Genomic DNA, 62,988 nt, shown 5'->3' with positions numbered 1-62,988 from the left:
AAGAGACTTGAGACAATTCAGCTTTTCTGGACTGAAACTAATCCTCACAGAATACAACGTAGGCAAATTTTTAAAAAAATCTGCTTTTTATGGCAACAATGGGATAGGAAAGTCTTAAGAGTGAGAAAGAAGTGATGATGATGATGCTTGGTGTTTAAAGGGGCCTAACATCTAGGTCATCGGCCCTGGGAAGAAAGTGGCTGTGGCCTTAATTGTAGGCAAAATTCTTTTGTTAGACAGCTCACTTTGGAATGTGAAGCCATGGTATTACCAATATTATGCCACAACAAAACATCTCTTTAACGGAAGTTGGAGTACAAATACTCACTGGTAAATGGAGTAGCATGGTTTAAGCTTTCATTCAGTGTCATTTACTTGTTTCTTAAAATGTCACTTTGATTTATTGATCAATTTCAACTTTTAACCATAGACACAAAAGTGATGGTAACATAAAAGGATTCTTTTACACTTTATATGTAAGGGACATCCTCTTGTAAGTTATGGTATGAAGAAAACATGGAAAAAGCAAGGTTTACTTTTAAAAATGTATAGAACGAAACAGATATATCTGAAAGAACACAAACTATGGACCAAAGGTATGAAAATAGTACGATTTCAAATGCAACTGCACTAAACACCTGTGCTTTTTTTATCACGAGAAATATCTTATCAAATTTTGTTGAGTGGTACCCTCCACATAATATACCTGAAGTGGAAGAATGTATATGAGAAAAGATAAATGCACCAATCAGTGGCAAAAACAAGCTGATATTTCCTGTATCTACTTTATAACATTCATCACTTATCAGTTACCATGAAGCTTACAATCTTATTTGCAGCAACACGTTCTCCCTACAGCTCAAACCTGGTAAGCATGCCGTCATGATGTGGCTTCAGATTTTGGATGCACATTTCTTCCACATCAGCATAGATGCTTTCATGTACTGTTGGAACAACAGTGGTGACTAGAGATGGGCAAAAAATAACACAACAGTTATTTCAGAACTGATCTTTAAATGAACAGTATGCTGGAACATCCTGTTCCGAAAGAACAGTGTTCCGTGACGCCTGCACTCCAGCGATATTGGCTTAGCAACAACCTGTTCCGAAAGAACAGTGTTCCGTATCGCCTGCACTCGGTGGGATTGGTCTAGCAACACCCTGTTCTGCAGGAACAGTTGTTCTGTATCGCCTTCGCTCAGCGTGATTGTTTCAAGAGCAAGCATTCTTTTACCGCGATTTACGGCTGTTTGTGTTGTGCTTATCCACTGCAATTTGTTCATTAGAAGTGTTAGAAATAGACTATTATGCATACCGGTATATAAAAACATGGCAATATCAATATACCAAATGTTATTGTGAACTAGGCCTACATGTTTCATGTTTTCCAGTACCAGTACCTGCCTTCTTTTGCCAGATAAAAACTTTAATCTATAACTGTCAGGTTCTTCTGTCCGTCAAAACTAATTTATGATTACATAACATTTATAAAATACCTAAAAAATAAAACATTTAACAACAGGTCAAACCTAAAAATTAATTTAATTAAGGTGTTTCTTTCTCAGGTTTCATTAATACCCAATTTGTAGTGATAAAACCATATTGTAGCATTTTCTAGAGACATTAGAGGTAAAGCATGAAACTAGCAGTGAGGAAACAATTTTCGAATTAGCATTTACAAGGTTCATTAATATTTTCTAATTCCCCACTGTCGCCTAAACCTCTGTTATTTTGGAACTGTGGAAATGTTATTCGGAATATAGATTTTTTTTCCAGAACAGGAACAACTGGAACTGTTCCAGAAAAAGAATAAATTAGCCCATCTCTAGTGGTGACTATGATGAACAGTAACACGGATCAGTGCCCTTCTACTGTGCATCCTTATACAAGGCCTTTAGAATAGCAGAGGCGGATGTACCAAAGTATACTTTCTTCTCTCGTTTTTTCTTTCAACACATAATATGAAGCGTACTCTTTCATGGCTGTTAAGTGAGAATGGTTGATATGCCTTGGTTATGAATGAAACCTCCATTTTAATACAGCATGTCATTCGACCTTACGCGCTGCAGCTCAATCTCGAGAATAGCAAAGGCATATGAGCCAGCCTGCCAGCACGTCGCCGTCCCACGATAGCTACTATGCATTTAACAGCATAGTGCAATAAATCTCATAAGAGAGGGTGTTGTTTGTTTTCAGCCCTTCAACCCTCATAAATTCCTTAAGCATTAGAATGCATATTTGTTGTTTTTTAGATTTAATCTTTCTTGTATGTGGTATCTGTTTGGAAGTTCAGCTTTTTGTTGAGACTTATGTTTCAAAAGCTAGTTATAACACTCAGTTTCGGTATCATGCAGTTCGTGCAGTAATATTTATTTGGTGTATTTAGTATTGTGTGATTAAATTTGTGCTTTTAACCATTATCATTCAAGGAATGGCATTTGTAGTGTAGACTTTTATTATTTTTACTAAGCATAAACAATGAGTGATACAGGCAGTGCTTCACCTTCTCATCACTAAGTCCTAGAAAACGCTGTGTACAGAAAAACAAATGGAAAATAAATGTGGCCAAGAAAAAAGAAAGTGAAATACAGGTGAAGATTATTTAACTTCAAAAATTAAAAATTTTAAGCGCAAAGGAAGTAGGGCCTCCTTGCCGATGTGGTTGTTTTGATAAAGTGAGTCGAGATGAAAGTGATGAAATATTTAGAGAATTTTGGGAAATAGGGGATTACAATTTATATAACAGCTATTAAAATAAACTAAATATTCATATTCATTTATTTATATAGTATATATTTCCATTTTGCAACAAAACAGTTTTATTCTTAACATGCATAAATGCAACCTTACATTTAAAAAAGGCCATGCATAAAAAATAAATTAGTGTTCAAAAACCTAGAATATCTGTAAAAATTATATTTTATAATTTTCAGTAGTAATATCTCCTGGTTCATTTATGACCAGTTTATAATAATTTAATCAAGTATTTTAATGTGTACTTTCTCTATTTGATACTTAGCAAAACTTTAAACACATTTTTCTCGAAACTAGCTTTTGGTGCATACGTCTTTGCTATTCTAATGGCGTCATATCTGCTTGAAAAATAAAGTTTCTCCATGCAAGCTCTTGTTATATTTTGAAGCTTTGTGCAGTTTTTTATTTCAATACATTTTTAGAACAGTACTTTTTGGAAAAAAGAAAAAGAAAAAAGGCATTAACTTAATTTTACAACAGTTTAATGTGGTATTTAGGCTTGTCTCTTGGATCATAAAATAATTTTATTCTTCCCAGCACGTTTGATAGGCAAAAGTTCTTGAACCGAAAAAGCGTATTTCATCGTTTGGTTTTAATTTTTGACTAACACGAAAATGCTTGTTCAATAAATAAGAAGTGAAGAATTGGACTAATATGTTTAAAGCTTTCTGTGACATTGCACGAAACTCTTTCACACCAGTGGCAAGTTGAATCATTAGCAAAGTTTGTGTGCAGCATCTGGAACAGAAAGACATGGCTGAGTTTTATGACTGTTTTTAAGACTATTTTATTCAATTTTGCAGAACCTCTAACATAGCATCGTGGAACCCCAGTAGGGAATCGCTGGCCTAGATAGACCTTGCTGTTCGTTTAGTGGTAATATCCATTACGGAGATTTTCTAAAGACTGAAATACATTTCTCATCTAAATTTTAGGTCAATTCTAGCAGTTATACACTGAAGGAAGATACAGATGACAATCTTACATGCCTTCAACATGGTCATATCCAATAATCAATTTGATAAAAGTACAGATAGTTCCTCAGCATAACTTTTGGAAGATGAAGGATAGAAATGTTATCTTGCATAACGTGTAGGACATTAACGGGTTCACTGTCAATGCAAGGGACCCACCAATCTGCTCCTAGAAAATATTACAAATCATGCAAAATTTGCCATATCAACAGCCAATGTTATAGTTTGAAATTAAACATGGCATCACTCCCAGAATACGATGCAAATACATGCCATTAACAACTGCAACACAATAAAAACACTTAAACGAAGTGAACCAACTGATGAAATGAAATGGCGTATGGCTTTTAATGCTGGGAGTGTCGGAGGACATGTTTGGCTCGCCAGGTGGAGGTATTTTGACTTGACACCCGTAGGCGACCTGCGTGTTGTGAAGAGGATGAAACGATGATGAAGATGACACATACACCCAGCCCCCGTGCCAGCGAAATTAACCAATCATGGTTAAAATTTCAGACTCTGGTGGGAATCGAAACCGGGACCCCTGTGAACCAACACCAGCACACTAACCATTTAGCCATGGAGCCGGACAACAAACCAATGATAAATTAACATACACACCTCCACCCTAACTCCTTATGCTGCAATGAATGGTTTTCTTCAATAGTATCACGACTGATACGTGTGACAATATTAAAGTGCTAAGAATAAAAGAGAATTGACCTACATGACCGAGCAGTCCTGACTGAGGAACTATTCTGAACTTGCACCATCAATTTCCTCATTAATCTACATACATTATTTATAATGGAATCTAAGCTATTGCGAATACAGACACTTGCACTCATCATGTTAATTTATGCCCCCATATACGAGGGGGTACCAAAAAAGCAAAAGGCATTATTTTTTAAAAGCTATATTTTTTCTATTTTTTTTTTTTACAAAATAACCTTATCCCTTTCAAAATACTCTCCATTACAACTAATACACATGTCCCATCGGTGCTTCCACTGTTCGAAACATGTTTTGTAGTCATCTTTAGAAATGGCTAACAACTCCTCCCTTGTTTTTTCTTGACCTTTTCAATGTTGTCCTTTCATGCCCCTTTTCATGTGTGGAAATAAGAAAAAGTCGCACGGAGCCAGGTCAGGCGTGGGGCAGCGGAACCCTACCATTTTTAGCCCAAAGCTGTCTAACAGAGATTGCTGCTTATGCAGGTGCGTTGTCGTGGTGGACGAACCAGTCTCCTGTCTGCCACAAATCGGGTCTTCTTTGACAAATACTGTTGCACAATCTTCTTAAAGCTTCCCAATAAAAGGTTTGCACGTTGTTCACTTAAACTTGCCATCATAAAAAATGAAACAAGAACAGTCAGGTCGACAACACAGGCGGCACTGAACTGGCAATGAGTTGCGCTATACACGCCTAGTGGCAGAAATGCGTACTACACAAGCTTCGCTTACGGCAATGTTATTCTGGTTATTTTTGGGTACCCCCTTGTACAGTATTCATTATTCATTCCTGAATCGTGATTTACTGATTATAAACAACAACAAAAAAGGAACTTACAAAATATATAAAAGTCATATAAAATAAATTTAATCACAAAATGACCTGATATATAAATGTGATTCCTTTTCAAACTAGGCCTATGGTCAAATATAAATTGCCCTAAAGAAAGGCTTCCCAAGTTTAAACAATGTAAATATACAAACAGCAATGAGAAATTTTCCGACATTATCACACGTGCCTTTAGTAACATATTGGAAACACGTGTTTTGAACTGGAAGATTATGAAGCAAAAGGAATAACAATATTAAGAGAACAAGAAGATAAAGCAAAATGCAAGATAAAACTCTGAACTAATCCATATTAAAGCATTACATGACTTAAGTACTGGCTACTGGTCTTCAAACATGCAAGTGTTCATCACATTATCTGATATAACATTCTCATGAATAGAAATTAACAAAAGTTAATGATATAAAAAAATGAACTACAATATTTATGACAGTGGCCTATGATATCAATAAACCATCATGTTATTTTTAATAGATAATTTTCACAATTTGTTTGTGAATACCAATACAGGCAGTGTTGGATCTAGAGTCGGGGGAGAGGAGGCAGCAAAATGAATCCTATGACTTCAGTTTTATAGGTATCTGTTAAGGTCGAAATGAGCGGTTATGTTCGTTACTGATGTGAGCAGCTGATTGCTACATCTGCATATCTGCATGAAATTGATAACACACACAAAAAAACATGGTGAAAATGTCTGAAAAATGAGTTCAACTCTGTGCTGTTCTGGATGTTGGAATACAAAAGAATGAAAATCCAGACAAACACTATTATTGACTTTCTGGGGAAAAAATATGAATAATATTATTGTTTTTACATCCCACTAACTATTCGGGAGGTTTTCGCAGACGCCAAGATGCCAAAATTTTGTCCCGCAGGAGTTGTTTTACGTGCCAGTAAATTTACCGCCATGAGGCTGACGTATTTGAGCACCTTCAAATACCACTACACTGAGCCAGGATCAAACCTGCCAAGTTGGGGTCAGAAGGCCAGTGGCTCAACAATCGGAGCCAATCAATCCAGCGAAATAATATGAGGTCAACAAATGAGGTCTGAAATTTCCATTGATAGCGAAGAAGCTACTGTAATTCAATAACAATTATGAGAATGCCATCACCTCTTCTGTTGAAAGGAAAGAAAGGAAAATTATTTTAACTTATAAGGAATAACTAGCCAGCAGCTGATGAATGTTACAAGAAATTTGGACAGAAAATGTAATTTTGGTACCACTGAACAAACTATTGACTATTTTATAAACCCATGTAGTCATAATCAAACAATGATTTTCCCCCCAAATTAACATAGGGTTTTGGAACATAATAGAGTTGTTTGATAAATTTATTTTACCCCTATAAGAGGTGGCAGAGGCCAACTTGCCCCTGCCCCCCCTCCTCAAAAAATGTCTAGATCCATCACTGGATACAGGAACTCAAGAAATCTAAAATTATAATAAATACGTTTGTTGGTTTTGATTGTAATAAAAGGTATATTGGTAGTTATTTTCATTAGTGACTATAACTATTTTTATAAGACAAATATAGGCAACTGATTTTCAGACTGATTCACTAGAAATTAAGATATATAAAGACAGAACCACTTTAAGCTGAGTTAGCATTATTAGCTGAAAAGATTAATTATTAACAGTTCAGCTGTCAATGTGACTCAGTTTGACTGATAATGAACTGCTTCTCCAGAAAGAACGACAGGAGAACAAAGAGTAAGTTTGAGTGGGAAATACAACTCAATTATTTAGTTTAAATTTCAGACATTATTTAAGTTTACAAAAACGAGTGATAAGCTAATACAAATTACTTTGTATAAGTTTTGTTCACCATTTCATTAACCTGGAAGAATGCTGAATGCTTCAGTAGTTGGAAGGATTCGTAAACAATACGTTTTATTGTCGTACGCATGCTGAATGCTATTAATAATCTTACTTCAGTCCAGTGTCATCTCCCTGTTTCACTTTTATTTCCTAGTTCAGTTACTGTATGTTGCTGATGCTGCTGCTGATGTAAGGCGGTGTTCAAAAGATGAAGGCTTGCTGCAGACTTGTTAGCTGATTGCTCAACATTATTTAGGTAGTCAGAAAGTTCCTTAATCTGAAATTGCACAGAAAAAAAGGATTTTTTTTTCAACATTCATGTCACTCTTTTATATACACACACACACTGCTGTGTAAAACTTAAGGACGAGATAGATAAAGCAACCCAACATGCCAACTACTCGGTGGAAATGAATGAAAGTGCGGTAACATGTTGCCAGAGGTCTCCCACACGTGTACAGAAACCTGGCGTGAGGTCAGCGTGACTATAGCGCCAAACGGGTCTGGCCCCACAAAACAAGGCAGTTGAAGGAACGGGACAAGACAGTGTGAGTCAATCAGCGAGTACACTGTGGTGGTGTTATGTATTACAACATGGCTTGGAGACAACATCTGGATGACTTCACAGGGGAAGAATCATTGGTAAAGTGGAAGAAGGAAGAAGTATGACGAGTGTAATCCAGGAGTTTGGTAATGCTCACAGCATTGTTTCACGTGTATGGAGAGCATTACGAACCACAGGCAATGCTGCCCGAAGGAGAGGAGGGGATCGACGACGATCAACTACAGCAGCAGTTGACTGCTACATTGTGCAATAGGCAAGAAGAGACTTACATCAAACAGCGGGTTCAATTGTAACCAGATTTAACAGGACTGCACGGCACCCAGTCTCACACTTCACAGTGGCACGGTGACTGCATGGGGGTGGGCTTTCTGCCCGATGACCATTACGTTGTGTTCCGTCGACATCCGTACATCGGCGGCACCGTTTGCGATGGTGCCAAGGGCATCAGGCCTGGACTGACGAGGAGTGGGGTCACATGCTCCTCTCAGTTGAGAGCCGATTCAGTCTGAGTAGTGATTTTAGACGTTCCCTCATCTGGCGTGAGGTGGAAATACGTAATGCACCAGGAACATTGTTGAACATGATCATTTTGGCGGTCCAAGTGTTATGGTGTGGGGAGGCATATTCACCGGTCAACGTTATTGTGACAGTGTACTCCCTACTCATGTGATCTTCAGGGGTGCATTTGGCCCTGACTTCATTTTTATGGATGATAATGCACGACCACATTGAACAGGGCAGGTGGAGGAGCTTTCGGAACAAGAGGATATTCAGCAAATGAACTGGTCTGCCCGTTCCCCCGATTTAAATCCTATCAAGCACGTGTGGGACATGTTGGGCAGATGTACTGCAGCACGTCCACATTTCTCCACATGGAGGAATGGAATGACCTACCACAAAAACTCCTTACCAATCTTGTGGCCAGCATGGGAACACATTGCAGAGCATGCATCGCTATCCATGGTGATCACACACCCTTTTAAGAACCACGAACCTTCTTTTGTGATGTCCAGGGGACCATCATGAGTCGCAGCGACTTACAAGTAATTTATTGTCACTGTATAAAAATGTCATTTCTGTTTGTCTCATCATATATTCCTTTCAGTTGCCTATCGTACCATACTGTAACAGTTCTTCCTATGTGTGGTTCAAGTTTCATCGAGCTATGTTACTTGGCAGTGATAAAACATGCGAAAGTTACTTTCGTCCTTAAGTTTTGCACAGAAGTGTATATTTATCTTAGTATCTTACACGTTTAATCCCTTGAGTGCCAAAACTGATTACATCAACGCTCGGAAATGTGACGAGAACTGCCCAAGTTGATGTAATCAATGCTTTGTTTAACGTGACATAGTTCCTTCTGTATTCTCTAAGATGACATTAATGGTGTGTTTTTTCAATACCAGGAACCTTGAGCTTTCTAATTTGGCCACTCTGAAGTGTCTTTTGAGGGAGTGTTCATACAGTACTATTGGATCCTACTATGTGATTCGCTGTAGGTGAAACTGTACGTCCTCCATCAGCGATTCCCAACCTGTGGTCGACGGACTCCATGGAACAATGAAAGGGGTTCATGAAGAATGCTGATTTAACTTATCATATCATATTCATTGTTTAAAAAAAATGTTATCTCTCTTACCATTCCAGAAATGAGAATGTACTGTTAGCTAGCTACAGGCACAGAACAGTGGTGCTCTGAACCATTACTTCCTCTCCTAGTAATGAAAGAAGATAACTTGGGACGTTAGTTTTCATGTTCTTTGTATCGTGATAAGTTGTTTTGTTGTGTAATGTAGATAAATTATTGTGTCTTTTGGTATGGTGATCTTCCAACCTGATGTAAATATGGATTGATTGTCAAAACTGGGTTCACTATTATTATTTAGCATATGGCAACACATTGGAATATACAATACATAAATGATGTACTAAAATAACTAGGGTGTTATTACTATTAGACATGAAACAGAGTATACAATGACAATGTATGCACTTATATAGTGAGAGTTAATTTGTCTAGCCAGTTAACAGCATCTGGAGTCAGCGGTAGAAAGTCCTTCAGATCTCCCGAGTATGACGTAATACTACACTGCTGCACAATGTGTTGGATGGCCTGGGGAGTCGCTCCACAAACACAAGATGAATCAGAAATTTTGTTCCATTTGTAGAGGAAGTCATTACATACTCCATGGTTTGTACAAATCCTATTGGCAGTTTTCCACGTATGTCGAGGCAGATCAACACCAGCTGGTTTAATTTGGGTATTTAAAACAGTTATAATGTCTGGGGGTGCATGTTGGATCCATTTTTCTTTCCAATGATCATTTATATTGAAGCCCATATTGAAAAGTTCAACAGCAGATTTTATTGCTGGATGTCCGGATTTTAACCTGCCATATATAGCACTTGGAATGTAGTCATGAATTGGAAGGTCCGGGTGATCCAATATTTTCTTATATTCATGTAACAAAGCATTCTGCCTTCTCAGTGCAGGTGGATGAATGTGACTTAAAGTTGGAAGCCAAAATGTTGGTGTAGTTTTTAGACAACCTGTGATTGTATGCATTGTAGTACTACTGAGCTGGATGTCAAGTTTGCTGGTATGGTTGCTGTTTAGCCAAACTGGAGCACAATATTCTGCTGTACTATAGACTAGTCCCAGTGCAGAGCAACGAAGTGTTGCAGCTGTAGATCCCCATGAAGTACCACACAGCTTTTGAAGGATGTTGTTCCTGGAACGAACTTTGGCTGTTGTATTATTCAGGTGTTGTCGATAAGTTAAGGATCTGTCAAGTGACACCCAAATACTTTGGAGTAGATTATATTTCACTAGATTTTCATTAAAATAGATTTTCAGTTGTCGGTTTGCCTGTTTGTTATGAAGATGAAAACATGAAGATTCTGTTTTACTTGGGCTTGGTGTGAGTCACCACTTGTGGTAATACTTACATTATGAGGGATGTCTGCAATATATAGATTGAAAAGCATTGGTGAGAGTACAGAGCCCTGCGGAAGACCGTTTTTCAAAGTTCTTTGCTTACTAATTTCCTTGCCCAGGATAACTTGGAAATATCTATCACATAACATTTTATTTATTCATTGGGCTAGAGTTCTGCAGGGGATCACTTATACGAATTTTAAAAGGAGGCCCTCTCTCCATACTGTGTCATAGGCTGCTGTCATATCAATAAATACTACAGACGTCTTCGTATCATCTTCAAAGCTGCCTTGATATAAGTTGTAAGACTAAGGACTTGATCTGTACAGCTCCTCCCTGTTCAGAAACCAGCTTGTTCATGTGGGATATGATCCATAATTTTGCTGCTGATTCAGTTTAGGATAATTCTTTCCAGTAGTTTATAGCAAGCACTGAGGACAGCTATAGGGCGATAGTTTTCTGCCTTATTTGTTTCCTTTCCTGGTTTAGGAATTGCTATTATTTTTGTTTCCTTTAGCTCTTTACGAATGTGACCAGTCTTCAGAATATCACTAAAGAACCTTGCTAACCATAGTTTGGTATATGGACCAGTATACAGTAATAATTCATTATGCATACCATCAAACCCACAGGCTTTCCCAGCTTTTATACTTTTAAGTGCTGAACTAACCTCTTCTTGTGTAAATGGTTGTGAATATTCTGTATGAGTTTGGCAATTAGCTTTGACTTTTCTAAAGTTCCTGTTTTACAATTCTTGTATGTATTTTATCCCTAGGAGATCTTGATAAAGAGACGATTCGATCAGCAACTTGGTTAGGGTTTCCCCCCTTTGAACCGGTGGGCTAGCTCCAAGCTTCTTCAATAAGTTCCAAGCTTTTCTACTGGAATGTTTGAAGTCAAGAGTTTTTGTAGTTTTGATTCATTTCTCCTGATGAGCTACATCAAGTGTTCTGAGTAGTTCCTCTCCAATTTCATTTTCACCACTTCTGAGAAATTCTTTATACAGATCCTGACTTTCTTTATTCCAACCAGGTATATACTTCTTTCAATAACCTCTTGGGATATGTTTTTTAGCTGTTGATATTACAGCACCTACAAACCGCTTATAATTAGATTATATGGATGGTATCCATCTCAAGCATTTGTCAAGACCTATGGAAAAATTCTGCCAATGAGCTTTCTAGAAGTTCCATCTTGGTTTAGGAAAAGATGAGATGACAGGGACCTGGATACCAAGTTGAAGGAGAACAGGTCTGTGCTGGCTTTTGGGGAAACCTTGAAGAACCTTTCTGTTGGTGTGAAGGGGTTGATTTGTAGTATCCTTGGAGACAAAAATAAGGTCAGGATTGAAATCTTTGTTCTAAGCAGCTGATCGGAAGGCAGATGGATCTTTGGCATAAAAAATTAGATGAAGGTTGTTTTCATCTGCCCAGTTTGACAAAAGTGTTCTTCATTTATATAATTTGAGTTGTACTTCCAGTCAGCATGATGGCTATTGAAATCACCACAGTAAACTGATGGATGTTGATAAACTTCCAGGACATGTGATGGCCAAAGCATTGGAGGAGGTTTGTACAAAGGGCACTAGAAAAGTTTTGCAATGTGAGTGGACGCTTTAGACTTTTTCAAAATAATTTCCACTCACTACACTTCTCCATACATTGACACCAGTCACTGAACCAACTCTGCCACTTTTCTTCGGTTACATTTCCACACTCTTGATCCCATGCTGCCAGAAGCTCCTTGTTGGATGCAAAACGCCGCCCTTTCAACTTCATATTCACTTCTGGGAAGAGTGCGAAGTAACATGAGGCAAGATCAGGACTGTATGGAGGGTGATCAAGCACAGTCAACCCTGATCTGGCAAGAAAATCCATTGTTACATTAGCACGATGTGCTGAAGCATTGTCGTGATGCAAGAGCCAAGTGTTGAGCTGTGACCTTGGACGGAGCTGCTTGAGAGCCTGGATGACCTGAGGCAGACAAGTCTCACTGTACCACTTCGCAGTAACTGTCTTTTGTGTTTCTAGCACAACCCGAGTCAGGATGCCCCGTTCAGTGAAGAATACTGCTATCATCCTTTTCTTCACTGACCTTGACTTTCACACAGTCACAGGAGTACCCTCATCTTCAAACAGCCACACCTTGTTCTGGGATTTTGTTGGGACATCGTAATAATAAAGCCAAGTTTCGTCACCTATAATGATGCTATTGACGTTACGTGAAGTCCCATTTTCAAACTGTTCTAACATTTTTCGGCACCATTTCACTCGATGTGCCCTTTGTTCCTCTGAAAGTGAATGGGGCACCCAAACGGAACAAACCTTTCTAACATGGAGATGGTCGTGTAGAACTGAATGAATAGCTGGTGCAGGGATGTGGAGGGTCTCTCCTACCTCTACCGATATGTCAACCGCCTCTCTTGCTGCAACATTTTCCTCACAGCTTCAATGATTTCCTCAGTTACTGATTCAGATGGTCGCCCAGAACGAGGATCGTCTTCAACCCTAAAATTTCCCCTCTGGAACTCTTTGTACCAGTGGAAAATTGTTGTCCGATGTGGACAGTCTTTCCCCAGCACAGGAGTCATTTCTTCCAGGCACTGGTCAACAGTTAATCCACGAGCAAAATTGTAGTGGATAATTGCACGATATTCACCTTTAGACCACACCGACATCTTAACTTGCTTTCAATCCCACTGCTTGGTAACAACTAGTGTGAACGTCAAGCCTTGCTGTCTTCTAGACCGTTTTTCACCCCTCTTTTCATCCCTCACCATAACAGGGGTGTCCAGCCAACCATTTTTGCATATTGCAAAACTTTCCTAGTGCCCTTTGTATACATTTACAATTATTAATTCACCAACTTTGATTGTAATTGTATGGATGTCATCATCTGTGGATGTTGTTAATAGGTATCTGCAATATTACTACGAACATACGTTATATTACCATAATGACAATGATAGGTTATCCCTATCACATATATCCAGGATTCTTCCTCTCCTTCTGGCTTGATCTTCATTCTCTATGTGAGATTCTTGTACAAGAAGTACGTCTACTTTATATTTTCGTAAAAGCCTTGAGATATATTGGCATTTAGACATACTGATGCCTTCTACGTTGATCTGACAAATACTAAAAGAGACAGAATAGTGAAGTGGGTGCCAATTCACTGTCAAAGGATTCACACTGCTCGATAAAAATCAACCACAGTAGCACACTAAAGGCTCTGTCAAACAGAAAACAGACTGTGCGCGCGGACTGGCTGCTTTTGTCCGCACGGACTCTGTACACTGTGATATTACATCATCCTGCTCAAACAGAAGGTGGCCAACCACAGCGGACAGCTGCGCGGCCAACACTGAGAAATGTCTCCAGAAGATACGGAGAAATTAATTGATCTAGTGCGTGAATACCTGTACGACACATGGCACGTCGATTACAAAGATCATAAGTAGCCTCATGGTTCTAATGTCATTATCCGTTGGTCGTCCCTTTTAGTCATCTCTTACGACAATGGGTGTATTATTCGTCTGCGCCCCCCAACCACAGGGGGTGATGGACATTTGATTAAAACAACAAATGATAACACCAATTCAAGAAAGAAAAAAACTGAGTCGGTACGCACTTGATTGCGACTGCTTTCATACTGGTTTGCCCTGACATGTCCGCATTCTACTTGTCTATCCCAGTCCACAACGGCCTGCGGTCATTTAGTTCGCTTCCTGTTTGACAGAGCCTAAAGATTTACAATTTTGAGTGTCTACAATTGAGCCAAATCTGACAGGTTCAATCATCACATTGACTGTTTGAAGTAAGTTAAATGATTTTTCATTTACAGTGTTGTGTTTTATGACTAGCATTTTATGTCATGTAAAATATATTGTTTACAGGGGTACATTATAAAACATGAACAGAATATTTCAATCAAGTTGTGTCAGACAAACTTTAATAACCTAAATTATGGATATATTTTACGGGGGGGGGTCTGTCAGAAACAAAAGAAGTATTCCTTTTACAGCTAGCAGTCCTAAACAGGCACCAGGTGTCAGTTCCTCAGCAATGAAACGTTCATACGGTTATTCACCTAAGATGTTGAACGGAAATAACATCTAAACCGTTAAAAGATATCGGCATTCTGTTTTCATATTCGTAAATGTTATCCAGGAGATTGTAAAATAATGTGCTACTTATTCTCATGGGGTGATTAATAACCGAGACATTGGTGCTAACTCCATACTTTTCAATGGAACGGCACAAATACATACAGCTGGCCTAAAAGTAGAACTGTGTACAAGTTCAAATATGTATTTTCAAAATCGGACAGTAACTTTTTGACATATCAATAAAAACCTCATTTGGGCTTTTGCGGGCGGCCAAGGACGTATTGGCACACGCAAGCTATTTCCTGGCATTGATTCCAGCCACAGATCGCATACCAGGCACTTACTGTAAACTACCAAACACATAATGTAATGTAATGTAACATACCCTGGGTGTGCAATGTTATTGTATGACTGGTGAACACACAACTTGGAAGGGAGGTTAAAGTTTTTTGGTTTTGTTTTGAAATCGATGTGCAACAGGTTGCTCTCAGTTTGGTGTCTTTCCCCACGGATGGGAGTGGGAAGGATTTGGAAAGGACTATTACACTGACGAGACGTTATTATGTTCCCGTGCCCACGCCCTTAGGATCATTTCCAATGAAGTCTCCCTCGGACATTATTCATTTGCTTTTATAGAAGGAGCTCTTCAGGTGTCCTGTATTATGTTTATTTCTCAATTCATACAGTAGTATGTACTGTACACTCAAACCAAAGACAATTATAGCTTTCGTTATGTTCCTTTGAAGTCAAAGTAGGCCTAATTATTTTATTCCTTTTAAAAACATCAACCCTCCCTGTTCTGTAATACACACTTTGCAAACCATGTGTATGTTATGCTTACATGCCTGGTATCCATTATGTGGTTAGAATCACACCCACAAAACTGCTTGCGCATTAATATGTCCTTGCCGAACTGCACGCTGTCTGATGCGGCATGCAAAACCGCGCGTGATGTTCTTATTGATATCACAAGAAGTAACTGTTCGATTTTGAAAATACTTACATATTTGAACTTGTACGCAGTTGAACTTTTCGGCCAACTGTATGAATTTGTGTCGTTCCATTTAAAAATATGTAGTTAGTACCATTATCTTGGTTATTAATCATCCCATGAGAATATGTAGCACATTATTTTACAAGCCCCTGAGTACCATTTACAAATATGAAAACAGAATACCGATATCATTAATGGTTTAGATGTTATTTCCGTATAACATCATAGGTGAATAACCCTGTACATCTAAGCCCATTATTACATAAAATTTTGTCTGCAAAAAAGCATTAAGTGCACTTAATACCTTTTATTATTGATTTTTTAAATATATCCTGGACAAGCAGAATAAATTAAGTACATAACTGATTATGTAGTATCAAGTATGTGTTATACATAAGGCAGTGATTGGTTAACACTAACATTGTGAATGTAAGACACGGTTTTCTCATAAATGGTTCCTGGTTTTATTTCAACAACATTTGATTTAGGCCTGCAGTCTATTTTGCTGATACCTTCTTCTGATGCGAGCGAACTATACTACAGCAGGGAAATATATGTGTACAATTTGATTGCGTGCGAGTCTGCTGAGCCATATTCTGCGTATTGCTTAGTAATAATGTTGTTTGCTTTATGTGTCACTAACTACTTTTATGGTTTTCAGGGACACTGAAGTGCAAGAATTTTGTCCAGCAGGAGTTCTTTTACATGCCAGTAACTCTACAGACACGAGGCTGACATATTTAAGCACCTTCAAATACCACCGGAGTGATCCAGGATCGAACCTGCCAAGTTAGGGTCAGAAGGCCCAGTGCCTCAACCACCTAAGCCACTCAGCCCGGCCGTGTATTGCCTTGTGTGGAACAGCATTAAGGGCAAATTTGGGAGTTCAGATATTGGAACTTGTTTGTTCTGTTATCTGTTTTCTTTCCCAGATCATGTTGCTGAGGTTTCCTTGTTTTCAGACACCTGTGGCGGTCAAAACAGGAGCCAAAACATTGAAGCTCTTCTTTTGTACATAGTACAAAGTACACACCTTGAATCATAAATCTAAGAATCCTTGTCTTTAACCTCCTTAATAATTTAATTTTCATACAAGCCAATCATCCACTTGCAATAACCCTTATAAGTGGTGGGACACAAGTTCTTGGAAAGTGGTCACTCTTAACTGGAGGTAGACTCAATGCAAAGTGCCATAGAAAATGCTATGCAGGACTGCCTGGCAATATTTCAAATATTCTGTAATAAGAAAAGCAATCCTTACAAAAAAAAAAAAGGAATTGAAGTATTCTGATTTCTTTGACTTTCTGCAGTACAAGTACAGGCTCTCTGATCAGTGTCACTCAATCATGGTTCTTGCTAGCCCAAAAGAATTGCCAAAAGCATGTAGATATCCATTGTCTATTAACACAGCAAAGAACATACATACATACATACATACATACATACATACATACATACACACACACACCTTTATTATAGACTGTTATGCCTTTCAGCACTCAGTCTGCAAGCCTCTGTGAATTACTAACCGCCGCCACAATCCCCTATTTGTAACTAGTTCTGTGGCCTCGTTTAGTTCTATACCTCTTCTTGAAATCATTAAACGAGTCTAACCATCATCTTGGTCTCCCTCTACTTCTCTTACCCTCCATAACAGAGTCCATTATTATCCTAGGTAACCTATCCTCCTCTATTCGCCTCACATAAGCCCAACACCGAAGCTGGTTTATGCATACAGCTTCATCAATGACGTTCATTGCTAACTTATCCTTTATCTCCTAATTCCAAGTACCCTCCTGTCATTGTTTCCACCTGTTTGTATCAGCAATCATTCTCGCTACTTTCATGTCTTACTTCCAACTTATGAATAAGATCCGAGTCTACCCAGCTTTCAATTCTGTAAAGGAAAGTTGGTCTGACACAGCTTGATGTAAAGATAGTTTCGTCTGGGAGTTGACTTTCTTCTTACAGAATACTGTTGATCGCATCTGCACCTTGATTCAATCTCACTTACTATACTAACATCCTGGGAGAGCACACATCCTAAACACTTGAAAAACCGAGCTGGATAGCTGCAGTCGCTTAAGTGTGGCCAGTATCCAGTATTCGGGAGATAGTAGGTTCGAACCCTACTGTCGGCAGCCCTGAAAATGGTTTTCCGTGGTTTCCCATTTTCACACCAGGCAAATGCTGGGGCTGTACCTTAATTAAGGCCACGGCCATTTCCTTTCCACTCCTAGCCCTTTCCTGTTCCATCATCGCCATAAGACCTATCTGTGTCGGTGCGACGTAAAGCAACTAGCAAAAAATACTTGAAAATAATTATCTCTTTGTTCCAGCTTTGTATCCCCAATATGACATTTAATTCTCTTGGATTTCTTACCTACTGACATCAGTTTAGTCTTGGAAAGGCTAACTTTCATACCATACTCATTGCACCTATTTTCAAGTTCCAAGATATTAGACTGCAGGCTTTCAGCACAATCTGCCATTAAGACCAAGTCGTCAGTGTTAGCCAGACTGCTTCCTGCATTTTCACCTAACTGAATCCCTCCCTACCCTTCAGCAGATGATCCATGTAAACTATAAACAACAAAGGTAAAAGATTACAGCCCTGTGTAACCCCTGTAAGTTCCTCGAACCAAGAATTCACTCTACCATTGATTCTCCCTGCAGGTCAATTGTCAGCACAAAGGCCTTTGACTGATTTTAATAATCTACCATTAACCTTATAGTCCGCCAGTGGGCAAAACAACTTTTCTCTCGGTATTAGGTCATATGCCTTCTCTAGATCTATGAAACATAAACATAACAGCTTATTCCTCTTATAGCATCACTGGTTTTCATTCAACTTACTTCAACCATTGATCACACCCTCCCTTCCAAGATGCCAATGAGAAGAATGATCGTCTGTGCAGGTATCATTCCTGAAGAGCTACATGGCTGGTACAATAGTCTTCCAACATCTAACTCTACAACTACGCCACAACCTGCAGTGGAGGATAGTGCAAGTGATGATTCTGAAGATGACAGTTAAAATAAATGACATGTTCTGTTCTACAAGAAGATCCTCACAATCTATCAAATCACTTTAAAGAGATTCCCGGTCAATCTAGATAATCAGATACTTTGAAAAGATCTCGGCAGTTCCTACTGTATTTTATAGGAGCAGTGGCGAAGCATGCTATGAGACATTGAGACAGTGATGATGATGATAATAATGTTATTGGCTTTATGTCCCACTAACTATTTTTTCGGTTTTCGGAGATGCCAAGGAGCTGGAATTTAGTGCCGCAGGAGTTCTTTTACATGCCAGTAAATCTACCGACATGAGGCTGACATATTTGAGCACCTTCAATATGAACGGACTGAGCCAGGATAGAACCTGCCAAGTTGGGGTCAGAAGGCCAGCGCCGCAACCGTCTGAGCCACTCAGCCCGATGTCTACCCTAGAAAAGGAGAGATTTGAAAGTATTTTGAAAGTTTAAACTTCCATTTACGAATATTTTCATAACACACGGTATTATTTTGCATATATTTCTGCTTCTCTTTGGTTTATTGAAGTAACATTCAACGCTTTGAAACCACTGAAACAGTGCCCCTAGCCGGCCGCAGAACTGTGCTAGCCGGTATTGGAGAGACGTTTTCAAAATGACTCAGTCACAGAGAAACAGCACACAGTAAGTTAGTAAGAGGCTCACGCGCAACAGCAGAAGCAATTCGAGGAAAATACCAATACATGAGACGGTCTCTTCAATGTCTCTTGCTGCTCAGTCAAACCTCCAGCTAGTTTGGTGCTCTGTGTAGCCTCTCGCATCTCTCGCGCTGTTTCTTTCTACAGCATGGGCTGTTGTGATTGCATTAGTATTGCATGTAATGTGCTATGATGTTACGACATTTTGGGTTTTCTTCCAGGTGCAGTAATTAGACTTAGAAATGTGCGATTTCAACACACTTGACCTTGTTGACATTTTATTATTTCAAGAGTTTCTCAAATTAACTTAACATATGAAGAGAAATGCAAAATGAAAAATAAGAAACCTACTGCTAATCTAATTTTAAGTCAGAAAGATGTAAAATAGTCTGAAATTTCAAATCTTAATGTTATTCAAAATACAACAACTGCCTGACGGAAAGCACCAAATGAAACAAACTCTAGAACAGTGTTTGTCTTCTTTTTGATGGCGAAGCTGCATGGAGAAAAGAGTGTATTGTGACTGCGAAAATCTTTGAAAGGAAACCATGGAACATCAGGCATCACAAAAACATCTAAGGAATGGAAAAAGTTTTTACGCACTAGGCCGAAGTCAAATAGACCATGTAATTCTGAAAGTCGGATGTTGGAAGACTATTGTACATTCATTGTTATGAAAATGTGGCTGAAAACAGAAAGATTCTGGGTCGTCTTGTCCAGGTAATCACTTTCCTTGGTAAACACGAACTTCCGCTTCATGATCAATGTGGATGAAAATTCAACACACAAGGGTAACTATCTGGCTAGAGCTAATGGATTTACTCTTTCAATAAGAACACAAACTCAACAGTACATTTACAAAGCAATGGTGCGTTTATAGGGAGAGAGACATCAGATTTCAAATAGTTTTCCATACAGCACAAGAAAATGTTAGTTGCAACAACATTTTTGAAAGCGGTCAATTTGTATCATAATCTATAATCTTCATTTCCGTATTGACGAATTACACAATTAGAAATAGGAAAGGATTTCCACCTATCAATACTTGTTTATTGCACTTATTATGCTACAGGACCAGTTTCGACCCCTTACATAAGGTCATCTTCAGCTGAACCATACATACATATTTCTATGATGAAGCTATGATTAAGATTGTATTGTCAAAGGAATGTCATATGATAATAAACATATGGTCACATCCAAATGGGGCATGTCGTAACGTGAACTGGCGTATGTGTCATTATGTGCAACAATGTAATTGTATGTCTAAAATAGTATGTTTAAGGTCTTAAAATTAGTTTATAAAACATATCTCTACTTAAAACTAACTTATATATATATGTACAAGTTAGTTTTAAGTAGAGATATGTTTTATAAACTAATTTTAGGACCTTAAACATACTATTTTAGATATACAATTACATTGTTGCACATAATGACACATACGCCAGTTCACGTTACGACATGCCCCATTTGGATGTGACCATATGTTTATTATCATATGGCATTCCTTTGACAATACAATCTTAATCATAGCTTCATCATAGAAATATGTATGTATGGTTCAGCTGAAGATGACCTATGTAAGGGGTCGAAACCAGTCCTGTAGCATAATAAGTGCAATAAAAACAAGTATTGATAGGTGGAAATCCTTTCCTATTTCTAATTGTGGTCAATTTGTTCAGTTACGCTCTGCTAAGATTAATAAGCGTGATGAAAGCTGTAATTAGATTAAAATGTAGCCTAATACTTGTATTTATGAATAATAATAATAATAATAATAATAATAATAATAATAATAATAATAATAATAATAGAAAAAAAGAACAAAAGCAAAAGTGTTCCAACTGAACACCTGATTTTTCAAACTTTAAGCTTTGTTTATCTAAGTTCCATGGTTTTGGACTTAATACCCTTTTCTTGTAAGCCCACAATATGTATAAATTTGATATAAAGAATGAAACTTAGTTCAGGTGTGCATGTAAGCTTATATTACAGTAATTTACCACCAGTGGGCTGTTTACAGCATAAGGAGTTCGATTTTATTCAGGAGGAGTGAGTGAGTGAGTGAGCGAATGTCCGCAAATCCAAATATCACCAGTGGTCGAGATGGGCAGCCAGTTGTCAGGATACCAGCAGTACCCAGTAAGCTATCTCCCTTGTATTTTCTTGCACTGGAAAAGGGAAAATTAACTTGCCCAAAAAGTAGAAAACAATTGTAGATGATATGTCTCATCAATAAACTTTCTGGAATCTAAGAATCTATTTCCATATGAACTCTAATAAATGCTAGTTTAACTTCGACATCATGGTAAGTTAACCATGCTTTTTTTCTCCCCCATAGTGGTTTAACATCACACTAACCGAGGGCCTCTCAGGGTGCATATGCCTGGTGCATGCGCCTGGTTCATGCACTGTGCACGGTGTAAAAGACGACTTTGCTTGGTTGACCAGAGTGCAGACCCCCCACTCCTCGATTTGGAGCAATAGCGCTGTCTCTCTCTTTCCCCACGCCTGTCTCGCTCGCTTCGCCTGTCTCCCTCTTCCTCACTTGCTCCGTAGCACTCCAAATTCGAGCCGAGTAGCCCAGAGACGAAGCGTTGGTCTGAGCCGAGCCGATGCACTGTGCAGAGGAACTCTGCGCCGCTGTTTGCACACGTGAGATTTTGGGAGTTTGAGAGGCCCTGCACTAACCCACCAAAGGTTTTCAGTGATGTAAGGATGGGAATGGAATTTGCCTGGTATGAAAATAGGAAAACACGATGAACCATCTTCAGGGCTGCTGATGGAGGGATTTGAACCCACCATCTCCTGAATACAAGCTCAAAGCTACGCGAATCTAACCGCGTGACCAACTTACCTGGCACATAACCATGCTTAGATTGCACAAGCATTGTAGGTGGTAAGCTTTTTGGCAGTTATTGGGGCTCTAAAGGGAAATACAAAATAATTTTCCCTTCTTAACTTTATATCATATGAGAATGAAGAATGACCTTTGAAAACTGTATAAGTAAAAGGAAGGGAAGGGCTATGAAAGATATAGAAATGACCTTCGCACAGTCAAGACAAGAAGAGAACAGAAAGAAATTGACTAATGAAGGCTGTTTGCTTCCATGCCTGATAAAAATCTCGAACTGTGGGTGTTGCTGGCATCTCGACCAATGGCGACATTTAAATGTATACACACATACACCCGAACCAAGTCCTCCTTATGCTGAGTGAAGCCAGTGATTTGACATGTCACATGAATCTACTGTCAAAGGTTCGACGTTTGTGTTGCCCAGCATTTATCACAACAATGAATTTGCACCCACCATTTGAGGGTTTTACTTCATACCCTTTCATACCAGAAACTGGGATAAAATGGGTGACAACTAAGCAACTGTCATAACTGTCGCTATATTAATGACCTCTGCTGGTGCTCCCTGTATCTACCTAACAAAATTAACAATAAAAACAATCCACTAGAGTTCCAGTTGGCTGCTTGAGGGCAATACAACAGGAGCTGAAACGGCTTAGCAGGCTGCCTAAACCACTTCAGAACGTCTGTCATATGTAGCTGAGGCCATACGAGTATTATTATTTTGACCTATATCAAACCACATTTAAATGTTTCAAATATAGTAGTTATTACGACTAATAAATAATTTATTGCATACATGATTACCATTTTATCATACTTACAAACTGTTTGTAGCTTTCAAGTCTATTACACTTCTGGTTGTTGTCATATAGGTGCTTCAACATGAATATGACAACAAGTGCACCCCCTGCCATTAAAAGCAATGAAAAGGTGCTGGGACAACGACGACGTAGGAACATCCTGAGTGAAGAGCCACATCTTCTGAGACACACACTTGTTAAAGCAATAGTTCATGCTATCTTACATAAAACGTTAACCTGTAAAAATTTAAATCAGGGGAATAATAACATGGCTAATGCAAAGAGAGATAATTAATGTTCACTTTTAAGATATTTGCTGAACGCTCTTGGATAGGCCTACAATGACTATTGTTTATGGTATCCAGCATGAATGAATTTCACCATAACAATCCCCGGAGCCTAGCCTAGCCTAAACCATCTAAAGATAAACAACAGACGATCTCGGCTTTCGTTTCGGGGCACTGATAGTCTTTTGCACACGAACCAGGGTATTTCTGTTCTGTTCGTGAAGGTTATTTGGGCTCGTTATTTCACCCAGACACTATACCGTATGATATTTGTACTAAATCGACACACGCACACTTTTTCAATAAAGTAGTACACCAATGGAGTTGACAATGTTTTCGAAGGACGAAGTACTTGAAGATTGAGGGAAGTAGACCATACAGCAGACTCACAAAATGGGTTCAAAGCGCGGAAAGTAGATCAAGAAAAGATGTATCACCTAGACAATGAAGAGTGAGGAATTACGTATACAAGACTAGGAGTTATAGGAAAAGCACAGGGACACAAGGTATACTAATCTTCACGCTAGAGTGGCCGTCTCAGCGACTTCTACAATACATACACACCAGGCCAACATATAAGGGACAAACAGGAGAGGGCAGGGGAACGACGGAGGGGTGGGTATATGTGAGAGTGTAGAACTTTGGACAGATGGAAAGAAATATCTGAGCAACGTATATGGGGGATGTAGGGAGGGTAAAGTGTCAGTGAAATCGTAAACAAAAGAGGAAGAGGGGCGACATTGTGTTGATATGAACATCAATAGTGTTTATTTTGTAGGCTCCTAGCATTCCATGGAAGGATGCGTACTACCATTATTAAAGATAAGGTGTAAACTTTCGCGAAGTTGAGTAAGAACTGGTAAGATAGTGGGGTGATCGCCAAGTAGTTGAGTAAGCTGCATGAGAATGTGGAGAACACACTGATGAACATGTTCTCGCTGAGGAAGTGTAGTACCTGTTTGCGGATGCTGTGCGGGTTGCAGAGGCATTGACGGGCTCGATGTTGAGGGAGTGGGCTGACTGGGTTGAATGGGGTACTGAGAACTCGGAGATTGAGAGGGGTGCGAGGATGTAGTGGATTGCACTAGCTGGAGATATGCAGCTCTATCATAGCCGGGAGAAGGTTTAGGTGGCAAATCCTTAACAACCACTTGTGTGAATTTGCGTTTGCGAGGGGCGTCTGGTAATGGAGAAGGATGTTGAGAGGGTAGGGGAGGAAATTGGTGAACGTTATGATACTCCGAATAAGTAGGTGGAAATAGTCGAGCAGAAGCTTCTGAGAAGGAAATGTTATCAGTGCACATAAGTTTTTTGATTTCCACTTGCTTCTGATGAACAGCACAGTCTGATGAACCCGTTTCGTGTTCCTGATTGCAATGCACACATAACTTGACATTAGCAAGGCAGTCAGAGGTAGAATGGTTCATACTACAGTTGCGACAGCGAAAGTTAGTGGACTGGCAATTGCGGAGGGTGTGTCCATAACGCTGGCATTTGGAACAAATAATGGGGTAAAATATAAAGGGAGTGACTTCTAACATTACATGATAGATTGAAACATATTTGGGCAACGTTTTGGAGCAAAAAACAATCTTGATGGAGCCAGTAGGTAGATATACTGTCTGACCATCTTGGAGGGATTTACGGCGTAGGCGATGAACAGAATGAACTTTGACGTCACTCTGAAGTAAAGTAAGAATATCGGATTCAGTTAGATCTTTCTCAACACCGCGTATAATGCCTACGCGGAAGATATTTGAGTGAGGAATAAAGGCATGCAACTTTTGTGTCTCAAGGAACTTATTCTGCAGAAAGTCATTAGCATGATGAGGAGAGTGAAAGTTTACCTGAATCCTGTTACGGCCTTTATACTGGATGGATTTAATAGGAAATTTCCTTTCATGGAGTAGACGCCCTATAGCCATAGGGTGTAGATTGCCAATATTATTACCTTGTTTGGATGAAACAAAAACAAGATATGGTCCTGGGTGGTTTAATGGGTATAAATTACATGCACTAGTATTCGGAGGTTGAGCAGGAGGGGGAGGGTTAGGATTGCATTGAGTCGCAGTTTGCAACGAAGGGGTAGGAGTAGAATTAACATTCACGGTTGTATCCATTTTCACTACTTCTTCCCGTTCAACATTACTATTGGACGCGGGATGAAAGTCCCGAGTACCTCCACTATCAGAACTCATGCCACCACTGCACAATCACACGCAAGCTAGCACCGGAACGCACGAGTAAGTTCTAGAAATGTCAGACACCGAACACGAAACCTCGAACACAACGAAGCGACACGAACCAGGGTACACAACCTTTAAAATCATGATTCTCTCTGACGGAATGCCATCCTTCATGGAGGAAATATAATGAGACAAATTCGTACTGGATTTCTTTATTATCACATACTGTAGATTAAGTGTAAGAAGTACAGCCAAAAGCACAGATTCTATAACTAACTCATTTGATGACTCCAGCGCTGGAATGGGCGTATCTATATTTCGGCCCACGAGAGTTGAACCTCTATCCTCTTTGAGTTGAACTCTGACATTCGAGCGGCGGAAGCAGTAACTACGTATTACGCTGCGTTGTCATAGTTTCCTCCATCTGCAACATAGCACCCTTTTATACAAGATGAATGTTTTCTTTCTTTCCTTTTTTTTTTTTTTTCGCTAGTGGCTTTGCGTCGCACCGACACAGATAGGTCTTATGGCGACGATGGGATAGGAAAGGCCTAGGAGTTGGAAGGAAGCGGCCGTGGCCTTAGTTAAGGTACAGCCTCAGCATTTGCCTGGTGTGAAAATGGGAAACCACGGGAAGCCATCTTCAGGGCTGTCGAAAGTGGGATTCGAACCCACTATCTCCCGGATGCAAGCTACGGCCGCGCGCCGCTAACCGAACGGCCAACTCGCCCGGTAGCTGAGTGTTTAATAGAACATCTAGACCTAAGGCAATTCAATAAACTTTTGACCCGTTCCTAAGATCCTGTTAATAATTCCAGTAGAAACGTCATTGCCGATAATATTTCATAATCACTAACAAAATCATCAGTTTCTGACAACAGCCTCAACAAATACACATGTTAAATACAGAATAGAACTGTACAATTAGCCACTGATTAAGTTATAAATAAACCAACAACGAAAATAATATTCAAGAAGACAAACACATAAATACATAAAGCCGCAACAACTAACAAGGTACCACCAAATACAATATAGAGAATACGTGACACACTGCGAGGTATCACTCGACATTGATTGCCAGCGCACCTAGTGGGACGGCCTTGAAAATGAGTATAGTAGTAATACCGATAAGCTTATGTACCGGTAGTTTGAAATTTTGGTCTTGGATTTGCGTTAAGAAGAAGATTTTCGTGAAAATTTAATTTATTCGGTGATAAAAGTTTTTAGAATTACAATCACACAAGCACTGAACTATATTTCGTAAGGTTTGTGCTTTTTCTGGCTGCAATAACTTTGCACTTGTTCAGGTATCGAAATATTTCTTCCGCTTACCTGGACACAGAATATTGTAAGTAAATTCCAATATTGTAAAATATGAGTGTGTAAATAACATTAGTTTAACATTTAGTTGTCAACAAGTATTCCTATCTCAGATTAATTATTACGTGAAGAAAATTAAAACAAAATACATAAAACAAACAAAAAAAAATCCTTCTTCTTCTACAGCTTTTCCCAGATCCGTGGATTCGCGAGTGTGAGCTGTGTAACACATGTGAGTAGTAAGGCCAACACCGGTTCTAAAAAATGGGTCTTGAGTAAGCACTTTCCCACGAGGTTATTGACGCATAGTAGTGTACCTAGCGGTGTACTGTCCCGAGGTCATTGATCCCTATTTGAGTAATAGGGCAATGGGGATTCGCGGATTTTGCGTACGAGAGCAAGCCTAACCTCACAGTCGCCATCTTGAAGGGGCTAAACACAAAGGGCGTAGTTTTACGGCCAGATGCCCTTCCTGATGCAAAAGGATTAGTTTTTCGGCTAGATACCTTCCCCGCCGCCATCCTGGAGGGGCCTAACCTCACAGGGTGAATTTTACGGCCAGAATACTTTCCCGACGCCAAGGGCCTAGTCTTACGGCCAGATGCATTTCTCGAGGCCATCTTGAGGGACCTAACATTACAGGGCCTAGTTTTACGGCCAGATGCCCTTTCAGACGCCATGGGCCTAGTTTTATGACCAAATGCTCTCCCCGACGCCATCTTGGAGGGGTCTAACCTCACAGGGTCTAGTTTTACGGCCAGATCCCTTCAATCCTCACAGTCGCAATCTTGGAGGTGTCTAACCTTACAGAGCCCGGTTTTACGGTCAGATGCTCCTCCATCTTCACAGACGCTATTTGGAGGGGCCTAACCACACAGTCGCCATCTTGGGCCCAGTATTACAGTCACATGCACTTCCCTCCTCACAGTCGCCATCTTGGAGGGGACTAACCTAACAGGGTCCAGTTTTACAACCAGATGCCCTTCCCTCCTCACAGTCGCCATCTTGTAGGGGCCTAATCTCACAGGGCCAAGTTTTATGGGCAGATGCCCTTCCCTCCTCACAGTCATCTTGTGGCCCAGTTTTAGGGTCAGATCTGTACCCTCTTCACAGACGCAATTTTGAAGGGGCCCAACTACACAGGCGCCATCTTGGGCCCAGTTTTACGGTCAGATGCCCTCCATCCCCACAGCCGCCATTTTGGAGGGGCCTGAACGCACAGTTGCCATCTTGGGGCCCAGTTTTACGGTCAGATGTCCTTCCTTCCACACAGGCGCCATTTTGGAGGGGCCTAACTACACAGTCGCCATCTTGGGTCCAGTTTTACCGTCAGATGCCCTTCCCGTTACCATTTTGGAGGGACCTAACCAAACAATCGCCATCGTGGAGCCGCATTTTTACGGAAAGATGCCCTTCCCTCTTCACAGGCGTCATTTTGGAAGGGCCGATCATCAGAGTCGCCATCTTGGACCCAGTTTTACGAAAATATGCTCTTCCCTTCTCCTCATCTGACGTAGTTTAATGGCTAGATGCCCTTCCCTCCTCATTATCACGGAGGGGCCTAACCTCACTACTACTTCTGATCAGGCCTACACATGACTGAGCAAATGTCATGGGATAGTGGAGCACTGATGCGCAGGTGTTTTGTCTGGACACCACACGCCCCCTGTGCCAGCGGCAGTTGTATAGGAGACCTTGTGAGCAGTGGCTGTGCATGTGACAGGTGTAACGTGGAACGTCGTCGTGAACTGACACCGTTCGAACGGGGTATGGTAGTCGGTGCCCGACGGATGGGAAGTGCGATTTCGGAAGTGGTGCGGGAATTCGGCTTCACACGATCAACTGTGTCCAGGGTATATCGTGAATGGTTGAATGCGGGTGTCACCGTCCACAACAGACGAACGACCGGCCGTCCAGCAACCCTTGATGACTCTGACCGGCGACATCTGAGACGGATTGTCAGTAGGGACAGACGGGCAACCGTGCAACAAATCACGGCTCAATTCAACACAGGCACACAGAATTTAATGAATTTAATGAACTATTTATTGTGTAATTATGTACAAAATTAAACAATCTAATACCGGTTATCTATGGCTCCCAGTGGACAATTCGTAGGAACATGGGTTCTATGGCGTGTGGGAGTCGGGGCGCCGCACACGGGTGCCACTGTTAACCCAACGTCATCGGGCACAACGACGCGCATTTGTCGCCAGTCACCAGGGATGTGCACTGGAACAATGGCGTAACGTGATATGGTCGGACGAATTGCGATTTCAAACGCACCATGCCGATGGGAGGCAACGTGTATGGCGCAGACCACATGAAGCGATGGATCCCGCCTGCCTCGAAGGTGTGGTCCAGGGCGCTGGTGTCTCTGTGATGGTCTATGGTGCATTTTCCTGGTATGGAATGGGCCCCCTAGTTGTTCTGGAAGAGAATTTGAATGGAACGCGGTATGTTGAGCTGCTCGGAGACCATCTCCACCCAGTTTTGGCCTTCCAGCGCCCAGACGGTTCTGCGGTGTTTCAAGATGATAACGCGCTGCCACATCACTTCCACGTCGCCCGGGAATGGTTCCAGGAAATAGCAGCGGAGGTCCAATGACTGCCATGGCCACCCAGGAACCCCGATATGAACCCTATCAAGCATATCTGGGATATCCTGGAACGCAGGCTCCGTGCCATGGATCCTGCACCCACGAACAGACCAGCATTGGCGGCCGCTCTGCAAACGATTTGGTGTCAGCTGCGTCCAGAGGACTACCAGGGACTTGTCGACTCACTTCCACGGCGTCTCACTGCAGTTCACAGGGCCAGAGGAGGCCCCGCACTTCATTAGGTGACTATCCCATGACATTTGCTAAGTCAGTGTAGTTTTACGGTCATATGTCCTTACATCCTCCTCATCTGGCGTAATTTTACGGCTAGATGTCCTTCCCTCTCACAGGCGCCATTTTGAAGGGGCACAACACACAGGCTCTTTGTCGTCTCCCCCCTTGGAGTAGTGACAGAGCTGTGACGTAACAAGGGAGAGCGATTTAAAAATGCACACAACCGAACGCGCAAACTGACACGCGCAGACTGAGCACGTGCGATACTAAGGTCATTCCTTTTTAACATGCAGCGATTACGTCGACATGGTTATACATGTTTACTTGTTCGTTGTCAAGGTTACTTACTAGTAAAATCAATTATTTATAGACGGTATACTGTGAATATTTTTGATAGGTGTAAGGAGGCAAAGGGAATGTAATAAGTAGAACAATCAGAATTTAATGAAATATTTATTGTGTAATTATGTACAAAATTAAACAATCTAATACCGGTTACACAACAGTCTTGGTTATGATGCCGACAAGTTTACTGTACTCCTTAACAGCTTACTGCGAAGAGGTAGCATGCTTCCAAAATTGTAATCCTGCAACATTCAAATACACAAAATATTTATTGTTTATGAAACTAAGTTTTAAAAATGTATTATACTACGTATGTTATGCTTTACAAAGACGTTAATGCAGTTTCTTACCTTGTTGTTATTTATGTGTTTTGTTCCTTTCTGAATTATTATCAGGCAGTGTAAAGGGAAAAATTCATCCATACACTGTGTACAGTTTACAATCTTCAGATTAGGTCCATTCCAATCATCCGAACCATTTTTACCTCGATGCTTGTATTGACGTCCACAGGGTCTGCATAAAGCTACATCGACTGACATCTTACAGTGGAGAGGAAGGATGTCTCAAAAAGCATCAACTAAAGGAGCAGCGTACGTAGATAAAAATCAGATGTTTTGGCATCTGATATAAGGTTCTATGTTTATAGAACATCTTAATAGCCTCACTTAAACCTCAAGTACACGGGGCGAGTTTAACAAGCTAACAAGCGGCTTGTAAAAAGCCGGCGAGTCGGCGAGTGCGCTAGTAGTCGAGTACACACACTTGCTCAGTAGTAAACTAGGTGCCGTGTGGAAACCACGTGTTGTCATAAGGTTAGGTTTTATTGTGAAAATTTGATTGATTTAAGAATTTAATATATATTATTTTATATAATATATTATTATATTATAATTATTAGTAAAAATTTAAAAAATGATATTTGAGGCTACTGTGAAGTGGAACACGAGTAATATTTCATTGTTTTTACAAGTGCACCAACAATTTCCTACATTGTGGAACATTAACAATAAAGACTACAGCAACAAATCGTTGAGGGATGCGAGTTTTAAACGACTAATGTCTGAGCTGAATGAAAATCAGTTGTTAGGCGAAATGGATGAGAAGCTGCTTAAGTCTAAAATCAAGTCCATTAGATATGTCTACAGAACGGAATTACAAAAAATTGAAAAAAGCAAAAAGATTAGCTGTGGAACAGATGAAGTTTATGTACCAAAGTTATCTTGGCTTAAGGATGCTACTTACTTGAGTGAGGTTGTGACAACAAGAAGCAGTACATCAAATTTGGTAAGTAAATTTAATGTATTATTAATTTAATACATCAATAGTTTTTAAAACATTATTCATGGCTGTTTAAGTCCAAGTTTCTCCCATTACCACGGTAGAGTATTTTCTTCCGTGAAGTACGTCATGTATGCTTGTCTGATCCCTTTAGCGATTTGGCTTGCATTGTCGCTGCCTCGTCTGGTCACTGGATGTAGGATGTTGGTATTTTGTCTCCATTCACCAGGTGTTACACCTCCTGTGTTAAAATCTTCTCTGTCCACTGCTTGTGGTGACATATAGTGGCATAGGGCAGTCTTTCGCAGCCAGTTATGCAAACTGCAAGCAGCCCAAACAACTCTATCGATAGTATCGGGTTTCAAGCCAGTTGGTTTTGAAAACACTTTAAATCGCCAGGAAAGTATGCCAAAAGCATTCTCTGACACTCGTCTGGCACGGGAAAGACGATAATTGAATATTTTTTCATCACTTAGTCCAAGCTTACTGAATGGCTTCATAAGATCGGGACTTAGAGGAAAAGCGTCGTCCCCGACGATAACGGAGTTCTCAGGAAACCCAGTGGTTTTATTTTCCATTGCAATGTTCAGAGTACTAACTCTAAATACTGCACTGTCACTTGCTCGGCCATTTGCTCCTACGTCAATATACGTGAAGCAATAATCTGCATCAACCATGGCAAATAGTATGTTACTGTGGTTTTCTTGTAATTGTAGTAAACATAATGAACATGAACAGGGAGGTCTCTTGATGACAATGTGTTTACCATCAATCGCCCTACAGCATCTAGGGAAATTCCAGAGCTGGAGGAATAACTTTTCAATTTATTTCCAATGTTCAACAGTTTTTGGTACCTGAAAGGAAAAGATTGTTTTTAAGTACTTATAATGTTTTAATAAAACATGAAATATTCATTATTGTTCATTTTTGGCCTTCTTGTAGGGCTTAAACCAAAGTGAAAATTTGGAACAAGATAAAGAGGGAGGCGACACCATTGACCCTGCTATGCCTGGCATCGGGAACAAATCCACTGTTGAAACAAACACGGCCCACTCCTCTGGACTTATTAAGCCACCTGAGCCGGCAAGAAAAAGGTTTAGAATAATGGAGAAACTGTAGAAACTGGTAAATCTGACAATGAGGAGATATCCTAAGCAATCAAGAAGTTAGACGACATTGCAAACAAAGCTGCTGTGGATAAGCCATATGATCTGTTTGGCAAGTATGTAGCAAGTGAACTCCATCAGCTACCAAAGCGAACAGCCATCTTGCTGCAGCAGGATATTCAAAATTATATAAATCGTGCTCAGTTGGACATATTGGACAATGCATCAGTCCAATCAGAATCTCACAATTTTAATCTAATCGCGTCTCCTCAATCAATTGCTTTTGCAACTGGTTCTTCAAACGACGAAGAAGACATCTTACAAACAGTGATGACGTTTTCACAGATTATGTAAAAAGATTCCATGAAATAAATTATTATTTTATAACTACTATTATTATTTACACTTACCTCAATGAATGGTCGAAGAACACAACAAATTGCCGTAAGTACATGGGGGTAGGAACCTCGATATTGTTGTTTCTGGAACTCGAAACAGGTACTCCAGTGACTGAAACACCAGTCGCTAAATAGCGTGAAGTTATTTCTAATTTTGTAGTTACTGGAATTGCCGACCTCATTGTCGTGTCCCATTTTGACAACATTTCGTTTACCATTCCCAGTAGTTCATCAAACAGTTTACCTGTAATTCTCAAAATATTTCTATAAGCCACAGGATCTTCGCTCTTCAGCTCTTTCGGTAAAGTATTTGATGCACCATAATCAGTACGTCTTCCTATCCACGGTTTCACCCACACGGTTCTCTTAAGCACTTTCCGTTTCGCGTTTTGCCGTTTAATTAACTCGTTTTCAATCACTTTAGCTACAACTTCAACACCCGCTAGAACCAGCTCCTCTGACATCTTTCAAGACCCATGCAACTAGCCTGCTAGCCACTTGTACACAAGCTACTGTGAGTACACGTGGCTAGTTTACAAGCTAGCTCGCTCAAAAGCCGGCGAGTGGAGTGTAAAGTCGCCGGCAGTTCAACTTTTTCGGAAGAGTTTTTACAAGCAGCTAGTTTACGAGCTGCTTGTGAAAAAGCCGCTTGTTAGCTTGTAAACTCGCAGCGTGTACTTGAGGCTTTACTTGTGTGTGATAAATAAGATGTTGCATGTTAGTTACACTGGTAGGTGAACAACATGCACATTCACAGTTTTGTTTGTTATCAAGATATCCATTACCGTGTAGTCTTTTTCTTCTTTCTGTTCCATAGTTTACGCCGTAGAAGCACACACTTTTGATCATGATAAAGGGCTATCCAAATTTATAGCCTTGTAACAATATTCGTTAGTGTATGGTAAGTGACATCACTCATTAATAATAAGACAATAGGCTGTTGTGTTAGCAGGAATGTTTTCAGATGTTTCAAATTCTAAACGAATGTCGATAGGAGATTCTTTTATAGATTCTTCATGATAAGAACAGTCTATAACTACAATCGATGGATTATTATTTAAAATTTTCAGGTGAAAATAGCGGACGATCTCTTTCTGATAATACGATGATGGGAATTTACAAAACATGTCATAGAGAACCCAAATTTATTTTTCTCAAAATTAATGTCTATGTTTTCGTATGGATACGTAATTCCGTTGAGATTTAGTCTAATATTTCTTAATTTACAGTGATCAAACTGTGAGCTATCTTTTTCATGGTTGAATTTACGATGCGTTTGAAATCCACAAATAATATACAATGGCTTTTCAGTAAAACGTGACATTTTAACAGCCCAGCTATTCTTGTTTGTAGGTGGTAATACAGGATATTCATGCAGCTCCCAATTCCGAAAACGTATAGGTAATGGTATATCATTTTCTACAATCTTGAACCATCAAAGTTTTTCTCGATCAGATACTGTTACATGTGGAATCCTCCACAATATACGATGAAGTGTAATTTTCGAGTCTACTGCTGTTTCTGCTGTTTTAAGAGAATTGTAATTACTTCGATTACGGATCAGAATCAGCTCTTGTTCTGCGTTGATTATAATACATGTGAAATCATCTGCAAAGCCGAGAATTTTTTAAATTGTAACATACCAGAAAAAGTTCCGTTCTGATTAATCATCCAGCTGTCATTAGCTTTCGGACACCATCCTGCCATCCGTAAAAATACTTTCTTGATCACCATAGGAAGGGTAGATTTTCATGCACTTGTAATACCAACATTCTTCGATCTATCTATTTCCACATTATTTACTTCATAACGCGCTTCAGAAAAGAGAAAAGCTAGACTATGGTGTTTTACCTGAGATGTACTTGGTCCACTTCCATCTGTCTTATTAACGCGTCCTTCAATATAGAGGTAGCTTTCGTGTGGTAGGGTGTATACATATTTTTGATTAATTATAAAGCGAATTTCATCATAGCTATTTAATCCAAACGTAAAAGGTTGATAAGAATGAAGCTCACTTCATACTGCACTTTCATGAGTTTCTACTGTGTTCATAATGTATAGCATTTCTTCCATTTTGTTGTAGTAGCGTATAACCTAAATCTTGGAGAATCTGCTTATGGACATCTGTTAACGCGTTGAGTCTTCGCAAACATGTAGTGTGTCTCCGGAATGTACATCGCGTTTTACAGATATTTTCATACTGGTTTAAGATGAAGTTTGTAAGTACCTACGTGTGTCGATCTAAATGAATACGCTGATTATGTTTATTCACAAGCCTAAAAGTGATGTTACTAATGTGTTTTACAGAACAGGACGATAAAGAACTACTGATGGTTTCTCAAGAATAGTATAACCACTTCCCTCTGTAATAATAAAGTTGTGCAGGACGTGTGAATGTTGTTGATTACTATTCAAGTCTGTAATAATATTGAAGTAATGTTTACATGATGATCATCGAAGAGTGTTATAGGTTGATCAGACTCGTAACGTATGTTCGGTATGAGTTCTCTTGGTGAAAATCCAAGCAATGGTCCAATTAAATCAGGTTGTGATTTGAAGTCAATCTTGAATGATGAGTCAATAACACATTTATATGTGATGTTGTTCACAGTAATTGGAAACTTGAATTATGATTACTAAAACTCTCTTCTGTAAACTATTCAATTAACGTACTTTCAATGTAGTCATGCATATCGTGTACTGAATAACTGTGCGACTCGTTGGCTGAATGGTCAGCGTACTGGCCTTCGGTTCAGAGAGCCCTGGGTTCGATTCCAGGCCGGGTCGGGGATTTTAACCTTCATTGGTTAATTCCAATGGCCAGGGGGCTGGGTGTTTGTGCTGTCCTCAACATCCCTGCAACTCACACACCACATATAACACTATCCTCCACCACAATAACACGCAGTTACCTACACATGGCAGATGCCGCCCACCCTCATCGGAGGGTCTGCCTTACAAGGCCTGCACCCGGCTAGAAATAGCCACATGAAATGAAATGAAAATGACTGAATAACTGCCTGATGGTAGCGTTAGCACATCATCATCGTAATAGAACTTGTTTACGCCATCACATACATTATAGGTTTTATTGTAGTTTTCAAACGACTTAAGTCCAAGACTATGTAGCTGATGACCGAGTTCGATCGGTGGATTAAAGCAGACGGTTATTTCAGGCCCTTCTCCGCGTACAGCGAAAGTTTTTCACCTTTGGTCATCACGTGTACACTGTTGTTCTTTGTCTACTGTCTGGGTTTGATATAAGAACATAAGATATAATCGCCCCATATGCGCCATATGCGTGTATTAAATTTTTGCGCACGTCTTTATTTAAACAATGTCTGCACTGCTTCCTAAACAACGTATGAGTTCAAATGGAGGAGGTAAGTCTCCATAGCTATCGAAATACCGCACTTTAGATTTACGTTTTACGTAGGCAACGTAATGAGATCCAGGTCCGCGACTGGACCAAGCCAGATCATACCCCTCCGCACCAGCTCTGGACCAACACAAGTTTTAACCATTCACACACAATTTTGCGTATTTTTCTCAGAATTTTATATTCCCCCCCGAAGTCACCCATTCTTATGGCAAAATATCAAAATTAATATTTCTATAAAATAAAAAAAATCATGAAAAATTTTAGTAAAATAATAAAACATTGCCTATTTTTGTAAAAAATCACAAAAGTTAATATTTCTATAAAATTAAAAATGCAAAAATAAAATAGAAAGAATAAAATTATTGTTTGGTTGTAATTATATTTTTATTGACGAAACGGATTTAAATTCAATTACAAATAATTGAATTAGCCCAGTAGGAGGTACTACTGTATCTTGAAACAGGAAATGATTCGCAGATAAGAAAGAGTCTAGTAGAAGTGGTTTATATTGAATCAGGAAATAAGTCGCAGATAACAGATAAGCAGTTTCAACCACAGGAACTTAATGGCTGCCGACAACCCAGTAGCTGCTGACTTCTTACAGAAATATTAATGAACATAAATACGCCATCTGTTATTGAAAGTAGAGACTATAAGAATTGAGCCATCTGTCGGATTATATAATAACTACTTAGTATTCCACAGTTATCTCATTTCATATATCATATCAGAGCAGTTTTCCGGTAAGTAACTGATAACCGATAACTTAGTATTCTGTATATTCGTGGTTCGCATCTACTTTCTTCCAGAAATTTTTGAAATATATTCAAAATTAACTAAGTATATGCACTCTTAATTTAAACGTCAATCTTCGCCTTCCGCGGTGGCTCAAACGGTTAGGTGTTGGAAAGTGTTGAGGATTTGTTCTCTTAGACGTGATGGGCCTACACTTCTATGGTTCAAATCTCTATTCATTTCTTCAATAAAAATTGAGCTAAAAGAGGAGGAGTTAGAAAGATAGTTTCTTTCCGCCATTGCGCCCTGTTAGTCGTTAGGAGATAGGTAAATACCGAGGCTCCTTGGAAACTGACAGATTCCTTGGCGGAATAACCTCGGAGAAGTAGCTACTTCGGGAAAAGGAGAGAGAGGAAAGAGAAATGCGAAGTAAAAACGCGTAGGGTCCGACGAGGATAAATTAGAAAACCAGCGCTGGCTTCGAAAAGTGCATAGGGGTTTGTCCGTAGAATCGGAGTTTTGCATTTTTCCCCTTATATTATTATCACCATTATGATAATAATTTTGTTCCTAATGTGCATGTTGGGTATTCAGCCCAAAGGCTGGTTTGATCCTCTACAGCTCCACCACCAGCTGTCATAAATAGCCTAGATGTTATCTCTTCCGGTCTTCAACCACAGACGTGCTCCGCTCGCGTATCAGCTAATTACAAATGCGGAAGTTCGGTGGCTCGCGAACTATCACCTAAAATGATTGTTTATTTTCTCTTATATGTAATCCAATACTCACGGTTCGCTAATTCGTTTCTAAAACAAGTAAAAACTTTTAATGCCTATAACTCAGCTATTTATGAGCCTATTTTAATGAAACAAAGTTTATTGTCCTATATATTGAAAAGTACATTACATTAAGGACACATTAAAATTTATTATTATTATTATTATTATTATTATTATTATTATTATTATTATTATTATTATTATTATTATTAATACCATTATTATTATATCTAAAATTATTTAAGAAATGAATACAAACAGTAGTTAACTGAATAATTTCTTTCAACTTTTCCTTTATTGATCGTTACAAATTTTCAGTTACTATTCCATGTTGAACATTATAGGTTAAATACTTTTCACCCCACATAATCATATAACCAAGTATGTTATGAGGAGTGATAGCATTAAATGTCGTACAGAGCTTCATGGTAGTTTCCTGAGCCGTTATCACATTTCTTTGCCTAATCATAACATAACATAAATCGGGTAATAATTGATGAAGTCCCGAGGATTAACAAAGGAAGTGACTTTAAAACTTTACGCGCTTAAATTCTAAAAATAGATTATAGGCTTTAAGATAAGTATTAGGAGGAATTATATTCCACATTTCCTCTGGAAATATCTGTTTTTTTCTTTTTTCACGTAAATGTTTTTAATTTGAACAGGATCAAACTTAGAAGAATCTTCATCTTGATTACCTTTTCTGTTAGTTTGGAACACAACAAAAATAAAATACGGCATATCAAACTGCATTGAATTGTAGTAGTTTGTAATATCTATTTCGAAGGTCCTTTTACCACTAACGCCAGAAATTTCTTGAGTTTGTAGGTCATAGAATGATATAGGTATTTTCCGTTCACTTAGGATTTTTGCCTTTTTTCTTGGTTATAAGCTGGTTCATATTTAACAATTGGTATTCTTATTTTCATCGAATTTACAGTAACTTTTCCTTCGCTAGGCCGAGTTCCCGCGACAACCTCTCCTGCTCCATTTTATTGAACCATCTATATAAACCATCTTTTGAATTTTGACTCCAAGTAAAAGTAACAGTTAAATCGCCTTCCCACATTTCTTCTTTATAATCTTTAAGAAATCCACCTAAGTGTCTTAATGGATATAAGACCTCATTTGATTTTTCTGCAGTTTATTATTATTGATTATTGATAAAATTGCCTTCATACATTATATTATCATTTTGAGTGGAAGTTAGGCAATAAAGAACTGTTGAAGAAATATTTGGATGATCAATTCGACAGATAATATTGTTTGCCATAATCGAGTGGAAAAATTATCAATTTGTTTCACATTTGATTTTCCTTCATAATTAGTATAATCAGATCCATCAGCATGAGTTTCATCGACAGTAAAATACAAATAGGCATTGTTATAAATCCAACCATCTCCAACTTTAAATCTATTTCTACGTCCTTGTTAGGCAAATTTAAATTAATTTTAGTTTTTTTATTGGTAGGAATTGATTGCCACTGGCAACTTTCTACTTTATCCATTCATTGCAAAGAAAATAGTGATAAATAATTATTTCATTTCCAAAATCACTGTTATATTTGCACCATTAAAATCTATTCATTCATCATGTTCATTGGTTATAGTTACTTTTATGTTTTGAATTATATCGAAAATTGAACAAAATATTGGGTATTTTGGTTCATAATTACACTACCCAGCATGATTTTTGCGGCAAAGCATCTGATATGTGATTTTGACTAAATAAGGTCTCCTGATTTCAGAAATGACATTGGTTCTATTGTATCACATCTAGTTTTCGTGGTATTCACCATTTACTGTCTGAAAATGTGTCATTGCGGCACAGTGCTGCTTTGTGATAACAGCGAATCAGCTGTTGTTAGAGTGGCAGTAGTTTGCTTTGTTAATGTTGCGTACGTTTGTCAGTCCAAACCTCCTCCACCGACTAAGTCCCCTCCATTGAATTAGTCAGATAACAGAGTCTATTTTAGGTCGTGGTAGCGGCAATGTGGTGAAGCTAGTCAGTTGCGTCGTGTGAGCCTGGCGGAATTCTGACCTTTTTATACTGTGTTATGTTGCGAAAATGGCAAGTATGTCAGGAGTTAGAATAAGATGTGTGAATAAGCCAGACTCATTTTGTTACGTGTGAGGGTGTTATATTATAAAGGGGCAGAGTAGGCCAATAACTGCATAAGTGAAACGTTTATATTATGTATATTTTAAGGTAAAATTAGGAGACTTGGACAAGTCGTGGATTCCCCACGTAATTTGTAAAACGTGCCTTTAAAATCTACGACAGTGGAACACTGGGAAACATAAGGCCCTTCCATTTGGGATAGGAATGGTTTGGCGCGAATTTAAAGTCGGCGATGAGACCTGTTCTTCATGGACCGGAAATTCCAGTACCTTCTCCTCCTACTAGTGTACCTTACTCTGATGGTTCCTCAAATTCGGATAACGAGCAAGTTGATATGGATTTTTCACCTGCCGCAGATGCAGTAGGCCCACAATTGTTTAAACAGTCGGAGTTGAGTGATATGATACGAGACCTTGGTCTCACGAAGGAAAAAGTGAACTGCTAGGGTCACGATTGAAAGAAAAAACTTTTCTACCTTTTCTTGGTATAGACTTGGAAATAAGGAGTTTAAGAAGTATTTCAAGAAGGAAGATGATCTGACCTGCTGCTGTCACATTCCAGGATTGATAGAACAGCTAGGGGGAGATTACAATCCTGAAGAATGGAGATTGTTTGTGGATTCCTCGAAGAGGAACTTAAAGGCTGTACTACTTCATAACTGAAACATTCTAGCTTCGATTCCTGTGGCACATTCCATTTCACAAAAAATATATCACAATGCAAACTGCTTTAGATAAAATCAAATATCATGAGCACCGGTGGGATTTGTGTAGTGACTTGAAGGTGTGTGGTATTCTATTAGGGCAACAAGCAGGCTACACTAAATTCCCTTGTTATTTATGTGAATGGGACAGCAGAGCTTGGGACAAACACTGGTCTACACCTTCCTGGCCCAAGAGACAAGTTTTGACACCTGGTGTGAAAAATGTTACAAATGCTGCCTTAGTTGATCCACAAAAATTATTTTGCCACCACTACACATCAAACTGGGAATCATGAAGTAGTTCGTTAAGGCCTGGGACAAAAGTAGCCCCTGTTTCAAGTACATTGCAAGCAAATTTCCACATTTATCTGATGCAAAAGTCAAGGAAGGCATTTTTAATGGACCACAAATTAGAAAGCTTCTGAAAGACAGAAACTGTGAACAGACGATGAATGCCGTGGAGCTTGCTGCATGGAATTCAATAAGAGACGTCATAACGAAGTTCCTAGGAAATTTAAAGGATGAACAATACGAATCAATAGGGAAAGCGATGTTGGATGATATGAAAGAATTGGGGTGTAGAATGAGTCTGAAACTGCACTTCCTTCATTCTCATCTCGATCACTTTCCGGAAAATCTTGGGGCTATTAGTGAAGAGTTGGGAGACAGGTTCCACCAGGACATCACGGAGGCAGAAAGAAGATACCAGAGGAGGTGAGATGAACCAATGATGACCGACTACTGTTGGTGTTTGAAGAGTGAAGACAAACTTGATGCAGTCAGACGCTGGACAGCCAAGCGATCATTCCAAGGGGACATCTAGGACTGTTAAAGTTTAGTTTGTCCACATTTATGGATTCATTAAGGTACCGAATAAAAGTTACATTGTTTGCTTGTAAATCACGTTTAATTGTCAACATAAATTGCTTTCATTGCCTCCGAATTGTTTATGTGTTTTTGTGTAAATCAGTATTATATTACAATACATGGTAAATATTTCATTGTAATTTTATACTCAATAATTACTCATTGTATATAATAATTCAAGAATATATTCAATTATTACAAAATGTATATAATAATACAAAACATTATGAATTTTTACAAAATTATCTTCATTTTTCAGTACTTTGTATATGCAATATTCAGGTCTTTCTCTTATACTGATATACCTATTGCGAGAAAATGTGACATGATACGTAGAAGCGGACAACGGATTCATATTCAGCGACCAAAAATTAGTAAGATCACCTATCACACCTCTTGCCGCAAAGAATGCTTGAAAATGCAGGGTTGTGTTTTTGGTGTACAAAATATTAAATTTGGTTTAAAAGAGGAAATAATATTTGTTTCACGGTGAAAATCTTCAGAATCTTTTATAAACATACCATCAGCATAGTTAAAATGGATTTTAATAATTTCGAAAGAAATTATTTTTGGGAAGTTGAGAGCAAGTGTTTTGGTTTTTGGTTCTACAATTTGGTCTTTAAAACCCTAAACTGAACCAATACTCTTTTCTTTATCAAAATATATTTTATAATCACTAATTATTTCCAACCTGTTTAGAATTTTATTTTGTTCAATACTTATCTTAGGTTCTTAATTTTGAATAGTTTTTTTTGTAAAATTTTCTACATTATATTGACCTGGTTGAATAAGCATTTCAGTTATCGTACCTGCTACTTTTTCATAGTGAAGTTTATTATTTCTTGTTGTAATATTTGGAGTTGAGAAAGTTGAATAAAATCTTATTAATCCAACGTTTTAAAATTCATATCGCAATGGAACATTTAATTTTTTTCTAAAACTGATGATGTGCCACTTGATTAAAATTCTATTCATTTATAAATGAATAAACAGATACAAGAGTAAAAATAAAAAAGTAGATTGGGATCCAACAGTAATAATTCCTGAGGAAAAAATAAAACAGACTTGGAGAACGTTTTCCAAATTTTATTCGTTGCGCAGTCATTGGTCCTAGTGGCTACGGCAAAACAACTTTAATGATTGATAATTATGTTTTAAAACCTGGGTGACTAAACTGGAGTAAATAAATAAACTTTATATTTATTCTAAAAGTTTAGATCAACCAAAGTATCTACAGTTTATGAAAGAATGTAAAAAATGAGGAAAAATTAGGAAAATCAATTGTTCAATTTATTATTGATGAAAGCATAATTTCTTTAGATGAATGTGAAGAAAATTCAGTTGTTATTCTTGATGATTTTATATTGGAAAACCAAGATATTGTTCGTGAATATTTTACTCGGGGAAGGCATAAAGGCATAGATTGTTTTTATTTAGCTCAAACATATTCGAAAATACCACAACAGTTGGTTAGAGGGTAACTTGAACTTTTAAAACATATTCAGACAAAATGATACCAATTTAAATCATATTTATAAAGAATTTGTGGATGGGGATATGAAGTTTGAAGATTTTAGGGCTATTTGCAGCAAATGTTTGAATGAAGAATTTGGTTTTATTACTATTGATATGAATCGCAACACTAATGATGGCCGATACAGAGATAAAATTAAAACATTTCTACAAATATAAAAACGTTAACATAAACATTAACGTTAACATAAACATAAACGTTAACATAATTTTTTTGTTATTAAATAATGTTTGCTTATTATGATGCTAAGGTTGTTAAGAAAGCGAAACAATATAGGAAGAAATTTTTAGAAATGAAGGAAGAATGTTGAAAATGGAAGAAGCAACCTATAACAGAATATGAACAATATAAAAAAGAAGACCAGCTTGTTACTGATGCTGTTAATGTTTTAGGAAATAAGTTGGATAATATTGGTGAAAATGTTATTAAAACTATAGAAGAAAATAGAAAGGTTGAAAAACAATTAATTCCTTATAAAAATTAGTATACAGACGATTTTCCTTCTGGTTCTGAAGATTCCGTTGTTATAGATGAACTGGATGTTAGTAATTAAAAATTAAGCTTTAAAATGAGCAAGAAAAATTAGAAAAAATTAAAATAATAACTTCAAAAAGAAATAACTGATTATTCTACTACACACTTAGGACCACCAATTTCAAAATATTTACCTTTAATGAGCGATCCTAAGTTTGGGTTAAGATATGGTGAGGATTTCCATAATTATGTTATAGGTGATTCAAAAGTTGAATTTCATAATAATGATATTATAATTAAAGGTACTAATTTTAAAGCCACAAAAGGCTTAATGTTATTTTTAACATCAAATGATATACCAAACGATGATGATTATACTGATTATACACTTATGAAACAATTAAAAAATGACAAACTCATTTCATAGAGATAATGATCCAAATAATCTAAAACCTAAAAGTAGTGTTGGAAAAAATATAGATGGTTGATAAGTGATGTACGGCATTCAGAAAAACCAAATAGAATACAAAGATCTGAATCTCTATCCACTCCTCCAAAATCTGGATTTTGTTTTGTTAAAAAGTATTCAGAAGCACCAATTGAATATGTTTGGATGAATGATGTTAAAGATTTAATAGAAAGATTAATGGTTATTCACGGTGAAGAAAATGCCGGAAATAAGTCGTTTCATAATGAAAAAGTTGGAGTAACAAAGATGATGATCAGTAAATTTAATGATTTTATTATTAATACTCCTAAAGGAATTCCATGTCTGTATGTTAGGTCATCAGCCCAGAGGCTGGTTGGATCCTCAAATAGCACCACCAAAGGCTATGCAGTTATAGGAAAACTGCAAAAACCAATGACAGAGACCAAATGAGGCATACTAGGCAAGATGAGGAGTGAGGTAGTTTGCCATTGCTTTCCTCACTGAACCAGAAGGTGCCACTGCAGCATGACTGATCCTATGAGCAACACCTTTCATAACACTCGGACACTAGTGCTCCAAAATGTCATTACTCAGCACCACCCATACCCCAGCAGCTTCCATATTGTCACAGCCATGGATGAGACTGGGACTTCGGTGGAAGCTACACTTTGTTCTAATTAGATTTTTAAATACCATTCCTCATACTTTCTGGAAATCAGAAAAAACATGGTAAAGGATTAGTTAATTGGGCTTTAAATAATTGAAGATTATGGGGAAAGACAATGGTAGGCTAACCCTCAAATTTGAATATTAGAAAGTAAGTAGAGTAATACAACGGTAACCCATATCTACACCAATTGGTGCTACGAGTTCGTGATAATAATTGAGGACTTTGAAAAGGAAGCAGCAATCCAAAAAGGAGGTAGGCAAGGCTGCAGTTTGTCCCCCCTCCTTTTCAATGTTTACACAGAACAGGCAGTAAAGAAATCAAAGAGGAATTTGGAAAGGGAATCACAATCCAAGGAGAGGAAATCAAAACCTTGAGATTTGCCGATGAGATTGCTATGTCATCTGAGACTGCAGAAGATCTCGAGAAGTTACTGAATGGTATGGACGAAGTCTTGAGTAAGGAATACAAGATGAAAATAAATAAGTCCAAAACAAAGGTATGGAGTGCAGTCGAACGAAGGCAGGCGATGTAGGAATTGTTAGATTAGGAAATGAAGTCTTAAAAGAAGTAGATGAATATTGTTACTTGAGTAGTAAAATAACTAACGATGGCAGAATTAAGGAGGACATAAAATGCAGACTAGCACATGCAAGGAAGAGCTTTCTTAAGAAAAGAAATTTGCTCACTTCAAGCATTGATATAGGAATTAGAAAGATGTCTCTGAAGACTTTCATCTCGAGCATGGCATTGTATGGAAGTGAAACATGGACGATAACTAGCTAAGAAAGAAAGGGAATAAAAGCCTTTGAAATAGGGAGTTACAAAAGAATGCTGCAGGTGAGATGGATAGATCGAATCACGAATGAAGAGCTACTGATTCGAATTGGTGAGATGAGATCTATTTGGCTAAATTTGACGAGAAGAAGAGATAGATTGATAGGACACATCTTAAGACACCCAGGACTTGTTCAGTTGGATTTTGAAGGAAGTGTAGGCGGTAAGAACCGTTGGGGTAGACCAAGGTATGAATATGCCAAGCAGATTAGAGCAGATGTAGGATGCAATAGTTACGAAGAAATGAAAAGGTTAGCAGAGGATAGGGTGCCATTGAGAGCTGCATCAACCAGTCTATGGACTGATTACTCAAACAACAACATGTATAAAATAATTCGATTGCAATCAATGAATGCTCTCTCTCCAGTTTCAGATGATCCGGAAATAGGGGATGGGAGTATTCTATTCTCGCTCTGCTCAGTAACAGGAATCTGACTAAAGCCGTGTCAAAGATATGTTAAAGAGTAACGTCTTCTGTATTGTAGAGTGACGAAACTGGGTGATATCTATAAAGTTCAACTGGAAAGAAATATTGAATTATTCAACCTTTGCTGTCATCAGACTTGAAAAGTTCGGAGCTCCCTGTTGTTGATGAGGCCCTGTGGAACAAAAGAAGATCCCCAGTTGGTGAGAATTCTTTTGTGTACACAATGAATGCTCTTCTACCGCGACAGATGAATTTGGCTTCCGGCAAGTAACGGAAGAGGAGATTGTTTCCGTGCTCCTGTTCTGGACTCCTCCTCCAAAAGCTCTAATCTTCGCTAATATTCTTCTAATATTGTGATATCGTGCCATTCTCGTTCATCCATATCTGGTATTCAGTAGAACGTGCATTTTGTACACTGATGAAGTCGCTGTCCACGCAGTAGGCAACCTCTGTGGGTGGGGGAGGTAGAATTCGTCCACCGTAATCTCCGTATGCCATAAAAGGCGACTAGATAGGGGGCTCTCAATTTGGGAGTGATGGTTGGCGACCACGGTGCCGTGGTGGTGGTGATTATTGTATTAAAAGGAAGTACAATTAGGCAACCATCCTCTATATAACACTAATCAGAGAGAAAATACTCCTCACAGCGGACCCCACCACCAGGCGGCACAAACGATAAAGAAGAAGAAGAACTGAAGGGGTCTGGCACTTCAAAAAATGAAGGTATCGGCCAAAGAAAGACAAAGGCCCTGAAGGGCGTGAAAATGAAAGACTCCCTAGGATTCGCAAACGTAATACCGTCGGGGTCGGAAAAGAACAAGAGTTGACCAAGAGAGATCGGATAGGACAAGCGAAATTGAGGTACGTGGCACAAGTAAATGGAAGCAATGCCAGGACTCAGCTGAGGGCCCCGTAGTCGCCAACTCACGCTAGCAAGTTAAGAGCCCCTGGGCCCCCTTTTAGTCGCTTCTTACGACAGGCAGGGGGTAGCGCCCCTAACTGAGTCTGGCATTTCTTCCACTTATTTGTGCCATTCTCGTTACTTTAACCTTGTCTACCTGTGGCTGGGGGATGTATACTCCATACCTTTCGTCCCTCCGACCCCGACGGAATTAGATTTACGAAGCCTACTGTGTGTTTCATTTTCACGCCCTTGGTGGCCCCTCTCTTTCATTTTCCGATACCTTCAATATTCGAAGTGTCAGACCTCTTCCATTTTCCTTTTGATCAGTGTTAATAGAGGGTGGTTGCCTCGTTGTACTTCCTCCTAACCGGGCGAGTTGGCCGTGCGGTTAGGAGCGCGCAGCTGTGAGCTTGCATCCGGGAGATAGTGGGTTCGAATCCCACTGTCGGCTGCCCTGAAGATGGTCTTCCGTGGTTTCCCATTTTCACACCAGGCAAATGATGGGGCTGTACCTTAACTAAGGCCACAGTCTGGAGCGGGGCGTTGCATGGAAGTGAAACATGGACGATAACTAGCTAACAAGAAAAAGAATATAAGTTTTTGAAATGTGGTGTGACAGAAGAATGCAAAAAGCGAGCTGGGTAGATGGAATCGCGAATGAAGAGATGCTGAATCGAATTGGTGAGAGAAGATCGATTTGGTGAAATTTTTATAAGAAGAGATAGAGTTATAGGACACATCTTAAGACACCCAGGACTTGTTCAGTTTGTTTCTGAGGGAAGTGTAGGCGGTAAGAACGGTACGGGTAGGCCAAGGTATGAATATGACAAGCAGATTAGAGCAGATGTAGAAATGTAGAAATATGTAGAAATGACAAAAAATTAGCACAGGCTTGGAAGGCTGCATCAAACCAGTCTATGAAATGATGACTCAAACAACAACAACCCTCAAGCACTGTCCAGTATCACATGTATGACCGTCCACTATACCCCGAAAGCAAGTTCGCAGCTGCGCAACCGTAACCGCACTGCCAGCTCACTAGGCACAAATTTGTCTAGCACTTTTCCCAGAGCCGTGGGGTCGCGGGTACGAACTGCGTTGCACATGTGGATTTGGACCTATTTAACGGCCGGATGCCCTTTCCGACGCCAACCCTATCTGGAGTGGTGCAATGACTATTGCGTGTTTCTATTGTGGTTAATAGTGTGGTATGTGGCCTGAATGTGAAGAAGAAAGTGTTGGGATAAACACAAACTCCCAGTCCACGAGCCAGAAGAATTAATCAGATGCGATTAAAATCCTCGACCACCGAGCGAGTTGGCCGTGCGGTTAGGGGCGCGCGGCTTTGAGCTTGCATCCGAGAGATAGTGGGTTCGAATCCCAGTGTCGGCAGCCCTGAAGATGGTTTTCCGTGGATTCCTATTTTCACACCAGGCAAATGCTGAGTCTGTACTTTAATTAAGGCCACGGCCACTTCCTTCCAACTCCTGAGCCTTCTCTATCCTATCGTCGCCATACGACCTATCTGTGTCGGTGCGATGTAAAGCCACTAGCAAAAAAATCCCCGACCCGGCCTGGTTGGCATAACACCCGTGTCCGTGTCTCAAACCACAGATACTGATCAAGCGAAGTTTCATTGATTGTTTTCCGTGGTTTCCCATGTTCACACCAGGCAAATGCTGGGGCTGTACCTTAATTAAGGAACGTGTGACGTTTAAAATACTAGGAAAAATAAAATAAAATAAAATAAAATAAAATAAAATAAAATAATAATGAAGAAAAAATAAACTTCTCCCCTTGTGAAAATAACAATGAATATGTCTTTCAAAAATGAAACTCAAATATTAATACCGAACGATTTATTTGCATCATTTCACAGAGCTTTTTAGCGTGGCGACCAAGGCCTACAGTAACAACTAATGTGACTTCACTGACGGTACACTTTCTATTTCAACACAATCGATTTATACAAATCCAGAGCCACAGCATCTTTTGCGACCAAGGCCTACAGAAACAATTATTGTGACGTCACTGAAGGTACACTTTCTATTTCAACACACACTATTAATACAAATCCACAGCCACAGCGTCTTTGGCGACCAAGGCCTACAGAAACAACTATTGTGACGTCACTGAAGGTACACTTTCTATTTCAACACAATCGATTTATACAAATCCAGAGCCACAGCATCTTTTGCGACCAAGGCCTACAGAAACAATTATTGTGACGTCACTGAAGGTACACTTTCTATTTCAACACACACTATTAATACAAATCCACAGCCACAGCGTCTTTGGCGACCAAGGCCTACAGAAACAACTATTGTGACGTCACTGAAGGTACACTTTCTATTTCAACACAATCGATTTATACAAATCCAGAGCCACAGCATCTTTTGCGACCAAGGCCTACAGAAACAACTATTGTGACATCACTGAAGGTACACTTTCTATTTCAACACAATCGATTTATACAAATCCAGAGCCACAGCATCTTTGGCGACCAAGGCCTACAGAAACAACTATTGTGACGTCACTGAAGGTACACTTTCTATTTCAACACACACTATTTATACAAATCCAGAGCCACAGCATCTTTGGCGACCAAGGCCTACAGTAACGACTAATGTGACGTAACTTCCATCGCATATTTTGTCGCGTCGCGTTACACAAATGTTCGGATGACCCCCAGCCGTAAGACAAGAAAAATCCACAGCCTCTTTCCAGTCATTTGACCGGATCAGGAATGGAATGAATGAAGCCCCATCTAGTGGCGAGGCTAGGAACTGCGCCGGCTGCCGATGCCTGTCGCACTCTTCTGCGGCAAAGATTAATGACTGACAGATGAAATGGAATGATATTGGAGAGTGTTGCTGGAATGAAAGATGACAGGGTAAACCGGAGTATCCGGGGAGAAACCTGTCCCACCTCCGCTTTGTCCAGCACAAATCTCACATGGAATGCCTGGGATCTGAACCACGGAACCCAGCGGTGAGAGGCAGGCGCATTGCCGCCTGAGCCTTAGAGGCTCTCCATAAAACATATTCATGTTAGAATTAAAAAAAAAATCACTCGACATGCTTACGGTGAACGTGTTAAAGGCGTCGAGGATTCATCTCTCAAAGAATTAAGGTCATAGCTGTAACGAGGACTCAGAGTGATGAATTAGCTAACGGACCAGAAAGTGCGATAAGGCAGAGGAGGAATAATTCTCTGTTATTAATGAACTCATAAAATACTACTTTTACGCCGTGAACATTGCTTTGTCTTAGTCCTGTCGGGTCGAATTTGTTACGTATGAAGCACTCCCAGACGATAGATGTGGAATGAAAATAAGCTGACATCGCTCACTCATTCATTCTTGCCCTGTGGGTGGGGACACCGGAATATACGGTATCTACCCTATCCCATGCCTGTCGTAAGGGGCGAACTTGCAGGTGATAGCAATCCAACGTGCCGTGATCGAGATGTAGCCTACTTTTATGTAACTAATATTTATCTAAAAAGTTCATGCAGCCTATAACCTATCAAGCACGACACATTTACTTAAAAAGTTCATGCAGCCTATAACCTATAAAGCAGGACACATTTACTTAAAAAGTTCGTGCAGCCTATAACCTATTAAGCAGGACACATTTACTTAAGAAGTTCATGCAGCCTATAACCTATTAAGCACAACACATTTACTTAAAAAGTTCATGCAGCCTATAACCTATTAAGCACGGCACATTTACTTAAAAAGTTAATGCAGCCTATAACCTATTAAGCACGACACATTTACTTAAAAAGTTCATGCAGCCTATAACCTATTAAGCACGAAACATTTACTTAAAAAGTTCATGCAGCCTATAACCTATCAAGCACGACACATCTTTATTATTAACAAATACATCGCAGTTGGGAAATATCCCGGTGGCAATGGTCGCTTACAGTAGAGTGATAATAAAGTAAAGTTAAAACATAATTACCCAACAGCACATTTTTCTGCATTAGTTTTGAGTTTCCATCTAAACAGCCACTCGTAGAGGTTAATCAGTAATGAGGTTCTTCTTCTTCTCGCGGTGCCTATCCGTTTCGGATGTTGGCGATCATGATGGCTATTTTCGTCTTGTTTGTGGCAGCGCGGAACTCTTCAACTGATGACATATTGCACCAGCCTCTAAGATTGTAAAGCCAAGATATTCGTCTTCTTCCAGGACCTCTTTTGCTGTTGTTTTTCCCCTGGAGTATTTTTTGGAGTAGGTTGGATCTATCTGTGCTGCGCATGATATGTCACAGATACTGCAGCTTTCGGCATTTCACTATCTTGATCAACTGAGGTGTTGTGTTCATCCTTCTCATTACTTCCACGTTTGTCATTCTCCGGGTCCTAGATATTCTCAGGATCCGCCTATAAAGCCATGTTTCAAAGGCCTCCAGCTTCTTCTCTGTGTTTTTATTTAAGGTCCATGTCTCTACATAATATAAAAGAACAGAAAACACATAACAGTGCAGAAGTCTGATTTTAGTCCCTAAAGTTAGATTGTGGCTTTTAAACAAATTACTCATTTTCTGGAACACACTTCTGCTTTTCCAGTGCGTACCTTGACTTCTTGTGAGCAATCCCAGTCTTCATTTATTATGGTTCCAAGGTATTATTATTATTATTATTATTATTATTATTATTATTATTATTATTATTATTATTATTATTGTACCGGGAGGTACACCCCAACACCGCGCATTCAAAATCAGCGCCTAAATGAATTCCTCTATTGGTCAAACAGTGAAACTGAAACTACACCAATTTAGAACTTTACTCAGAAGATGTCACCACAGAAATATTATGTAATTTTGTTATTGTGCAGTTTCCTAAACTGAGTGGATTTCTCCTTGTTTTGTTTGCCATTCATCAAGAAGTTTGGACATTCTTCCATAGAAAAACTATGATCATGCACCCTGGTGCGAAGTGAAAGAACTTATAATTTAAAGAAATTTTGTATTTCTAGGTTTTCGTAACTGATTGATGTTCATTTATTTTTGGGTTGGCAATATTTCCTTTTTCTTTACGCCAGTTTTGAATCTAGCCAATCACTAATTTCTGTAATTAATTTTCTACCTATCACAGGCTTCTTGTTCGATTTTGTGTGTTACTTTTGAATTTAACCAATAAAATTGAGAGGGTGTGTCCTGATTAATCTGGAATGATCTCGAACCTTCCCTGAGGGTTTATAAACTGCGGCTTTTCACGTTTCTTGGCCAATTGATCGACGCCTATCTGAGTGTGTGTGTGTTTAGCAGGAGGCGGGCGGCCTCTTTCGTCGGCAGCTAGAACATCTACAAGGTAATGGCCACATAACTTTATTCTTTCTTGCTACCTCCGCTGTTTAATCCGAGGGAAAGGTCCGAATCATTAACTATGTAACCAACTTTTCTAAAATGTAAATAATCTTTCGGCTAATGTAAAAACTTCGTAAACTCTTTACCTGTAAATCGGGGTTAGAGAGTGAATTACCCTCTCGAGCTCCTCTTCATCTTGGATTGAGGTGACTATGTTTTGTAACTTTTTCCTCTGGAAGGTGTTAAAGTAATTTCTATACCAGTCATCTCATTAGTTTGGGAATATCCCCTGTTTCATCGGCCTAGAGCCCTGTAGGTTTCTAAGTTTTCATTATCTTGGAGCGCAGTTCGCCTCCATTCATTTTGTGTTTGGGCCAGTTATTTAACCTGTTCCTTTTTCATGAAGGCCCCGTAGGTTGGGTATTAAATACCCCTGCATAAATAATTTTCAAGTTGTAAATTGTGCCTTGAGAGGCCAGTAATTGTAAGTTGATGTTGCCTTGAGTAGGCTTGGAGACCTAAGAGCCTGTTAGCTCTTTTTCAAGTTTTTTATTGTAAAGTGCGCCCCTGGGAGGCTTGATATTATGATTTAGGGAGCAACTGCTCTGGAATGAGGGGTTTTCTGCCCTTAACTAAATAATTCTTCTTCCATTTGTAAACTTGTAAAACTAGGAACTTAAAGCCCAAAGTGTTAAGGTTCTGAATCTTGGATTTTTTCTAATCTGGTTTCAAGATTGGCATTGTACCTGATTGTTATTTTTCCCTTGTGGAAATTTGTTAAGTTAGTTTTTTTTACAATGAAAGAAATATAACCTTCGTTAAAGTTTTAATTCAATTCTTGACATTATAGTTAGACCCATTCAAGCTCGCACCTTCCTTAACCTCTGCGTTCCTCAGATTCGGCCCGGAACAATTATTATTATTATTATTATTATTATTATTATTATTATTATTATTATTATTATTATTATTATTATTATTATATCTTTCTTAATCTGTTTACCCTCCAGGGTTGGTTTCTCCCTTGGACTCAGCGAGGGATCCCACCTCTACTACCTCAAGGGCAGTTCCTGGAGCCTCAGACTCTGGGTTGGGGGATACAACTGGGGAGGAAGACTAGTACTTCACCTGCTGTGCTGAACAGGGGCCTTGGTGGGGGATGGTAAGATTGGAAGGGATAGACAAGAAAGAGGGAAGGAAGCGGTCGTGGCTTTAAGTTAGGTACCATCCCGGCATTTGCCTTGAGAAGTGGAAACCACATAAAAGCACTTCCAGGATGGTTGAGGCAGGAATCGAACCCACCTCTACTCAGTTGACCTCCCGAGGCTGAGTGGACCCCGTTCCAGCCCTCGTACCACTTTTCAAATTTCGTGGCAGTGCCGGGAATCGAACACCCGGGCCTCTGGGGGGGGGGGAATCTAATCACGCTAACCACTACACCACAGAGGCGGGCAAATATAATTCTATCTTCGAATTCACGGAAAAATAATTCTTCATCTTTCTTTTCCTTTACCCAGTTTTATTGGAGTCGGAACTTGATATGAATTTGGTCCAATTTTACAGCCAGGTGCCCTTTCTAACGCCAACCCTATGTGAAAAATTCCAGGCCTGGCCTCGAATCAAACTTGCGTTCTATCAACCGAAATCCACTACCCCTACCTTTCAGCCGAGATATAGTGTTTGCCTACAGATACCAAAATCGCCGGTTCGAAACCTGAGCAAAGGTAACTCAGTGAAATTTATGGAGGACGGGAAAATGTCCGCCAGGCCTCTCCATGCCGTATGAAAGCCGCCGTGGCTAACATTTGACTCGCAATGCATTTCTTTTGCTTGCTGAACCATCCAGTCCCCACCCACTCACTGGTCGGCGGTCGATCTCATTTCCATCTGTACCGTATGTGGCAAAACAAACGACACAAACATGTTATTTAATTGCGTTGGTACAGTGCGTGTTCAAAATATGTACCACCACATACCACACGTTGTTCATAACGGTTCTGAATATCACTGAACACTAGCTGTAGTACCCGACACTAACCCGGTATTCTAATAGACAGGAAAAAGAATCAAATCGATCTATTGATATTGTAAAATAAAAGTAATGTTATTTATACGTTTTTAAACATGTAAGTACAGTGTAAAATTAAGTGGTAACTTTATTTACTCCCGCCTCTGTTGTGTAGTCGTTAGTGTGATTAGCTGCCACCCCTGGAGGCCCGGGTACGATTCCCGGCTCTGCCACGAAATATGAAAAGTGGTACGAGGGCTGGAATGGGGGTCCGTTCAGCCTCGGGAGGTCAACTGAGTAGAGGGCGGTTCGATTCCCACCTCAACCATCCTCGAAGTGGTTTTCCGTGGTTTCCCACTTCTCCCCTAGGCAAATGGCGGGATGGTACCTAAATTAAGGCCACGGCCGCTTCCTTCCCTCTTCTTTGTCTATCTCTTCCAATCTTCCCATCTCCCGACAAGGACCCTGTTTAGCGTATCAGGTGAGGCCACCTGAACGAGGTACTGGTCATTCTCCCCAGTTGTATCCCCGATCCAAAGTTCTCACTCTCCAGGACACTGCCCTTGAGGCGGTAGAGGTGAGATCCCTCGCTGAGTCCGAGGGAAAATCCAACCCATCTGATACATGAAGTTTGCAATAACTAATACAAGTAGTTTGGACTTTTCTCTACAGATGTCTCTACTAAAAACTGATGTTATGCCCTCTGGTGTGAAGAGGAATTAGTTAAATTCTAAAGTAATTTTTTAATGTTAAGGTTTCGTAAATTGAATTTATTATTCTTTGTTTTTGGTGTGTTAAAGTTTACAACACTTCTATCTCTGCTCGCCAACTTCTAATGTTGACCAATAGAAAATTTTGTACATTTATTTTTCAGCCAATAAGCTGTGTCTTGTATCTATTTAATTACCCAATGAAAATTGGGGATGTGTCGGGCCTTAGCTCAGAGCTTTCTAGAACCTTCCTCTCGGGGTATAATAACTGGCACATTTTTCGGGCCAGGTGGTCTTACTGATCGTTCTAGTCGACAGAGTGTGTGTTAAGAAATGAGGCGGAGGTGCCTCTCCCATCGTCGAGTAGTCCATCAGCTCAAGGTAATGGCAGTCCTGGTTTTACTAAGTGATAGTCTTTGGAAGCTAGCTCGAGGGGAAGGTTTCCGATCTTTAACTATGTAACTTTAATTTTCTGAAATGTAAATTCCAAGTTCAAGTGTAAATTTCAAACAAGTCAATAGAACTTAGCCGATATCAGGGAATAGAGAGTGTGATACCCTCTCGGATTCCTTATCAACTTGATTTTGAGGTTACTATAATTTTGTATTTTTAGTTTGTAATCCTTGTACTTTAAATATTCTCTCCCTCTAGCCACCTCAGTAGTATAGGCTTGGCCTCTGTAACTTCGGACCATAAGCCCAAATAGGGTTTTAAACCTTCATTTCGATTTTCAAGGAGCGCAAATGTCCACCTCCTCTCCATTTTGATTTTTGGGCCAGTAACTTAAGCTGCTGTTTTTCAGAAAAGCCCTGGTAGAATGGGACCTCGATACCTCCGTGTCATTTCTTTTATGTAAATATATAGATTGTTGAGCACATAAGACAGTGCATACTGCTTGAATTGTAATATGTAGGTTGTGCCTTTGATAGGCCTGGAAATTTCTGGTATTGATTCCGAAGTTTCTTAAAGCAAAGACGCTTTTTCTAGTAATGTAACTGTTGAATGCTGCCTTTGGAAGGCTGTAATGTCATAAGGTCCGGGGAGTAGTATCCTAGATTAACTTGTAGAGCAAAGATGCTCTGATTTTGATGCAAAAGAACTTGAGAGACCCGTCTCCTTCACTGTTAGGCCCCAGGGGCTCTGAACTTTGGAGCGTGGGTTGGCAACCACGGGGCCCTTAGCTGAGTCCTGGCATTGCTTCCACTTACTTGTGCCAGGCTCCTCACTTCCATCTATCCTATCCGACCTCTCTTGGTCAACTCTAGTTCATTTCTGACCCCGAAGCTATTAGGTTTGCGAGGGCTAGGGAGTCTTTCATATTCACGCCCTTCGTGGCCCTTGTCTTCCTTTGGCCGATATCTTCATTTTTCGAAGTGTCGGACCACTTCCATATTTTCCCTCTGATTAGTGTTATATAGAGGATGGTTGCCTAGTTTACTTCCTCTTAAAACAATAATCACCGGACGAGTTGGCCGTGAGCTTAGAGGCGCGCGGCTGTGAGCTTGCATCCGGGAGATAGGGGGTTCGAATCCCACTGTCGGCAGCCCTGAGGATGGTTTTCCGTGGTTTCCCATTTTCACACCAGGCAAATGCTGGGGCTGTACCTTAATTAAGGCCACGGCCGCTTCCTTCCATCTCCTAGGCCTATCCTATCCCATCGTCGCCATAAGACCTATCTGTGTCGGTGCGACGTAAAGCCCCTAGCAAAAAAACAAAAAAACAAAAACAATAATCACCACCACCACCACCATCTCCTTCACTGTTAGTGGGAGCAGTGGTGCTCATGTAACCTTGGTAATTAGGGAGCTGCAGGCTCAAGTTTGCTTATTTGTCATTAGTTGATTGTTCTGATTTTCTAAATGTTCTCACGTAACTTGTAAGCAAAATTTTAGTTCCTGAAATTGTAAAGTCTAACTATTAAAAATAAAAGAGAGAGAGAGAGAGAGAGAGAGAGAGAGAGAGAGAGAGAGAGAGAGAAGGAAATATAATTTTAATTTTAAAGTTTTAAATTGATCTTCTGATCACCTTCTATCGACCCATTCATGCCTGCACCTTCTTTCACCTCTGTCCACCACGATATCTCCGTAATAATAATAATAATAATAATAATAATAATAATAATAATAATAATAATAATAATAATAATAATAATAATAATAATAATAATAATAATAATAATAATAATAATCCAAGCATACTGCTAACAGTCTCGTAAAAGGGTACGTTTCGGCTTCATTCAGGACAGGTTAGATGAACAAACAATTATAAAACGCGCATAAAGAACTTGACATCGGTGATGAATGCAGAGAGTGTCATCATCAATCATCCGTAACAATACACCGTATAATAACAGGATGCTCAAAGTTGGCAAGCATGGAACCTGACAGCAAACATCGTACACTGTCCACTGACAATAAAATACAACCTGCTGACCGAGGACACCACGCAATATTATAAATAAAAGAGGGCTTAACCAACAATGGAGAAGCGATCTCACAAATTGTACTATAATGCTCCCATGCTGATAACCAAACTTTACTACGAGGGTTACTCAGTAAGAAGGCCTCTATTTGATAGAGTGGGGAGAGTTTCTGAAAGCGCCGGTACAATGAAAAAAATGAAATGGCGTATGGCTTTTAGTGCCGGGAGTGTCCGAGGACAAGTTCGGCTCGCCAGATGCAGGTCTTTCGATTTGACTCCGTAGGCGACCTGCGCGTCGTGATGAGAATGAAATGATGATGAAGACGACATATACACCCAGCCCCCGTGCCAGCGAAATTAACCAATGATGGTTAAAATTCCCGACCCTGCCGGGAATCGAACCCAGGACCCCTGTGACCAAAGGCCAGCACGCTAATCATTTAGCCATGGAGCCGGACGCCGGTACAATCCACCTTGTTTTCCGCTGTGGTTCGTGGCGGGGGGGGGGGGGGGGGGGGGGTTAGAATATATCTATGGTGCACACTGCATGTCGTAAGAGGCGACTGACAAAGAACCGCAAGGGCTATAGTTTTGGGAGCAAACTTTGATGACCAGGAGGTCCTTAGCTGGCATTGCTTCTATACTAGTCACCTCAATACACGGTATTTTACTCCTAGAGAAGCAAATTAATTACATACAGTAAATAATAATAACAATAATAATAATAATAATAATAATAATAATAATAATAATAATAATAATAATAGTCCGGCTCCATGGCTAAATGGTTAGCGTGCTGGCCTTTGGTCACAGGGGTCCCGAGTTCGATTACCGGCAGGGTCGGGAATTTTAACCTTAATTGGTTAATTTCGCTGACACGGGGGCTGGGTATATGTGTCGTCTTCATCATCATTTCATTCTCATCACGACGCGCAGGTCGCCTACGGGAGTCAAATCAAAAGACCTGCATCTGGCGAGCCGAACTTGTCCTCGGACACTCCCGGCACTAAAAGCCATACGCCATTTCATTTCAATAATAATAATAATAATAATAATAATAATAATAATAATAATAATAATAATAATAATAATAATGGGGCCAAAATAAACTGGCTAGAAGAAACCAAGGCGTATCTCCAAGAAATGTATATTACGGACGCCATCATACAAGATCGTTTAGCCTTTAGTACAATAGTAGCCAAGCACAAATTCGTGGAGAAACGTAAAAAGAAAACTGGTAGGAAGTGGTCCACAGAACGCAAGGTGCAACACAGTGCATTCATGAAGAGATTTTGGGAGGATAAGAAGGCGAAAGCCATCAGGCCACCGAACAAGTTCAAACGTGCTCTTTGATTGGGCATAACGAAGAAATAATAATAATAATAATAATAATAATAATAATAATAATAATAATAATAATAATAATAATAATAATAATAACAAGAAATGCCAAAGTAGGGCACTACAACACTGTAGTGAGAACAGAATATCTGTATGCCAGCGAATGCCTCTCGATGAATTACAAGTTGAAGAAGCTGGGGATCCTAGAAAGAAGAATAAACGGAAAATCTTGGGTCCGATCCAGACTGAAACCCGTTCGAAACTTCGGAACAACAATGAAGTCTAAAAAAATGTGGAGAAAATTTCAGAGACCATGAAAAACAGGAGGTTATCATTTCTCGGACAGTTGTTTAGAATGGACAAATCCAACCAAAAATTTATTTGACTACCTGTGGAGTAAGAAGAAAACGATGGCATGGATTAAAGGAGTTCGTAAAGATCTAGAGAAGTCCAATATTCAGGAAGCTCAGATGTTAGACAGGAAAACATTTCGGACCATGATTCAAAATTTGGAAGAGTTTCAAGAGGAAAGAACTGCCCCAGCCCCAGTATTAGCCTTGTGTGGAAATGGGAAAGCACGGAAAACCATGTTCAAGGCTGCCAACAGTACAGTTCAAACCACCGCCCTCTCGATCCTCTTATACTGCCTGCTCTATGCCACTAGTTTAACATAGGAAGCCGCGACTACCATTATTTCTCCAAGTCGCCGTAAGAGTGCAGCAGTAGACGTACAATCTTCGCTGTCAGTGTGGGTGTAGCACTGTGTTATTGGTGCATGAATGTGTGTGAAAACCTGACTTATTTCGTACAATGAGTAAGCGTGTCTGGTCACTTCCGTTCGTACAAGAGATATTTTGTATAGAACTGTGAAATGAATTAATCATGTTATGCTTATAGATATTTCAAAAGTGATTTTAAGGTGTAGGTACTGTACTTGTTTCTTTCCGTTTGTGCAAGGTATATATTTTGTAGAACTGAAACTTCAGATTCTTTCCCCGAAATATTCAACTGTTGTGTACCATTTTGCCAATATCGGCAAGGTGGTTCGCAGCCAGAAAAGATACGACTCCTTGAAATACCTTCTAGAAGGGAATTAAGAGAAAATCGGCTGTCGGCTTTATCTAGGCAAGGATCTAATAAAGGAAGTAATTGGATAGCCTCAGATTACTCTCGCATCTGTGCCTTTACACCTTATTTTAGAAGGTGATGGAGCCTCCGCGGCTCAGGCGGTAGCGCGCCGGCCTCTCACCGCTGGGTTCTGTGGTTTAAATCCCGGTCACTCCATGTGAGATTTGTGCTGGACAAAGCGGAGGCGGGACAGGTTTTCTCCGGATACTCCGGTTTTACCTGCCATATTTCATTCCAGCAACAATCTCGAATATCATTTCATCTGTCATTCATTAATCATTGCCCCGGAGGGGTGCGACAGGCTTAGGCACAATTCCTATCCTCGCTTCATTCATTCCTTTCCTGACCCAGTCGAATAACTGAAAAGAGGCTGGTGGATATTTTTTCAGAAAGTGATTAAAGCCGCGGAGGATAGTGGATTCCTTGTGATAAGACTTGTGACGGACAATCACAAAACAAACGTCTTCATGTTTAGACATTTTGGACAACCTCAAATATCCAAACGATGATATCCCAGTCAAACTAGAAACAGGAAATCAAATCCTAATTTGCGGGTACTTGGTTCGTGTTGGTGAAGAGAGGATGGAGTGTGACATTTGCGTCAGCAACATCTCACTTCCTAAAGCTTCGACACAGCTAAATGGAACTGTTTATGCATCACGACAGGGGAGGAGTTCGATACCCAAAACCGTTTTGTTGCTCTGGTGAAGTATCTGCAGGAGTTCGTTTAAGCTGCTGTGCCCTATCGTCGAAGTCCTTCAAACGCACGAGCGTAATACGAGGTCTTCCCTTTCAGAATGTATTTTTTACAGCCTTAGGTCCAAGAACATCAGCAAACTGTCATTGATATTATCCTAACCATGTTCGTAAGACCTCTATGAACTGATATTGCGTTGGCAAGAACACAAAAAAGTATCGTACCATTCCAAGCCTTCGTACAGGAAAATGTTTAAATTGTGCCATGAAGAGGCGAACTGCGACTTCATACAGGTAATAATGCCGATATTTAATATTACTTGCAGTTTACGAGTTTCAGTGAACATATGACCATACTACATAGTATTTTGTAGGCCGTCGTCATTAAAATAAGTTTGGAACATTGTGCGTCTATGTCTGCCATCTAGCGGAGAAATTTTGTCGCAGCCTAGTCGCAAGAAACCTCGCATAGAGCAGGCAGTATAGGAAGATCGAGACGGCGGTGGTTCAAACCCACCATCACCCGGATGCAAGCTCACAGCTGCGTGCCCGTAACAGCACGGTCCGGTCGTACGATTCGTAGTAGGGATAATATCCAAACCTCTTGTATTACAACATATCTGAGAAATTTTCTTTCGAATTTCTCAATTAGATCGACACACTTAACTGTGTAGATGTTCCAGATAATTGAGGCATGTTCTATAGCTCATTCTACGTTAAGACAACATTATTTTTCTTATGGACCTATAAGGAGTGAACACACCCCCTCTGAGACACCTATAATTCCTCGTGATTAAGGGATATTTTACTGTTCTTTGTAATGTATTACGAAAGATAGATAGAAAGTATAAGGCATGTTTGCCCGTGAGTTATTAAAATAGTCCGCCTCTGTGGTGTAGTGGTTAGTGTGATTAGCTGCCACCCCGGAGGCCCGGGTTCGATTCCCGGCTCTGCCACGAAATTTGAAAAGTGGTACGAGGGCTAGAGCGGGGTCCACTCAGCCTCGGTAGGTCGATTGAGTAGAGGTGGGTTCGATTCCCACCTCAGCCATCCTGGAAGTTTTCCGTGATTTCCCACTTCTCTTCCTTCAGGCCACGGCCGCTTCCTTCCCTCCTCCTTGTCTATCCCTTCCAATCTTCCCATCCCCCCGCAAGGCCCCTGTTCACCATAGCAAGTGAGGCCGCCTGGACGAGGTACTGGTCATCATCCCCAGTTTTATCCACCGACCCAGAGTTTGAAGCTCCAGGACACTGCCCTTGAGGTGGTAGAAGTGGGATCCCTCGCTGAGTCCGAGGGAAAAACCGACCCTGGAGGGTAAACTGATTAAGAAGAAGAATTATTAAAATAACTCCATAACATTTTCTTTTTCATGAATACATTTGTAGGGAGGAAGCACAGTGGCGGAAATAGCTATCGCTTCGTTGCCTTCCTTCATTTTCCTTCTGTGTTGCTCTGGTACAAGCCTCGTGTAATCTCTCACTGTGATCCGCCGGCAGCTCACTTCTGTAGTGAAGTCATCTACAGTATTTATTTGTTGCGTATGTGTTTTGAGGCTTTAAATCAGTGCGTGATTGTCTTGTATTGAGTGAGAGTTCTGCGATTAGCCCATGTGTGAGATTCCTTTATTTAACATTAATACTGTGATCTTTTGTAGAATCATCTACAGTGTTTATTTGTTGCGTCGCTTTTCTAGCGTTTATTGCCTGGAGAAATGTATTAAATGCAACCCTTGAGCCGATAAACATTATTTGTCTATTTTCTCCCCCAGTTTGCCTTAAACTTCAATGTACCGAGATCGATAGCTACAGTCGCTTAAGTGCGCCTAGTATCCAGTATTCGGGAGATAGTAGGTTCGAACCCCCACTGTCGGCAGCCCTGAAAATGGTTTTCCGTGGTTTCCCATTTTCACACCAGGCAAATGCTGGGGCTGTACCTTAATTAACGCCACGGCCGCTTCCTTCCCACTCCTAGCCCTATCCTATCCCACCGTCGCCATAAGACCTATCTGTGTCGGTGCGACGTAAAGCAACTAGCAAAAAAAAGAACAACTTCAATACAGAGGTTTTTCATGTGCTTCAGTTTACCTCTGATTCTGTACAAGCCAAAAATAGTCCCTGTAAAACTCCCGTTCTCTTTAGTTCATAAACATAATTTGTAGCTTAGTTTCTTCCGCATTTTGCCTTGAACTTAAATAGTGAATTTCATAAATTTGTGTGCCGGCGTTTTCCCGTGATGGTGTTGAGTAGAGCCTTTCGATATGGCAATCCTGTTGTCATAAGAGCAATACTGTTTTCTTAACGTGGAATGAGCTATAGGTAGTCTTGATCTTACAAAGAGCATCTAACGTGTCCGACTTCACTTGGTCAACTGTTATTCTTTTTATTCTTTTCCGACGCCGACAATATTAGGTTTACGAGGCCTAGAAAGTCTTCCATTTTCACAGAATTAGTGGTCGTCATCTGACCGATACTTTCGTTTTTCGAAGTGTTGGTGCCCTTCAATTTTCCCCCCTGATTAGTGTTATATAGAGAATGGTTGGCTAATTGTAGGCCTACTTCTTCTTAAAACAATAATCTTTATTTCCTCCAGATCTGTACAGTAACTGAACCTAATGATCTCTACGGATAAAATAGAAATACAATAAAAACTGAAGTA

General features: G+C 39.7%; 1 long non-coding RNA gene across 1 annotated transcript; it reads right to left on the bottom strand.

The window, feature by feature from the left end:
• Nucleotides 1-2,760: 2,760 nt before the first annotated feature.
• On the bottom strand, nucleotides 2,761-23,542 carry LOC136875435 (uncharacterized). The gene is made up of 3 exons (XR_010860429.2): nucleotides 23,115-23,542; nucleotides 7,244-7,408; nucleotides 2,761-3,492 (listed from the first exon to the last, which is right to left on the bottom strand). It is a non-coding gene; the product is annotated as an uncharacterized lncRNA (long non-coding RNA).
• Nucleotides 23,543-62,988: the final 39,446 nt, after the last annotated feature.

Source organism: Anabrus simplex, chromosome 6 (assembly GCF_040414725.1).
Source record: "Anabrus simplex isolate iqAnaSimp1 chromosome 6, ASM4041472v1, whole genome shotgun sequence".
In the NCBI taxonomy this organism is placed as follows: Eukaryota; Metazoa; Arthropoda; class Insecta; order Orthoptera; family Tettigoniidae; genus Anabrus; species Anabrus simplex.
The sequence above is the reverse complement of the archived record's forward strand: the minus strand, read 5'-3'. Positions and strand labels throughout refer to the sequence as shown.